The 71,878-nt window shown below is 43.0% G+C and overlaps 2 protein-coding genes across 4 annotated transcripts; one reads left to right on the plus strand and one right to left on the minus strand.

Moving 5' to 3' along the window:
• Positions 1 to 2,423: 2,423 nt before the first annotated feature.
• On the plus strand, positions 2,424 to 6,135 carry CT47C1 (cancer/testis antigen family 47 member C1). Its single transcript, XM_070783753.1, has 3 exons — positions 2,424 to 3,314; positions 4,181 to 4,322; positions 5,644 to 6,135. Exons 1-3 carry the CDS (start codon positions 2,699 to 2,701, stop codon positions 5,654 to 5,656), a joined length of 771 nt encoding a protein of 256 aa, XP_070639854.1. The 5' UTR covers positions 2,424 to 2,698; the 3' UTR covers positions 5,657 to 6,135.
• A 3,254-nt stretch (positions 6,136 to 9,389) lies between these two features.
• Positions 9,390 to 58,175, minus strand: KIAA1210 (KIAA1210 ortholog). Of its 3 annotated transcripts, none has more exons than XM_070785433.1 (13): positions 58,045 to 58,175; positions 56,197 to 56,243; positions 54,259 to 54,329; positions 48,605 to 48,770; positions 45,545 to 45,671; positions 45,180 to 45,305; positions 41,831 to 41,974; positions 24,252 to 24,443; positions 20,609 to 20,717; positions 15,967 to 19,668; positions 14,679 to 14,878; positions 13,191 to 13,296; positions 9,390 to 11,697 (listed from the first exon to the last, which is right to left on the minus strand). In XM_070785433.1, exons 3-13 carry the CDS (start codon positions 54,317 to 54,319, stop codon positions 11,525 to 11,527), a joined length of 5,106 nt encoding a protein of 1,701 aa, XP_070641534.1. In that variant the 5' UTR covers positions 54,320 to 54,329; positions 56,197 to 56,243; positions 58,045 to 58,175; the 3' UTR covers positions 9,390 to 11,524. The 3 variants fall into 3 exon arrangements, with proteins under 3 accessions (XP_070641534.1, XP_070641533.1, XP_070641532.1); XM_070785431.1 differs by having other exon boundaries at positions 9,391 to 11,697; positions 24,246 to 24,443; XM_070785432.1 differs by lacking the exon at positions 56,197 to 56,243 and having other exon boundaries at positions 24,246 to 24,443.
• Positions 58,176 to 71,878: the final 13,703 nt, after the last annotated feature.

The raw sequence follows: 71,878 nt of genomic DNA on the forward strand, positions 1-71,878 counted from the left end.
AATGGTTAGTCACAGTAACCTTTGACATTTCACAGCCATAGTTTTTTATTGGCAGCTTCCTAATGAGCTCATCTTTGGGGTGACAAGTGGCAGAGCTATGACTTTTCTTTAAGAAATTTGAGAGATATAGTCAGTCAACATTTTTATTTACTTTGAGAGAGACTTGAGTTTCGAGGCCTGCCTGAGGTTTTCCTGGTAGTATCAATACTTGCATTGTCTAACAAAATATGTCAAAAATTTCATACTTGTCATCTAATGAATTTGGCAATAACAGAATTGGGCAGACTAGGACTGAGAGGTTGGTGACTGCAGTTTATAATGACTAAAGAATTAGTATCTGTGAACAATCTGCATGTAACTACTCTGGGTTGAATGTTTTTGAAGAAGTTGAAAAAGCACTTAGTATAACCTGAAGTGGAATCTGTTAAGATGTTACAAACGATGGTGTTAAAAATATGAGTGGAGAAGAAAAGAGTTAGTGAACAAATATACAACATTTGTGAAAATATAAGGTCTTTAACTCTTTGGGTTATTCATTATATTATTTATCAGCAGTCACATTGCAGACAATATTTGAATCTCTCATGTGTTATTAAACTGACAGTGTTAATGAGGAACACCATTCACTCTCATGAACTTAACCATCATGGTTCTGTTAACTTTTGTGAGAAATAGAAGTTGGATATCCTGAATTTCTCTACCACTCTGTGTGTGTATGTCCATGTGTATGTGATTTTTTAAGCTCATGGTGGAGATTGAATTATTTTTGATTGAGAACATCTCCCTCAATTACCATTTAACACTGAATGGATTTGGAAATTAGCTTTTGTTCCAGGTTTGATAATATTTCTTAATGAACTAAACCTAAAATTACAAAGCAAACAGTGCTTATATTAAAAAAACATATTGTGGTAAAGTCATTTCAATGACAATTAACATTATTTGAATCAAAGTAATGTCAGACTGCTTTATAATCTTTAGATGCTTTCAAAAGTTAAATTAAGGGAGCTCTCTGCTGCTGCTGCTGCTAAGTCGCTTCAGTCGTGTCCGACTCTGTGCGACCCCATAGATGGCAGCCCACCAGGCTTCCCTGTCCCTGGGATTCTCCAGGCAAGAACACTAGAGTGGGTTGCCATTTCCTTCTCCAATGCATGAAGGTGAAAAGTGAAAGTGAAGTCGCTCAGTCATGTCCGACTCTGGCAACCCCATGGACTGCAGCCTACCAGGCTCCTCTGTCCATGGGATTTTCCAGGCAAGAGTATTGGAGTGGGGTGCCATTGCCTTCTCCAAAGGGCGCTCTCTATTCACATACAAATTTACAGTAGATATATGTTCAAGCTCATATTATAATTCCAGCAGCTTTTTTTTCAGTCCTCTATGCAAGTACAAGGGCTTCCCTTATAGCTCTGTTGGGAAAGTATATGCCTGCAATGCAGGAGACCCGGGTTTTATTCCTAGGTTGGAAAGATCTCCGGGGAAGGACATGGCAACCCACTCCAGTATTCTTACTGGGAGAATCTCATGGACAGAGGAGCCTGGCATGCTACAGTCCATGGGGTCACAAGAGTCAGACACGACTTAGCGACTAACCCACCACCACCACCACCATGCAAGTACAAAGAAAATTTCCATATTTCAGATCCACTAAACTGTGCAGTTGAGGAGCTTCCACATAAACTTCAAATGAAAGTGATTACTCTGCAGTGTAATGACATGCTAAAAGGCAAATATCGAAAGAACCTAATAGAATTCTATAATTTTCTTCCAAATAATGAATATGCTAAATTAAAATCATATGCTTGTGGATTGATGCCAGTATTTAGAAGTACCTATCTCATGGCCTGATATCAGTACTTGCCAATATCTGTGTGAAAAGACATTTGCAAAGGTGGTATGTAAAACTTCATTACAGAACAGATGAACATATGCAGTTTTGATGACAGAGAACACTTTGATCTTCAGTTAAGCAAAACTATATTCTGCCAAAAGAATTTCATTCTTCTCACTAATAGACCTATATTATTTAAACATTGTAAGCAATTATTAATATTTTTTAGTTTCAGCAACATTTGTGGACATTTGTTGTGGACTTCTGTTATGTAAGTACCTGCATAATAACCATCTTGATTTTACCTTTGAGCACCTCCAAGCCCCAAATGTTAACTCTCTGCCTTTTACAGAAGTTTCCTCAGCCCATGTTATCGATATATTGTACCATTGTGGGTTTTTTGGACAATCATAAAACTAAAAGGACAGGGACTTAAATGTAAGCTAGAACCAAACCCAGGGCGTCAAAAGAACCAGGAGACGATTGTGAACAATTCTACAATCTAAGTGCCTTGATTGTTCATTGGACACAGGGCACGTCAATCCTCACTTGTCAGCAAATGAGCTCAGAGCTCGTGACGTGAGGGCACGTCCTATTGGCTACTCTTCTGGCCCCGCCCCTCCTCTGTGACCTAGGGGAATCTTTTGTGTCAGGCCTGGCTCCACTGCCGTCTGAGGCCCAGCTTTCGGTGGGACGCTCCCGCCGTTGGCTGCCTACCCTCCCTGTCGTGGGGCCTCCTCTGTCGTCCTCTCAGTGGCCGCCTCGTCCCATCCTGCCACCCCCAGCCTCCCCTCAGGGCAGCCACTTCAGGCGCCACCACCTGCGCTGTTGCCGTCATCACCCGCCCAATTGAGGTAACTGCCCAGTGCCATGTCCACCACGAGGGGTGGAGATCCAGGCCCTGATGGGCAGGAAGGCCCAGAAGGCATGGCTGGGGTGCAGGCCGGATCGTCCAGAGCCCACGAAGGTGTGGACCGCAACTCCGGGCCTCGCAGGGGTGATGCCGTGGCTGGGGCGGGCGGAATCGCCGTGTCCTCAGGAGGCCCAAGGGAGGCGGCCCTGGAGGGCGGGAGCGCTGAGGAGGGGGAAGAGGAGGCAGGGAGCCTGGACCTCACGGTGGAAGCACACCACTTTCCCATGGCTGGCTTTCGCTTAACGTTGCTGGACCTGGTGCGCTCCATGCTGAACTGCATCTACTACAACGACTACATCCTCATCTGGCCCCACAACGGCCACGTGTCGGCCCAGCACCGGGCCCGGCAGCACTCATCCAATCAAGGCTCGGCCGCGGTTCCCGAGTTCTCTGAGCCCCTGGTGTCGTCGGATGGACCGGGGGAGGGGCCGGCAGGGAAGGCCCCAGCCCAGGAGGTGGAGGAGGCGGAGGAAGCCGAGGAAGCCGAGGAAGCCTCTTTATGGGAGACAGCCGCCGAGGAGTCCGAGGAGTCCAGCTTGTGGGAAATGGCGCAGGAGCCGGCTGCCCCTGAGGGTGAGCCTTCAGGAGGGCGGGGAGGGGTGGTTGGGGTGGACGGGGACACTGGCATCTGCAGGCCGGGTCTGGGGACCAGGAATCCCGAGATGGGGGGCAGACTCAGAGGAGGGCCTTGGGAAGGGAGGCTGGGAGTCAGGGCCTCCTTGAATCGAAGGCCAGAGGGGCCCAGTAGAAGCCCAACTCCATAACGACCTCTCTGGTTTGGGGCGGGGGAGGAAGGACATAAGCTTCCCTCTGCCAACCCTGGTAAGAGGTCTGAGATGATCGGTTGGTGCCAGTTATAAGCCCACAGGTGAAGATCAGTGAAAGCAGGTGTTTGGGAGGGAGCTTGAGAGGACATGGAAGAGAACAAGCAAGTGGCATACCTCATATTTGGTTCATAGCTTTTAAAAATGGCAAGATTCTTGGAAAGTTGATCCCAAAATACTATGAACTGATACAGGAGCACTTGATCAAAATGAAGTTTCAGGGGGTTGAGGAACTAATGAGCTTCACTATAGAATTTGTCATTGAGGTGAAACATATTTTGGTGAGAAAGTTCTGACCAAAACATATAGAATGCATCAGACCCAGAGGATTCTGATCTTTGGCCAGAAGTAATCAGTAGCACAGGGTGACAGATTTACTAGAGAAGAAGAAATAATGTGATTGTGAAAATGATCAAGCAGCAGCAAAGTGAGGGCCATGGAAGTGTTGTATCCACCAGAAGGAAGGCCCCCAGTTACTCTTTTCTTAGTTGCTCCTATCCTCCTGCTTCTCCTGAGGGTAGAGTTCTGGATGTCTGTTGCTATTCCTTATGAGTTGGGATTTATTTTTTTCCTGTGAACCTCTGATCCTAAAGTCTGTATTATTCTTCACTAAAGAAATAGCCAAGCACCAGGATGAGAACTCCAAAAAAGAGGTCCAAGACACTGAAAGTGAGGGGAAAGAAGAGAAGTATAACAAAAAACAAGAAGAACCAGAAAAGAATCTGGACCCAGCAAAGGACAAGCCCAGAAAATCCAGGTATCTGTGTATAGCTTTGAAAATAACCCAGCTATTCCCAGGCATTTACAAATTTTGTTTTTGCTTTTTAATTCTCCCAGTAAATTAAGAAAAAGTTTGTTTAAAATTAGTTCAGCAATTCAAATTTGCCTACTTAATGTTTATAGAACACTCATGCACCTAGTCACCCCACTCCAGTACTCTTGCCTGGAAAATCCCATGGATGGAGGAGCGTGGTAGGCTGCAGTCCATGGGGTTGCTAAGAGTCGGACACGACTGAGCAACTTCACTTTGACTTTTCACTTTCATGCATTGGAGAAGGAAATGGCAACCCACTCCAGTATTCTTGCCTGGAGAATCCCAGGGACGGGGAAGCCTGGTGGGCTGCCGTCTATGGGGTCGCACAGAGTCGGACACGACTGAAGCGACGCAGCAGCAGCAGCAGCAGCAGCGTGCACCTAGTAATATAAAGTGCATTATGTACTGAAATATACTTCATGGCTCCTCATTTATTTTTATGAGGTCTTTTGTCCTCTACCTGTAAGACTACTAACAAGTTGTAAATGTATCAATACCTAAGACCAGTATTTGTTTAGTAAACAGTTACTAGAAGCAGCAGTGAAAGTAACTGGGCTTTGCACTAGTAGAGTGTTTATTTCTTGACCACAGAAGTGGAGTCTCCTGCACTAAGAGATGACATCTTTTAGAATGTGACTACTTACAAATAGCAAAAAGTTCAGAATTTCAAGTAGGGACCACATTTAGTGATTAATAGCTAAACATTTGTTCAGTTGTAGATTTTTAAATTTTATGTGACAGTTAAAAGAAGAGCAACTTTGTCATAGTATGACTGTTGCTTATCACTGAGCTGATAATGAAGGTACAAGATATATCTTGTCTTTAATGATTAACATTTTTTCCCTCATTTTCATAATGGTGTATTTCAAAACAGCCTCTTTCTCATATGGTAGATATGGAAACTGAGGGTCTGGGAGAGTAAGGGAGTATCATCTGTGGACTGAGCACAGACTTCTAAGGTGATAAGAGTGATTTAAGTCCCAGAATAGCCTCTCAAAGGGAAAAAACATTTATGGTGTTGGGCAAGAGGAGACAATGTTGGTAGGATCACATAATTGAAGCCATCAGGTTGTACATGCACCAATATCTATGATGCAGGTTACAAGAGGAAAATATGTTTTTCTTCCCTACTTGTTGAGATGACAGCCCTCAGATATAGATAGCAGCAAAGATAGATAGGGCCAACTGTTTTCTTAGATTAAGAAAGTCTCTGGTGCTGGTTAATGCTGAATAATTGTTCATTTTCTCTCATTTCATCCTGCAGTTTGGAAGACTAGAAAGATGGCGAAAGAAGGATCCTGATTTTCAGGGTTTTCATTTTGCAGAAGCCCATGGGAATGTTATTAATGCTGATTCCATCCCAAAATTCATTTCCCTAAAAGTGATATCCAACAACATGACTTCTTTCATCTACAGATATGTTTGAGAGTGTTTGTTCTAGTTAAAAATAAGTTTGTTTTACATTAATAAACTTAAGTGCAGGCAGATTTTGTTTAGATAAATAATCCTGACTCAAATCTCTTTCCCTCTTGTTTGACCCACTTTACTTTCATTGGAAGGCATCACTTTCCACCATTTGGTAAGCTTGCTTTAAATTCTTTATTGCAGCCCCAAATAAATTGAAATATCAAGTTTAAAACAATTTTTGTAAAGACAGAAATGGAGATCAAGCCTTTAGAACTGAGCTTGTTTACTACATTAGTCACTAGCCACGTGTGGTTGTGGAACATTCAAAAGGTGGCTAACCTGAGTTGAAATCTGCTGCAAGTGTAAAAAAATAATGTAAAGTCTCATTAATAACTAATTACACATTGAAATGATAATTTAGTATTAAATATAGCATTAAAATGACTTTCTCCAGTTTCTTTTTACTTTTTAACTATGGCTACTAGAACATTTAAAATTATACATGACTTGTGTTATATGTGTATTTCACAGTACTGGGTGCTTTTGAAGGAAACCTGATGGATGGCCCAGCTAGCCTGGAGGCCAGATGGTGCTGCTGAACCTGAGCCCAGAGGCTGATCTGGAGCACTGGTTCTCAGAGTTTGGTCCTTAGAATGGCATTATCAGCATCACTCAGGAATTCTTAATCTCCACCCAAGACCTGTGAATCAGAAACTCTGGGAGTGGGGCCCAGTGTTTTAACAAGCCCTCCAGGGGATTCTGACGCAGCTAAGGTTTGAAAAGTGCTGGTTGAGAGCCACAGGGGGAGAAGTTGAGATCCATCTATGGTAGGACCAGCCTTCGTTCACTGGCTTGGGGATGCTGGAGAAAAATTGAATAGGACGGTAGTGGCTGAACTGGGGAGGAGATTAGGATTCACAGGGGCTGAGACACAGAGAGGCTGTGTATAGGAGATGGCTTCTCTGGTGGCTCAGATGGTAAAGAATCTGCCTGCAATGCAGAAGACCCAGGTTCTATCCCTGGGTTGGAAAGATCCCTGGAGAAGGGCATGGCACTCCAGTATTCTTGCCTGGAGAATTCCATGGATAGAGGAGCCTGGAAGGCTACAGTGCATGGGGTCACAAAGAGTTGGACACGACTGAATGACTAACACTTCCAGAAAAATATCCAAGGGACAGAGCTGGTTTCAGAAGGTCACAGACATGATACCAGGTATATGAAGTCTAAGAGAACATTCACTCACCAGGTACGGATGGTGGATATAGACACAGAGTAAAAGGCAATGCCTGTGAGGATGTGTGTGTACTCAAGCATGCAGAAAGGCATGCAGTGGAAAGATAAACACTGCATTTAGGATGGTGGCTGCCCCTTGGGGAAAGAAAAGGATGGTGATCCTATTGGGGAGGGATCCACAGTGGGCTTCAACTATATTTGTAATATTACATTTCTTAAGCTGGGTGGTGAGTACATAGATATCAACAGTATTATTCTCTATACCTTTGTGTAGGTCTAAAATATTTCATAATTAAAAATGAGTGAAATAGAGGAAAGGGAGAGAATAAGCTTGATATCTAGACTCTGTTTAAGAGGGAAAAAAGGATAAGTCACATTTGATCAGAGGATCAGAGAAGGGGATGGGCCTGGGGACCTGAGACTAGACAGGCTCATTTCTGCATTTAATTAAAGCTTCCTAAGTGCTCTCTTGGTAACATTGATACCTTCTCTCATATTCTGTGGTAGCACATCTTATATTCCAACTTATATTAGCATTTTTAATTGAGGTAAAGTTCACTTAAAATCAACCATTTAAAAGTGAACAATTCAATGACATTGACAATTTTGTGCAACCACATCTTTAGTTCTGAGCATTTTCATCACCCCAAAACTCTGTACCTATTAAGCAGTCAATTCACCATTTCCTCACCCTCCAATTCTCTGGCAGCCACCAATCTGCTTTCTATATCAATGAACACCTATTCTGGACATTTCCTATAAACAAAACCATACAATATGTGAACTTGTGTGTCTGGCTTCTTTCATTTAGCATAAGGTTTTTAAGGCTCATCTACATAGTAGAGTGTATCAGCATTTAATTTTAGGGCTGAAAAATATTTCTGTTGTATGTATATACCACAGTTTGTTTATCCATTCCTTTTGTTGGTAGACATTTGCATTGTTTCCACCTTTTGATTATTGTGAATAGTATGTCCAAGTATTTGTACATGATTTACATATGTGTGTATCTCCTGCCCCCAGCTCACCTCCCCCATGACTGTGATTCTGAATGGTTGGGGCCTTAAAACGTTTTATCTTTCCCAAAGTCCTAGGCACTGAGTTGTCCACTTAGTAGGTGCTCCACTAATATCTGTCAAAGTAAACTTAACACTTACACTGTCATTTTTTTGTCACTGATGCTGATGTTTTAAAATGTGTTATATTATTCCTTATGGCTAGAACCACGTGGTGAGACAGAAGGCAAGCACTCCCTGTCACCATTATTTCAACTGAAAGGGCAGGTCACCTAGTACAATTTGAGGCCCTTCAACCTGGTTCTGATTTGTTAGTATTTCTGTGGTGCTAGTTGTTAAAACAGTATTGCTTCCAGGCCCAGGCAGAGGTATCTCTGTCTTGAGCTCTATGCTCTAGAGGGCCACTTTGGTCCTCTTCCAGCCACACCCCTCCCGCCAGGGCCAGGAGCCCAGCCCATGGGAACAAGGGCTGTGTCCCTGCTAGCCCATGCTCCAGGTACCTGGCAGCCCTGAACAGTCCCTAGCCTGCTTCCAGGGCCCGTGTGCTCCTCTTAGATCTGTCCTGGGGAGGGCTGACTGCACTCACTGCTGGGGTGGGTGCTCCCAGGCCCAAGAAGGGGTTGTAGGCCCAGAAGGGGATGCGGCCTGGCCTAGGAGCCAGGGCATGGGTGGGGGAAGGGAAGGAGGGCAGCTCTTCCCACACCATCAGGGCAGAACTTAGAGGAGTCTGAGAATTCTAAATCCCAACCTGGCCTTTAACGTCATTAGGAAGGTACATTTGTCATGGAAGGAGATACAACTTATTTAATGGTTTATCATTTGATTTGAACATTTCAAATATTTTTAGACATGTTATGTGGATCCCTAACTAAACTCTTTTTTTTTGAACCTTGCAAATAGGACAAATGTTATGGACATACCAGATTAAATATCTGTTACTCTTTCCCCTTGCTCACTCTGTGTTACACTTTGTTAGCTGAGCACAGCGGGGCCCCTTCCTTTTGATAATGGCTTGTTCTAGAAGCTCACCTTGCAGGAAGACTCAGACCTAGTCCCTGAGCCAGGCTGCAGTATAACCTCCATCTTGTCCCCTCTACTCGCCTGTCTGCATTTTCTCTCCCACCCATCTCTTTGCTCCTCATGTGTTTACACATATGAAAACCCCCTCTTTAGTAGTACCACTCCCTCATATAGACGCCCACCTGGAGGCCATCAGCTTGGTCAGGCACACCTGCATAGGGGTCCTTTCTGCTCCACACAACCTCTCAAGATCATTTGCTCTTCTGACAACCCTTGGGTCTAAATTGTCAATAACCTATTTAATTTCCCTCCCTATGTGACAGACAGAGACAGACTATAGAACAAGCTTTATTGAATTTATTTGCTTTGCATACAGCAGAAATCAAGAATACTAAAAGAAGCTGAAAACTTATCAAAATGTACCTTTATGCATAAAAAAAGACTTAACCTCTTTACTTAAAGCATATTTTTTTGTTGTTAACTGTGAAAAAGAAATTGTTAATGGAGAGTTCTTACAGTGAGAATAACCTAATTATGGTCCAGCCTGAGAAAAGGGAGGTGTAACAGTTAACCTACCAGGATTACCTGGGTAAAGGCATCTACCTTAATGAACTGTTCACTATGGAAATACAACAGAAATCAAACCCAATCAATCAATCAAAAACCTAGCATTATCAAAAAGGCAAAAATATAGTATAAGGAAAAGTACTTGTTTTATAGAGAAAATGCAAAATCCAGCAAATGATTGTACAGTATCACATTATACCATCATCAGGAAAACCAAGCACCAAGGGTTGAAATTACCTCTGCCACCCTATAGCCTCTGAATTTTTCTTGCATAAGGCAGCATCCTACTCAGAAATTAAAGGCACAGTTACATCTAGGGCTGCATTTCTGTTTAAACAAAGTAGCTCCATGGTGACAGAGGCAGATACCATGAAAGGTGTAATACTAAGACACTTCTGGGTTCCCTGAGAAAATGAGCTAGGTACTGTCCAGGCATCCAGAAGGAGCTCTCCCTTAGTGGGGTGTGTGTGTGTGTGTGTGGCAGGTTGGGGGGGAGTGGAATGGAGGGCAAGGACTTGGAGTGAGTGGTTCACTGGGGAGGTGGGAGCTGTCCAGTCTAGTGAGTGTTGGGTGTGTGTGCCTCTAGGAATGAGGGCAGGGAAAGGCTAATTCAATCACTCCAGGTTTCCGGTTAGCAGAAAGACCTGTTCTGTGGCTTTGAGAATTCAATCTTGCTTTGAGCCCAAATCTTGTGAAACAGAGGCTGCTGAGGGAAAGCAACAAGAAACTGGGCTACTGGGAGCCTGGGCATAAGACAGTGTCCAGGAGCCTCAGACTTCCTTCGTGGAAGGATTCCCATCTGCTTGATTAAAAGCACAACTTTTGGCCTCTGCTGTGCTGTGCTGTGCTTAGTTGTTCAATTGTGTTTGACTCTTTGTGACCCCATGGACTGTTGCCAACCAGGCTCCTCTGTCCATGGGATTTCCCAGGCAAGAATACTGGAGTGTGCTGCCATGCCCTCCTCCAGGGGATCTTCCTGACCCAGGGATCAAACCCAGGTCTCCTGCATTGCAGGCAGATTCTTTATTGTCTGAGTCACCAGGGAAGCCCCCATCTGCAGAATTTTGAATTTTAAGAGGGCCTTAAGTGCTTTACAAATAGGATGTGTATGACATGCACTATGCTTCTGAGCAACTAGAGAGGACCACAATAGCACTGGTGTAAGAGGTCAAACATTGGAGGGCTAAGCCCTCAGGGGAGTATGATAGTCCCCAAGGAATGTTATGCCTCATAGGAAGGTGCTCACAGCTGCCAGACTTGCGACAGGTTGTCATTCGGCATGTGCAAAGAGAGCTCTGTGTAAGTTGCAGGGGTTGGGGGCCCTCAGGGATACAAAGAAGGTGTTTCAAAGGGCAATGGACAGACTGGGGAGCTGGCTGTGCAAATTTTTTCTTGGAAACCCAGAATTTTCACTTCTATCAATACCACCTCTTCTTAGGAGGCTTTACGAAGTCAGAGCAACAAGGAAAGAACTGAAGCATTTAATTAGGCTCATAAAACATATAAGCCAATCCTTGGATCAGATCATCTGGATATTTCCATTAGAGTGAATTTATTTGATCAAGGGAAATGCCCACCTCTTAGTTGCTCCAACAAAATGTTTTAGCTTTTTCCCTTCTACAGTCTATGGTCCAAAGTTAAAGATTTCTCAATTCAACAGAAGTGCAAACATTTTACATAGTTTTTATAAAGGAAATGCTGGGTTTTCAGATGCTGGCAGTGACTGTACTGAAGGTTGGGCATTCATGGCATCTATTTAATTCAAATAATTATTAGCTTTAATGCCCATTTTAAGGCTCTTATGCTTAATAAAAATGGCTACTGTAAATAATTCACTACATGGCATTAATATAGCTATTGGCAATTATAATTTGAAATGCTGATACTCCACCCAGGAGCGGCTTATTGCATCGTTTCTGCTATATGGCTCCATGCCTCAGCTTTCTTCTTGGCCAGGGAGAACCAGACTGGTTCAGCTGGCTCAACCGGCTGTGGTAGCATGGCTGGAAGTGTAGCAGACCTGGTTTCTTTTTCCATCGAAGGTACTTGAACTATCTTCTCATCTTCAAATCCAACTGGAACCAAACCATAGAAAATAACACATAAGCAGTAAGAAGCCCCAGAGATACTGAAGTATGTTTATGGGATGCAATAAAAATTTTCCTCCTTTTAGGTTTCCTCTGGTTTCTAAAAGTCAGTGCATGGGCAATGCTATAGGGTGGTATGTGAAAGGAGTAATGTCAATATGGCTAGAACCACAGAGGCCTGGACATTGGAAGGCCTGAGAATAAATACCTGCAGCTGTAACTGCCAATCTTTGGGTCGTCATTATTGGACTGTCTTACACTTTTGAACTGAGACCAGAGCGGAAACATGTTATATGGTATCCGTTCAGTTTTTAAAATTTCAAATAAGGTAACATTGTTTTTGTTTTGCCAATCCCTTATGTTGTATGAAATCACTGTTGATGACTCAATAGGTCCACCCAAGAAAAGTCTATGCTAAATAACATTATATCAACTGCTCCTACTGAGCAGACTACCTCGCTATGCCCCAGTTCTACAAGTACCTCCTTCCTCATCCTGCTTTACAGTTGATTGACTTAGCGGCTTAGAGTCAGCCAGTGGTTCTCAACTCTGGTCACATATTAGAACCACCTAGGGTCTCTTTAAAAATACAAATGCACATGCTATTTCATGAACTAACTGAATTAGAATCTCCAGCAATGGATCCAAGACCATATATAATTTTTTAAAAATCACATCAGGTGATTCTAACACATAGTGAGAGTTGAAAACCACTTGATAAGAGTACCATGCCCATGAGAGGCTATTCACTTGACCTGCTGTGCTGCTATATCATGGCCAGACAGTGGATTCCTAAATTCCTAGTCTAATTTCTTCATGAGATAGACTAAGGAAGAGAACAAAGATGACGCAGTATAAACCTATCCTCCCCTCTCCCTGCTCCTTCTAGAAAAAAAAAAAAAAAATCCCTATGACACATAACTGTACTGGTGAGACCCCATTCGATTTTATCACAGCACAGTGTTTTTCTCAGCTTTCAACATGCCCCACCTCTCATACCCCTGCTCAGAATATGGAGGGGTTGAAACAAGCGTTTTAAATAGTTTTTAAAATTCCAATACTATTGGGCATTTATACAAGATTATTTTTCACAGTTTCACTGGGAATGTAGAGGGTGAGAAAATACCACTTTGCTGTGAACTAGAAAGTGGCTTGGTATTCTCTCCTTTTGAATACCAGCCACAGGAACCTTCTAGTGCATGATCACAATTTTGTTCCTATACAGATTCCTTGATGGGGTAAAAGACTGAAAGGACCTCTGAAAGTTACACACTGGACTGACTTATATTAGTCATAATAGTTGGATTTTCCTAAAACAAGCTAATATCTGTATCTAATGGAAGTACCATGAGAGAATCACAAGCTGATTTGGGGGAAGAGACACGTATTGCCTGAGTTTGAAATGGGAAGTTTCACATTCTATGAGAGCTCTTCTGGGAGTCGAGGGATAGGGTGTTTTTTTGTTTTTGTTTTTGTTTTACCTGTTTTGGTAGACTTTGGAGGCTTTGTTGGTGCCATCTTCTCTTGTCTCTTGACATCAGAAGTGGGAACCATTCTTGGTTGGCTTTCACTTACAAGGCCAGTTCTCTTTAATACAAAAATGAAAAGAGAAAGATCTTATAAGTCCTGATATGAAAATAGCAAATTACTTAGTCAGATCATAGGTGCATGTCCAATCCTGGGTATTATAAGTTCAACATTAACCAAAAAGAAAGAGAGAGAGGTAAGGAAGGAAAGAGCACAGAAAGCACCTAGGTTTAGAATTTAGGATCACAAAATCTAAGCTGGTTCAACTTTATCACCTTTCTGAGCTGTGAGAAAAGGTTATCTAATCATATAAACAGTGTAAACAGGTTAACATGAGAATTACTTAGCCCGATTACAACCTTTTCTCTAGCAGTTTACCAGCACTTAACAGAAAGCTAACTGAAATGTGGTGGTTGCAAACAAATCTTATCAATTAATTGGGTTCCATAGATTTCTACACAACAAAACTTGTTTACATTTTGTGTTCATGCCTTGCATTAGAAAATGATATAACTATAGGTCTTTTCAAAATGGTACAGTTTAAGCTTTCCAAATTAACCTCACCACAACTGATCTAAATTAATTAGTTTACATATCTTAGTGTATTTCCCTCTGACAAAACTTTAACCAAGGTAGACTTTTCTACTTGTATGATCCTGCTCCCATAAAAATAATAATGATGAAATGAAAAGATCTTTAAAGCAAAAAGTGAAAACAGATTTTCACATGATTCTTCAACAAATTCTTTAAGCACTTAAAAGTATAAGAACCTAGACATCTCTTGTTATGTGAACTTCATTGAGTTTTCTTGAGGCTGACAAGAGGGGTCCTCATTCTAAAACTTCCAAAGACATTGCAAATGGGACATTAAAAGCAAGACGTCATCCTATCATGTTCTGATCCATTAGCCTAGTTTATCACATAATTTCACTTTTAATCTATAGGAAGGTGCCAGACCAAACCAAATCAATATGTGGAAGCTTGAACATCAAACATTACCTTTATTTACATAAAGGTAAATCATTATGTACTGATAATGGAAAGGTGCCCAGAAATAAAATGTTAAGTGAAAAAAACATAGTTTAATTCCACTCATATTTTCTTAAATGCATGTACATATTTAGAGGCTAAAATATTTGTAAGAATAGTTATTCAACTCACCCCAGTGGTGACCTTTGGGATTTTCTTATATCTACTTATGCCTCAACCAATTTGGAGGAATCCTATTCTAGAATATTTAGAACAGGATTTGATTTATAGAATCTTCTCTATGCACCACTTTTCACAAATCCTTTAGGAACATAAAGTAGGGGCACCTTTCTATGAGTACAAACCAAGTTTTTTCCCTCCAAAGTCCCTTTGCCTTGATTAATGCACCCAAGGAAGTGAGGAACTATTAGGCAAAATTCCTAACACCAGCTTAATCAATTGGCTCCAATGACCTTTTGGAGTGTTTTGGAGGCTGCTCGAGGTCCTACTCCATGTCTGGGTTCTTTCCTCTCAGCCTTGGCTGCAGCTCTACTCTTGGGTCTTGGCTCTTTGGGAGGAATGTTGGCCTGGAAGCTCCCCTGCTCCTGCTTTATCGCGGTTATCCAAGCTGCCTCTGAGGCGGCATACTCTGACCATCGACCAGGAGCTTTTCCTGAGAAAGGAATGAAAGAAAGTAGAACTAAAGTGAGGCAGGCTGGGTCTTGAGACCGACTGGGACCTACCCACAATAATGTCTCAAATGGGATCCTTGTTAACTGCCAAATGAAAATAAACAACATATAGAGAGGGGCCCCATTCTTTAGTGCCTTCCCCACAACTTCAAAGTTTGTCAACTGTCCTCTTCCTGGTCCCTTTCCCTCCCTTGTCCATCTCTCTTTCTATCCCCAGTTCACGTAGGACAATGGTTTCCAAGTGAGCTAGAGAAGTTCCTAGGAGGCCAGATGATTAGGCCACTGATGTCATTTCTCTAACTCCAAGGAAAATCTTATTGCATCTGTTACTTCATGGTCTCTAATGAAAGTGTGTGGTTATGGATATGGTTATAGGCATGTACAAGACTATGTGATGATAATTCTGAAGGTACAAAGGCTTGGAGAGGAATAAATGCTCAAAAAGTCACCTAGCTCTTGATTCTTAGACATTTCAGGTGAGTTAAGAAGCTGTGGAAGTACAAACATTTACAATAAGTTAAGACTTCAAGCTGAGAGTCTGAATATAGTGCTTTATTAATGAGTTGGCTTCAAAAATACACATGGGGGACTTCCCTGGAGGTCCAGTGCTTAAGACTCCATATTTCCACTACAGCAGGTTTGATCTCTGGTCAGGGAACTAAAATCCCACATGCTGAGTAGCAAAAAAAAACAAAAAAGTAAAAAATAAAAAGCTACGTGGTGTTCAAGGGAGCATAATACATGTAAAGGTATTTTGAGAAAGGCATAAAATCCCATCTGCATGTATATGGGGTAAGAGGGGTGGGGAGATGGTTACGTGTCCATTACAGAATATGGACAAATGTCCAAAGGAGACCCCATTGGGAAAGAGAAGACTTCAAGTTAACCATCTCCAAATCTATTCATCTAGAATAGAGCATTATTCTGCCCCTAAATCCCCAAACCAGCCCTATCAAAGCCACAAGGCAATGGGTAAGGCTAGAACAGACTTCCTCCCATTCAAGACTTTGCTTTCTGGTTCTTCTCTCCTCTTGATACCTGCTGCCCATCTGGGAAGATAAAGACTCACCTGGAATCCTGTAACCAGGTTGCTTCTTGGCCATCCTTTCAGATTTGGGCCTCCTCTGTTGCTTCTCTGCCAAGTCAGATACTGTGGTGAGGTTTTGCATGGTGCCCAGGGCCCTCTTGGAAGCCCTTCTGATTGGCTGGGCTGTACCTACAGAGGATGAAATTGAGCCCAAGGAGGGTGAAGAAAGCTTGGTAAAACCTTGTTTCTTACCCTTATACTTCTGTGAGGAAGAGGTTCTTCTCAGTCGGACTCCAAAAAGCTTTTCAACATCAGCCCCATTGTTGGATGAATCTGAATAGCTGTTATTTTGATCATCACTCTCAGGAACTTCCTCCTGAGAGGAACTGCTTCCAGAAGTGGGCGCTTGCAAGAAAGGAGCAGTGGCCAGCATGGGCTTGGTAGGGGCAGTTGTGACGTTCTTAGAGAGGTCTTCAGAGCTTTGGCTGGGTTTCTTGATTCTGCTTGGAGAAGCCAGATCTCTGGGTAGAGACCAGCAGCTAGGATCACTCTCCAAAATGGTTCCCTCAGCGGCAGCACCCACGGGACTTGGATAAACCTGTTGCTGATGTTCAGGGTCTGCAGGAGCCTGAAAAATTTGTTTGGGAGGCAGATGCTGCTCAGAACGGCTCCGCTTCACAGGTGCACTCACTGGGCCTGTTGAGAGCATCAGTAGCTGAAACTCAGCTCCATCTTTGACTTGGCTGGGGCATTTGCCAGGCAGCCACTCTTCAGAACTCTTCCATTCTTCAGGAGAGCTCTCAGAAGCTGACGAGGTTTCTTGCTGGTACTCAGGCTTCCCCAGTGTCTGGGCAAGATGTCTGGGAGGCAGCTGCTCTTTAAAACTGCTCAGCTTCGCAGGAGCACTCTCTGAATGGGAGAGGACTTCTTGCAGGCCTTTGGGCTTCCCTAAGCTTGGTAAAAGGCTTTTCATGGGCGCTTGCTTCAAAGAAATGGCTCCCTCAACACTGGTACTCTCCCAGCCTGAGGAAACTTGCTGCTCGACTTTCGGCTTCAATGATTTGGAAGGTGGATTTGAAGATGAAGGATCCATGTGAGTTCCCTCCTCTGTAGCAGGCCTCTCTGAAAAGACATGCTGTGCCATATACTTCACAAATGACTGAGAAGGACGCTTGACAATCACCGATTTCTTAGGTATGACTTCTTTATTGGCCATGCTCTCTAGACGTGAGGACATCTCCAGAACTTTTGACTTTTTAAGCACTCGTCTGGGATATACGGAAGGCAGTGGCCTTCCAGAAATGCCCACTTTGGCAGCAGCACTCTCAAAACTCGATGATATTTGCTGGACTTTCTGTCTCACGAAGGAGTAGGGATGTTTGTCAGGCAGCAGCTCAGTAGATGCATCCCCTTCAGTGTCGACACTCTCTGGACCTTCAGAGATTGCTTGTTTGACTCCTGCTCTCATCGAGGCCTGAGAAGTCCCTCTGGGAGGCAGCGGCTCTATGATAATGCTCCACTCGAAGGCAGCACTCTCTGGACCTTCAGAGGCTGGTTGCTCAAACATGGGGATCTCCCAGGACTGCTGGATGGTGGATCTGGGAGGCACAGGCACCCCTGGACTGCTCCACTCTGTGGGAGCACTCACAGACTCCAGTGGAATGGTCTGTGGCTGGAATTTAGACTTCACCGAGGGCTGGGGAGGTGGCACCTCCACAATGCTGCCCTCCTTAACAGCAGTGCTCTCCAAGGTTTTCTGGGCTCGAGGATTTGTCAAGGACTGGGGAGAATATTTGGGGAGCAATTTCTCCACCAGACTGATCTTCTGAGCAACAGAACCCTCCAAACCTGCAAATACACTCTGTTCAGCTTCACAATAAGTCACAGAGACTTGTTGCTGGGCTAGAGCTCTCTTTGGGGGCTGAGAATGATGCTTGGCAAGCAGTGGCTTCATAGAAATGCTCTTCTCAACCACAGTGCTTTCCGCACCCATGGAGTCTTGGTACTCAACTGCTGGCCTCACCGCAGGCTGGGAAGGATGTGGGAAAGTGAGCAAGTGTGCAGGTGTGGTCTTGTCAACATCGGGGCTCTCTGGATGTACAGAGCTTTCTTGCTGAGCTGCTGGTTTCAATGAAGGCTGAGAAGGATGTCTTGGAGGCAGCACGCCGGCAGAAGTCATCGTTTTAAGTGTTATCACTCCTGAATCCAAGGAGACTGGTGGCTCAACTTTTCGCCTCCTCAGGCGCTTAGAATTCACTCTGGGAGGCAGTGGCTCCATGGAAATGCCCCACTCCATGGCCACGCTCTGTAGGCTTGTGGACGCGTGTTGCTCGAATTGAGGGCTCATCCAGGACTGGAAAGTGTCCCCGGGAGGCACCTGCCACTCAGAAGCACCCTGCACTTCAGGTATGGTCTTTGAAGCCAGGGAGACTTCTTTTGTGTCACTGGCACTGTTGTACTTCTCCACATGGCTATTTGATCCCGTGCAGACTTTGTCTTCAGGCTCTCCCACAGCCCAAGAAGCACACGTGGGAGTCGGTGGCTCATTAGAACCACTCATCTGTCCCAAGGAAGCCAATTTTGTGAAGACTTCTTGGCCATCTTTGGACTTGCTCAGGGGCTGGAGAGAGGGTGTGGGAGCCTGGTGCTGGCCAAAATCACTGCCCTCTTTGGAAGTGCTCTTGGAATCAGAGAAGATAGCTGTGGCTTTGGACTTCCCCGAGGACTGTGAAGAATACGTAGGGGCCTGCTGCTGCTCGAGACTGCTCAGCTCCACAGCTGAACCTTTTGATTCTGGGAAGATGTCTTCATTCCTGTGCATCTTGGACGGTAGGGAAGAATGTCCAGGAGCCAGCTGTTGCTCAGAATCACCGCCCTCCTCTGAAGTGCTCTTGGAATCTGCGATGATGACTTCAGCTTTTGACTTCCCGAAGGACCCTGAAAGGCTTCTGGGAGGTGGTCTCCCGGCACAAAGGGTTCCCTCCACCAAGGCACTCACGCTCCTGGAGATCCTTGCTGTTAAGGCCTGTAGAACACTTCTGGGAGGCTTTTCTTTGAGGGTCTCTTGAGCGGACCTCATTTTAAATTGGACACTTTTCACATCAAAGCCAGAAGCTTCTTCCTTTTCTGGCTGGCTCTGAGAAGGCTCCATAAACATCTGACTGTACACTGCCGCCGAGAGAGCATCTTGGGGTGTAGATGGCCTTCTTGCCACATGTGATAGAGCAGCCCTGGCTTCTGGCTTCTTGGCTCCAGAAGTCCCATCTTCATGGGATGGTGACAGACCACCCACCACGGGCTCTTCCATGTCTTCAGGCTTGAGTTGTGATACTGATGCTTTTCTGGTTTCAAAATCTGCATCAGCAATTCCCCTTCCTGGGTCATCTTTACCTGACAGCAGCTCCTGAGGAGTAGTGCTCTCTGTCTGTGGTGTTGTGGGCTGCTCCATGACTTGCTTCTCCAAGGACAGTTGCCAGAAATGGCAATCCCTGGCGTTCTTATCAGCAGGTGGGGACCCAGCTCCATCACTTAGGCCAAGCACTCCAGTGGATTGTTTAAAGCTTCTTCCTTTGGATCCACACTCACTCATTCCTGAAGTACTTGAGCTTTTCTTTCCACGGCGTTTCATGTATGCTGCTGGAAATGGGTAACTCTGACTCTCAGTAGCATCTGTGTTTGTAGCCGGATCCATTGTCTTCTGTTTAGCAATCTCAGTCTTGTTGCTCTGTTCCTGGCTTGAGGCACCTGTACCAAACGGAAGGAAAGGAAAAATGTGTTCTTTTGATTTTCTAAAATAAGAATACTCTGCCTTGTCCCAATGGGTACCTATTTGCTATTGAATTCCCTAGTGTGGAGAAGTAGCTACTCAAAAGATAGAGAATGACTAGGTCACTGTTAGCCTTCTGCAGTTGGAAATTTTTAAATATAAATGAAATTCAGTTTTATGAACTGCTTCCAAGGTTAGCACATCACCATCATATCAACAGTCTGTTCCACCATTAGAAGTAAGACACATCGAAAAGCAATTTTTGAACTTGTAACAACAATTACCTTTTAGGAAACTGACTGGGACAGGGTGAACGGAAATTTTACTTCCTCCTTAGTATTTATATTTTCTACTTAATTCTACTTAATTTTAACATGATATACAGGTATTTTTATTTTTTTAAGAAAGGTGTCAACAGGGGTTATCTGCAAGGTAGGATTATGCCCTCCCCACTTCTGCTTTCAACTCTCTTTATTAAAATAATCTAACATAACATACATGCAAAGAAATTCTTGAAAAGCCTTAACATTTGCACTGATCCACAGGCTTCAGGTCAAACACAAGGCAGCAGTTCTACAGGTCGGTCTTCTCTTCCCTGTAATATTACTATGTGTGTTCAGTCGTGTCCTACTCTTTGCAACCCCATGGACTCTAGCCCTCCAGGCTCCTCTGTCCATGGGATTTCCCAGGCAAGAATACTGGAGGTATGGCCTTTTACCTAACACAGGTGGCAACTATATTAAATGGGCAGTTCAAACGGAGAAACTTGGACCACATTAATATGCATCTTAAATTTTAAGCCCTCAGAAGACCAAGGATAGAGGCCTGGGCAATTCTCCATTATATAGTTCTTGTCACATAGCACTGTGCCATTAAGCTTGAGTATGTGTTTATGGGTGATGGCGAAGATATGCCAACCTGCACTGTCTTTTTTCAACTTCTTTTGGTCAGCTTCTTTCGGTTTGGTTGTGCTTTTCTCTTCTTCAGAAGCCACTGGGAGGCTTGGCTCCTCCTGTTTTGGTTTCACCTAGAAGAGGAAAAGACTTTGAATCAGGCTGAAATGCTCTCCACCCACCCCTGCGTGGTTGCCAAAGGAAAAAAAGCATCAGGAAAAAAAAAATCCTTGCTATCCAAATGGCTGTGTTGGGAGCATAACAATACCATTCACAATGGAAATTATTTCAGTAGTATCCATAACTTGGTGATCATTTTACCTACTGGCAGTACTTCATTTAGATTTGAAGTTTCTGGTCTCTGAGTGATACGCTGCAGGGAACTCTTGAAAACACCCCAGAAACCACTGACCTGCACTGCAAGGCCATCAACCTGATGATGGGGCTGTGGGGCCTGATAACAACCATGATATACATCTAAAGGCAAACATACAGCTCTATGTTACCACTTGAAGTGCCTTGGTAAGCAGACTCAGCTCAAAATTATTTACTTTTGAATGGATCAGGTCAGATAGACCTGGGTTCAGATCTCTGCTCCATCACGTGCTCTCCGTATATCTTGGGCAAGTTACTCTCTATATCTCTGTCCACATCTATAAATTAAGAATAAGGGGAACCCTCCTGTGGGACTTAAAGATCTAAGAAATTCCAAAGCAGGGAGCCAGTAGCAGCAGCCTCTCTGTCATAAAGGATCCTGCACACTTTTATTTTCATTCATCCATGTGTCAGGGAGAGAGGCAAAAGGAAGAAGTAGATGCCCTGACCTTGTTAGAGAGTGCTACCCAGGCCTTACCTCAATTAGGCTATGCAGAAAGAAGTCAGAAAGAAGGGTCTTGCTAAGTCTTCCTTCATCAACATTCCCTATGTGTCCAGGTTTGTGGTGAAGTGTCCAGGTGATCATGCATATACAGGACTGGATGTATATGGCCTAGTGATTGATCACCCTCTGCTTGACATTGAACCAAGGAGATTCTCTCAGTGCTACTAGAAGACCTTCCTCCTAGGCCCACCATTCTGCCAGCTGTTCTTTGATCTTATACTTTATTCTCTTACTAAAGCAAAACTGCAATATTTAAGCTAGGGGCAACGTGATGGGGGTGAAAATAGAACTGAACTGGAAGTCAGAAGATGGGGTTCTGGTCCTACTTCTGCCATTACCAGAGTGTATGACCTTGGACATCTATTTGCGCTTTAATGTCCTTCCTGGTAAAATGCCTGTAACTATTAAATCTTTTCATCTCCTCCATCTCTGATTTATAGCCCTTTACTTATATCCCTGAGTTAGAGGCTAAAGACTCAGCCAAGTGACTCTTCCAGCTAACCGACACATTCTTTAAAATACCAAATTTTAAAAATTCTTTGTTGTTGTCATTCAGTAACTAAGTCGTGTCTGACTCTTTGTGACCCCATGGACTGTAGCATGCCAGGCTCCTCTGTCATTCACTATCTCCTAGAGTTTGCTCAAACTCATGTTTATTGAGTTGGTGATGCCATCCAACGATCTCATCCTCTGTCACCCCCTTCTCCTGCCCTCAATCTTTCCCAGCATCAGGGTCTTTTCCAATGAGTCGGCTCCTCACATCAGGTGGCCAAAGTATTGGAGCTTCAGCTTCAGCATCAGTCTTTCCAATGAATAGTCAGAGTTGATTTCCTTTAGGATTGACTGGTTTGATCTACTTGCTGTCCAAGGGACTCTCTGGAGTCTTCTCCAGCACCACATTTCGAAAGCATCAATTCTTTGGTGTTCAGCATTTTTTATGGTTCAACTCTCACATCTGTACATAACTACCGGAAAAAACCTTAGCTTTGACTATATGGACTTTTGTCAGCAAAGTGATGTCTCTGCTTTTTAATACGCTGTCTAGGTTTGTCATAGCTTTTCTTCCAAGGAGCTTTTAATTTTAATTTCATGGCTGCAGTCACTCTCCACAGTGATTTTAGAGCCCAGGAAAATAAAATCTGCCACTGTTTCCATTTTTTCCCCATTATTTGCCGTGAAGGGAAATGCCAATGGGACTGAATGACATGATCTTAGTTTTTTGAAAGTTGCATTTTAAGCCAGCTTTTTCACTCCCCTCTTTCACCTTTGTCAAAGAGGTTGTTTAGTTCCTCTTTGCTTTCTGCCCTTAGCGGGTATCTCCCAGCAACTTTTTTTTTAAATTTTATTTATTTTTTAATTGAAGGATAATTGCTTTACAGAATTGTGTTGGTTTCTGCCAAACATCAACATGAATCAGCCTTCATGTATGGATATGCATATCTCCCAGCAATCTTGATTCCAGCTTGTGACTCATCTAGCCCAGCATTTCGCATGATGTACTCTGCATATAAGTTAAATAAGCAGGGTGACAATATACAGCCTTGACATACTTCTTTCCCAAATTTGAACCAGTCCATTGTTCTATGTCTGGTTCTAACTGTTGCTTCTTGACCTGCATACAGATTTCTCACGAGGCAGGTAAGGTGGTCTGGTATTTCCATCTCTTTAAGAATTTTCCACAGTTTGTTGTGATTTGCACAGTCAAAGGCTTTTGCAATCAACGAAGCAGAAGTAGATGTTTTTCTGGAATTCCCTTGCTTTTTCAGTGATCCAATGGATGTTAGCAATTTGATCTCTAGTTACTCTCCCTTTTCTAAATCTAGCTTGTACATCTGGAAGTTCTTGATTTAATTCTTAGTTTTTAGTAAAAAAATCTTTTTCAAAGGAATTACTTCCCTATCCTCCTAAACACAGATCAGGGAATATAGTCCAACTTTCTTGATGATGTGGATGAGTAGTGAACATGACCTATTACACTGGATGCTGATACAGTGTGGCCTTGATACAGGTGGCCAAGGTTCTTGATCCCTATACTAAAGGACCCCAGATAGTTTGTGTCACTTCTTTCTGCTATCAACTGTCACTTCTCTTTGGTATCAGATCTGATTTGGGTCTGTGGCCATGTTTTAAACATAATTGGCTTGCCTGAGTGTGCTAGAAAGCATAAGAACTTGGCGACCTGTATGTGACACGGAGAGGTCTTTGGAGGGGCTAATAGCTGAGTTCTGAATGCTTGGCATTGCTGGAAGCCTGACCTCCAAAGAAGTGGAACAGAGCTGCCATAACTCATGGGTCTTATCTGGTTCATAATTAAACAGAATCCTGATCTGGGCTATGATTGAATGTCTTCTACAAAGAGCGCTGAGTGAATTCCCAGATACTAAGCCAGTAAGCAATTTCTTAGGACTTAGGTCACTCTTTCTGCTTTCTTCCATCCCTTTTATGTAAGTTCCCTCTACATGGAACATCCCAGGCTCTAGACACAAGTATGCTCACCTCTTTCCAGGGCTGTCAAACCTGGGACAGTGTCCTTGACTTTACCATCCCTACTTAGGGTATGGATCCCCCAAACCATACCACTTCCCTAGGAGCAGTTTGCAAAGGTTGGAACTCATCTTTTTGGGGGGTGGGGCACGAGCGCAGCTTGCAGATTCTGCTTCCCTGACTTTATATTGAACCCAGGCCACAGCAGTGAAAGTCTAGAATCCTAACCACCAGGGAACTCCTAGAACTCATATTTTCTTATATGGGAGTGTATTCCCAGGCCTCCTGAAGGACTTACAGTCACCTGGATGTTCTTCTTTTGTTTCCAGGGATCTAAAGCCATCTTGTATTGAGCAGCTGAGGAATCCAAACAGCTCTGGGTGGTGGCTGGGGTGTTGAAGCCAACAGGCACCTGGGTGCTGCTGGACAAGGAGGGCATGGCAAACGTGATCAAGGACTGTGAGCGAACCAGTCCAGACGAGGGCTCAAAGGCACTCTGGAGAGAGTAGGAAAAGAGAAATGAGTCAGCTCTGTATGCTGGCCTTGGTCTCAAAGTTAGAAATTCCTCTGGCTGAAGAAACATTCCTAGCGAACTCCTTCATGATCTGCTGTCCCTTTTTCCTACAGCTAGAGTCAAGCTTCTGGTCAATGGACCCATTGGAGGCAAGGTGCACAATTTCAACTGGTTCCCTTGCAGGTGAAAACAAGAAACAAAATGTTCAGGTTGCTCCCCTGCTTAGAATGCATTCAGGAGCTCCCCTTTGCCCTCAGGATAGGAACCCCATTATACGGAGTTCACAAGGTCAAAGGTTTTGCATGTTCTCTTGTCTTGTACCCCCTCTTATATTAACAGAAGGGGCTGACTGGGGTGAGAGGCACAATCTATGTCAGTAAAACCCATCAGAGCTCAGCGATTTCTCCATAGGAGTGCTTGGAGGAAGGAAGAAATCTGGTTGGAAGAGGGTTTGTCTGAAAGCTGCATTTGCACAGACAGTACACTACCTTATATTTACGGTTTCTGGATGCAAGGCTGATGGCAGTGCCCAGAGGGATGGAGTGCGCCACCACCAACAGGGTGGGGATGGAGCCTGTCGCCTTGTCCTTGCTATGGCTGGCCTCTATGCCTCCAAACTATCTGGCCAGGGGACTCCTAGTTGGCTTCCTCTGTAGGACTTTCAAAGTAGTCTCCTCTGGGCTTCCTTTTTTTTAATTAATTTTTTTATTGAAGGATAATTGCTTTACAGCTCCAGGCTTCTTGACATGGCTTTTTCTACACCTTGAAGAGACACCCCAGAGCACCTCTTCTTTCTAAGAAGTTCCAGGTATTTGTGCTAGCAGAAGCCCCTTTGAAGTCAAGGTGATGACCCCTCTCTCTCCTGAATGTCAGTGGCAAATGATGCAGTTTAGCAGGTAGACAGAACTTCCATGTGTGTTTACTCACTAGTTCTTCCCAAACTAGCTTTATGCAGTGCTAGGGTTTTTGCAGTTTTCACATCCCTTCACATTTCCCCCTGACCATTATATGTTGATCCAGTGATAACCTTAGTTACTATCTTAGCTCCCAAAATGGTTCTTTTATGGCCTGTGATTCCAACGCCTGAGGACTTAACATAGCTAGCGGATCAGACTGCTAATACATTCAGCTCACCATCCTCTTGTTGATTCTAGGAAAGGGAGCAGAATGATAGTTATCTTTGTGGGGCCCATCACACAAAATATAGAGTGGTCCCAAGCCCTTTCTAACTTCTTTAGGTAACTGCCATCCATGAATTTATAACACCTCATCCTGACACTATTAATTTATCTTTAGCTTCTGTTATCTCTTGGAATTATGAACTTAGTACTCAGTATACAGACTAGTGGCTCTTGTTTTATTGTTCTGAATATTTTTTTTCATGCTTCAGAGTAGTCTTAGGGTTCTGGTCTTTGGAACTGGATGGCAACATCTGTGCCCCCACTAACTTCACGTGATCCATCTCTCTACTCCCTCTCTGACTGTGGCTTTTTACCACTTTTTGTTCCAGGCCCAATGTTGGTTTGCTGTTCTTCAAACATTTCTTGCATACTCTTTCCTCAAGGCATTTTCACTTGCTGTTTCTGCGTTTCCCCCATGTCAGTGTTAGCTCACTTACTCCCTTCAGGTCTGGATACAAAAGCCACCTTCTCAGTGACACTTTCCCCAGCCAACTTATTTGAAATGTTAGCCTTCTACGCTGACACGTCACAATCCCCCTCCCTTGGTTATTTTTTTCCTTCTTGGCACTTTTTATCACTGTCTAACATACTCTATGTCTTGCCTATTTTCTTGTTTATTGTCCATATCATGCCCTCCACTGCAATATAAACTCCATAAAGAGTTTTCATCTGTTTTATTTACTATTGTATTCCTAACACCTACAACTGTGCTTAGTACACAGTAGTTGCTCAATAAATGTTTGTTGATCGGGTGAATTAATTATGTTAAAAGCTCCAAAGAGACATTGACCTTCTGAGAGGTCGTCAGAAAAAGCTGCTCTGTTCTCTGTATCATTTTAGTTATTCTTTCTGAGACTCACTAGCTCCAGCCAAAGATAGATGGAAAAAGTCTCAGCAGTCTGTGGATCTAGAAATAGAGTTGCTAGAGGATATCATGGTATTCTAGAGGATACCATGTAACCTACTTTGCATGAAAACTGACATATGATGCCTATTCAGCAAGTAAATGCACACTTAATAAAAAAACATGTTCAATTCAGTTGTCATCCCAAATTTTGTAGCGTAACACTGTAGGTAAAAGCACTGTTTCATGAAACACATTTTATAGCATAACAAACAAATCGGGCTCAGCAAAATTCTAGCAATTACTAGATTGAATGTATGCAGGAGTTAGCTTATCTGTTCCCAATCACAGCCTAAGCCAAGAGTCCGTCAAACTTAATAATGGCCACTAGTCTCCTTATGCCTGATGGAGTGTCATTAAGGAATATTTGAGCATTCAGTCTATACACAGGCCCACAGCTACCCTCAAACCTGGACAAAAAATGAGAGTGTGAAGCCATCAAGCATCATCTCCACCTGATGATGGCACTCAAGCTCAGGCATGTGATTCAAAACAGCCCTAAGAGCATCTCTGTGGTTGGGTTTAGAATATGTGCGTTGTATATATTTTACAACTTCCCTTAAATTCACCAGTGAATTAAATAAACTATTCAAATAAGCTCTTTGGAATGCTGGGCAATATTTCTCAAAATATGGTCTGGGAACCCCCGCCCCACCCCCAGTATCAGAATCACCTGGAGTGAGTGCTAAAAAAGCACTTTTACAGACACATTAAGATCTGATGAATAATACTATCAGGGGAGGGGGGCCTTAGAATAGGCTTAACAGGTTCTCCAAGTGAGTCTTCTGGGGGCTAGAGTTGTGAACCACTGTCTAGTCATCTGCCATGAAGAGAAAGGCTCCTATTTTCAAACAGAAGCACAGCAAGCTCCTAAATAATCACATCAGGTGCCTTAGAACAGGAGGCAGCCATATCTGTTCCCTCTGGGAAGCGGGGTTCCTTCTTAGGCCCTGCTTTTTCCTCCAGCCACATTAGTCAGGAGAAACCTAGAAAAGTTACCACAGGAATCAACCACAGGATTTTCCAGGCTACCCAGGAAAAACAAACTGAATCCTTTCCTGAAAGAAAACAAGTGCAGGAAATGGGACTCCCTCCTCTATTTTTCCTTTGCCACCCCTCCTGCAACCCCACTCCTCCTTCTCTGTGCTCGGAGAGCCAACACACCCAAGGTGCATATTATTCAGGAAGGCCAAGACGTTTTCATTCCTTCTCCTGTGATTTAGAGGGGAGTTAGCACAGACAGCTTCTAATTTACAGCTGGAGTGAAATGAGCTCCCTTCACCTCAACATCTGGGAGGTGTGCCAGGCCTGGCAGCTACTAACCCAGAACCTTCCTGGGGAAGGAACCTGGGTCAGGACTTAGGGCAGGGGAGGGGATCCTTCAGCACTGATTGGGAGGGGTGCTGGACAGTCATATGCTGTTAGTGGGGGTAAGGAGTGCTCTTTGAACAATTAAAACACGTTTTAGCTCCTTTCCCCTTTCTGTCAAGTTTCTGAACCCTGTATAAAATTGTTCAATCAAACATGCACCCTTTTGATCATGCTTTTGATGGTTTCTTTGTCTGTTGTATGGTGCCAGGGTTTTCCCATTTTAACTATTGATAAGAAACACTTGAGTGGGGATAGAGAGAAGTTTGGCTGCTGCTTGGAATATCAAACAAATCAAGCTCAGCAAAATTCTAGCAATTTCTAGATTCAGCGTGTGCAGGAGATAGCTTATCTGTTCCCAACTGTTGTATCTTAAATAATGGCATTACCTGGTGGCTATTTAGGCCAGATTTTATCAAGCCTTTGGCCTGAAAAGCTGTCACTTTAGGAAAAACCTCACTCTGAAACTATCTGGGAGGTTTTGACACTGGGATGCTAGGGAGCTAGGTTCTGTATGAGCCATTCAGCTGAAAGTAGTAAGTAGTATTTGGCAAGTAGTCTTTGGAACATCTCCAGAAGAAGCAGCAGCTCTTGGTGGGAAAAGTAGTTCTCAGTAGGAGACTTCTCTGCCATGGTACGCTCGCACAGGATATGACTGGCTGTTAGGACTTTAATTTCCCAAGTGTTTCAAAGTGCATTATGTACTCATTCCTGGGAATTCCTGTGCAGCTGCAGCCTCACTCAGAATTTCTGTTTCATAAAAGGTGTCGTGCCATTTTGCCATCCTGAAAGTTGTAGGAGGTAGAATTTCACATATCCCCTGGAGCTCCCTGCTATCTGAAGCTCCCCAGTTTCTTAAGTAGTATAGAGAATAAGAACATGAACTTTGGAGTCAAAAAGACCTGAATTTGAGGGCCTAGCCAAGCCATTTTTAAAACTGTTTGAGCTGAGACAAGTTACTTAACCTCTTTGAGCCTCAGTTTCTATGTCTTTAATATAGGGATAATAATAATATACACTTTAGTGTGCTGTTTTTAAAATTAGATGAAATGATACCTGTGAAGTGCCTTTCACACAGGAAAGTCTGAGCAAGTATTAGCTGCTATTGTTACTGGTGGGCATTGATTGTCCAAATTTAGAGAACTGCTAGAGTCCACGTGGCTGAGTGAAAACTGGTATGAATTTGGGGAGGAATCCTCAGTTTGAGTCCCAGCTGTATCTCTGATTGGCACTGCGGCCTTGGTCAAGTCATTTCACCTCTCTGAACCTCAGTTTTTTCCACCCAAAATGGGAATAATAGTATCTTCCCTATCTACGTTTCAGAGTTTTTGAGAGAATGAAATGCACCTATATCTATGCAAAAAAACTTTGTAAGCTACAAATTTCTATGCAGCAATGGGGAAGTGGGTATTAAGCTCTCTTCTGATATATCAGAGGATTTTTAAGAATATTGTTCTGGGCTTTGGAGACCTATTTGTAAATAATAATGGTGAATTATGAAGTAAGCCATCATGGGCAAAGCAAGAGACATGATAAGGGGAGAACCTTGCAGCAATCTAAATGAACTCTTCATTAGCCAATACAGTGGAATAACTGGAAGCTACTTAACCACCACCATGTTAAATGTTAGCAACACTTATCCTGCAATGGGACTAAAGTTTAGGCAGTTAATCAGCTCAAGCTTTAAGCACCAAAATAACTGATACAGCTCTTTCTCAAGAGTGAAAATGCATGACTTCTTTTCCATACAATTGTTTTTCTCCATAAAAAGCCATATTGAGGAAAAATATTCTACAGACTCATTGGGGAATATGAAGTTGACTCACTGAAGAAGATGAACGGGGTTCGGAAGGTAGCAGGGGTCAGGGAAGCTCTAAGTAGGAGGCTCCTCTGGTCCGAAGATGGGGAAGAAAGAGGGGGCTTTGCTAAACTGGAACTGAAAGGGACAAGGCACACAACTCTTTACCCAAGGAAGTGTGGAAGAAGTAGTCTTAGACAACAAGGCCTTAAGGCAGTCCTTCCCATTCTGCCCCAGGGGTTTTGGAGGAAAAAGTAAGCTTTGGGTCCTTGAGAGATAACATGTATTTCCCTGTGTCACCAGTTGGAGGCAGCAGCTCAGAAAAGAAAGAAGAAAACAGCAAACTTGGAAAGACTGAGAGGGTAGTGTGTGTTAGTCACTCAGTCATGTCCAACTCTTTGTGACCCCATGGACTGTAGCACACCAGGTTCCTCTGTCCATGGAATTATCCAGGCAAGAATACTGGAATGGGTTGCCATTTCCTTCTCCAGGGGATCTTCCCAACCCAGGGATTGAACCCAGCTCTCCTGCATTGCAGGCAGACGCTTTGAGAGGATAGAGATTTGGTCATCTTTAATCTGACTTCTCTATTTGATTTGGTTTTCTGCCTAGCTCCCTACTTGATGCTTAGTGAGAAGGCAGTCGGAGCTGGGTTTGTGGGGAGGCCTTTGGGGATATAAGAGACGGGGGTGTCATAATTTATGAGAAGCTCAGAGAAGCATCCAGGCCAGCACATCTGCTTGGGATGGTGATTAAAGCTCCTTCATGGGATGCTACTGCTGCTGCTATTGCTACTGTTGCTGCCACATGCCCCCTCCTTGTATTCACCCTCCTTAACTAATAAACCAGAGCAATAACTTAGCAGAAATAGCTAAGAAACTCTCATGCTTGGGAGAGCATCAGAGATTAGAATTTCTTCCTGTAAGCCCAACATTTAACCTATAACAACTTGACTCAATTCTTGAATTTACTAATAGAGAGTTTACTACGTTAAGCAAGACAAATGTTTAGACTGATGTTAGGAAATGTTGACTATAAACAGGTTAACTCTATTCATTAATCTATAAAATATATAGTTAGCTTACTCAAAAGAAAGAGAAAACTACCTGTTTTAAAATGTTAATTTTCTTAAGTGTAATCCCCAAGGTAACCACTAAGAAAATAACTTAAAAATATATAAAGAAGGAAATGAGAAGGGAATGAAAATAGTACACTGAAAATTCTAATTAAATCCAAAATAAGGGAGGGCAGTCCTAAGATGGTAGAGGAATAGGACAGGGAGACCACTTTCTCCCCCACAAATTCATTGAAAGAACATTTGAACGCTGAGCAAATTCCACAAAACAACTTCTGAATGCTGGCAGAGGACATCAGGCACCCAGAAAGGCAGCCCATTGTCTTTGAAAGGAGGTAGGACAAAATATAAAAGATAAAAAGAGAGACAAAAGAATTAGGGATGGAGACCCATCCCAGGAAGGGAGTCTTAAAAGAGGAGAATTTTCCAAACACCAGGAAACCCTCTTACCAGCGGGTCTGTGGGGAGTTTTGGAATCTCAGAGGGCAACATAACTGGGAAGAAAAATAAATAAATAAATAAATAAAACCCACAGATTATGTGCCTAACGGCAACTCCCAGCAGAGAAGTAGCCCAGATGCTCACATCCACCACCAGCAAGCAGGGAGCTGAACAGGGAGGCCCGGGCTGCATTGCTCAGGGTAAGGACTGGGCCTGAATGCCCTGAGGGCAATCTGAGGGAGCTAACATGAAATAGTAACCCAAACTGTGGGATAGCCAGAGAGAGAGAGAGAACTATCCTGCGAAAAGCCCTAAACTAAGGCACTGCCAGGCCCATTCACAGAGCAAAGGACTGAGCAAATCCCAGAGGACAGCTAGCTGGCTGCAGACCAGCCCATCCCCCGCCAGAGGCAGGGAGGCAAGCAGGGGGCAGCCAGAGCTGGAAGGTGAGAGGCAAACTCGGCCCCAGAGGCGGCATTCTCTACCAAACTGCGAGCAGGCTCCCAGTTGCTAACCAAGACTTCCTGGGATTCTGGATGACTGACATCCGCCTGGAGGGTCACAGCCACAGATCAGCTCCCCAGAAGAGACACACGACACACCTGAGACGGTGTACCTGGGAAACCAAGCGGCTGGGACGGGGGAGGCGATAGGACTCATCTCCCCACCTGGGGAGAGTGCGCTCACCAAGCACCTGGTCGCCTGAGCTGCTTGGACCTGGGAAGGGCACAAAACGCAGGCCCAACTGAATCTGCACCTTTGTGGAGTACCCAAGAACCCGAACCTGAGTGGCTTAGACCTGGGCAGTGCACACAACCCAGGGCCCGCTTTAGACAGTTCCCCTGCAGAGCAACCTGGAGCCTGAGCAATGTAGACTGGGAAAGTGCACACGCTGTGAGCGGGGGCAAACCCAGTGTGGCCCAGACATTGCAAGCACTCCCCACACATGCCAGTGATATTTGTTTGCAGTGTTCCTCCCTACCCACTGAACAAGTGAGACTAAATAAGTGACCACCTTTGCCCCTTTGTGTCAGGGCAGAAATTAGACATTGAAGAGACCTGCAAACAGAAGAAGCCAAAATAAACAGAGGGAACCACTTTGGAAGTGACAGGTGCAACAGATTAAAACCCTGTAGTTAGCACCGATTACACTGGAAGGGGCCTAGAGACATTGAGCGGAGAAGGCAATGGCACCCCACTCCAGTACTCTTGCCTGGAAAATCCCACGGACGGAGGAGCCTGGTAGGCTGCAGTCCATGGGGTCGCTAAGAGTCGGACACAACTGACCGACTTCACTATCACTTTTCACTTTCATGCATTGGAGAAGGAAATGACAACCCACTCCAGTGTTCTTGCCTGGAGAATCCCAGGGACGGGGGAGCCTGGTGGGCTGCCATCTATGGGGTCGCTCAGAGTCGGACATGACTGAAGCGACTTAGCAGCAGCAGCAGAGACATTGAGAAGTACAAGCTGGAACAAGGAACTATCTGAAACTGAACTGACCACACACTGCCACAACAGGTGCAGAGAAATTCCTAGATATATTTTTACTATTATAATTTTTTAATTAATTTTTTTTATTTTTAAGTCCTCTATTACTCCTTTAATTTTCATTTTTATAACCTACTATTACCTTGCAAAAAAGACCCTAGTTTTAAAGCAAACTTCATATATTTTTTTATAATTTTTATGATTTTGTTTTGTTTTTGTTTTTTAATATTGTATTTTTGAGAGTCTAACCTCTACTCTAGATTTTTAATCTTTGTTTTTTGGTATTTTTTATCAATTTTGTACCTTTAAGAATCCAATCTTCCATACCCATTTTTACTTAGGAGTGTGATTACTGGCCCGATTACTCTCTCCCCCTTTTGACTCTCCTTTTTCTTCTCCAGGTCACCTCTATCTCCCCTCTCCCTTTTCTCTTCCCTACCCAACTCTGTGAATCTCTGTGTGTTCCAGGCTGTGGAGAACACTTAGGGAACTGATTACTCTCTAGATCTGTCTTTCTCCTTTTGATTCCCTCTTTTGTCCTCCTGGTCACCTCTATCTCCTCCCTCCCTCTTCTCTTCTCTATGTAACTCCATGAACCTCTCTGAGGGTTCCAGACTGTGGAGAGCATATAAGGAATTGATTACTGGCTAGACTGCTCCTGCCTCTTTTGATTCCCCCTCTTCTCCTCCTGGTCACCTCTATCTCCTTCCTCCCTCTTCTCTTCTCCATGTAACTCTGTGAACCTCTCTGGGTGTCCCTCACTGTGGAGAATTTTTTCACCATTGACCTAGATGTTTTATCATCAGTGCTGTATGGATGGAGAAGTCTTGAGGCTACTGTAATAATAAGACTGAAAACCAGAGGCAGGAGGCTTAAGCCCCAAACCTTTGAACACCAGAGAACTCCTGACTCCAGGGAACATTATTCGATAAGAGATCATCCAAAAGCCTCCATACCTACACTGAAACCAAGCATCACCCAAGAGCCAACAAGTTCCAGAGCAAGACATACCACACAAATTCTTCAGCAACACAGGAACTGAGCTTCAATATACAGGCTGCCCAAAGTCACACCAAACCCACAGACATCTCAAAACTCACTACTGGACACTTCATTGCACTCCAGAGAGAAGAAATCCAGCTCCACCCACCAGAACACCAATGCAAGCTTCTCTAACCAGGAAACCTTGACAAGCCACTCGTCCAACCCCACCCACAGGAGGGAACCTCTATAATAAAGAGGAACCACAAACTGCCAGAATACAGAAAGGCCACCCCAAACACAGCAATATAAACAAGATGAAAAGGCAGAGAAATATCCAGCAGGGAAAGGAACAGGATAAATGCCCACGAAACCAAACAAAAGAGGAAGAGATAGGGAGTCTACCTGAAAAAGAATTCATAATAATGATAGTAAAAATGATCCAAAATCTTGAAAACAAAATGGAGTTACAGATAAATCTGGAGACAAGGATTGAGAAAATGCAAGAAATGTTTAACAAGGACCTAGAAGAAACAAAAAAGAGTCAATCAATAATGAATAATGCAATAAATGAGATCAAAAACACTCTGGAGGGAACCAACAGTAGAGTAACAGAGACAGAAGATAGGATAAGTGAGGTAGAAGATTGAATGGTAGAAATGCATTAAGCAGAGAAGAAAAAGGAATTAAATGAGGACAACCTCAGGGACCTCTGGGACAATGTTAAATGCCCCAACATTTGAATCATAGGCATCCCAGAAGAAGATAAAAAGAAAGGCCATGAGAAAACACTTGAGATAATAGTTGAAAACTTCCCTAAAATGCGGAAGGAAATAGTCACCCAAGTCCAAGAAACCCAGAGAGTCCCAAACAGGATAAACCCAAGGCAAAACACCCCAAGACACATATTAATCAAATTAACAAAGATCAAACACAAATAACAAATATTAAAAGCAGCAAGGGAAAAACAACAAATAACATACAAGGGGATTCCCATAAGGATAATAGCTGATCTTTCAATAGAAATTCTTCAGGCCAGAAGGGAATGGCAGGACATAATTAAAATGATGAAAGAAAATAACCTACAGCCCAGATTACTGTACCCAGCAAGGATCTCATTCAAATATGAAGGAGAAATCAAAAGCTTTACAGACAAGCAAAAGCTGAGAGAATTCAGCACCACCAAACCAGCTCTCCAAAAATGCTAAAGGATCTTCTCTAGACAGGAAACACAGAAAAAGTGTATAAGTTCGAACCCAAAACAACAAAGTAAATGGCAACGGGATCATACTTATCAATAATTACCTTAAATGTAAATGGGTTGAATGTCCCAACCAAAAGACAAAGACTGGCTGAATGGATACAAAAACAAGACCCCTGTATATACTGTCTACAAGAGACCCACCTCAAAACAAGGGACACATACAGACTGAAAGTGAAGGGCTGGAAAAAGATATTTCATGCAAATGGAGACCAAAAGAAAGCAGGAGTAGCAATACTCATATCAGAAAAAATAGACTTTAAAATAAAGGCTGTGAAAAGAGACAAAGAAGGACACTACATAATGATCAAAGGATCAATCCAAGAAGAAGATATAAGAATTATAAATATATATGCACCCAACATAGGAGCACCGCAATATGTAAGGCAAATGCTAACAAGTATGAAAGGGGAAATTAACAATAACACAATAATAGTGGGAGACTTTAATACCCCACTCACACCTATGGATAGATGAACTAAATAGAAAATTAACAAGGAAACACAAACTTTAAATGATACAATGGACCAGGTAGACCTAATTGATATCTATAGGACATTTCACCCCAAAACAATGAATTTCACCTTTTTCTCAAGTGTGCATGGAACCTTCTCCAGGATAGATCACATCCTGGACCATAAATCTAGGCTTGGTAAATTTTAAAAAATTGAAATCATTCCAAGCATCTTTTCTGACCACAATGCAGTAAGATTAGATGTCAATCACAGGAAAAAAAAAAAAAAAAACTATTAAAAAGTCCAACATAGGGAGGCTGAAAAACACGCTTCTGAATAACCAACAAATCACAGAAGAAATAAAAAAAGAAATCAAAATATGCATAGAAATGAATGAAAATGAAAACACAACAACCCAAAACCTATGAGACACTATAAAAGCAGTGCAAAGGGGAAGGTTCATAGCAATACAGGCTTACCTCAAGAAACAAGAAAAAAGTCAAATAAATAACCTAACTCTACACCTAAAGCAATTAGAAAAGGAAGAAATGAAGAACCCCAGGGTTAGTAGAAGGAAAGAAATCTTAAAGATTAGGGCAGAAATTAATGCAAAAGAAACGAAAGACCATAGCAAAAATCAACAAAGCTAAAAGCTTGTTCTTTGAGAAGATAAATAAAAGACAAACCACTAGCCAGATTCATCAAGAAACAAAGGGAGAAGAATCAAATCAACAAAATTAGAAATGAAAATGGAGAGATCACAACAGGCAACACAGAAATACAAAGGATCATGAGACTACTATCAGCAACTATATGCCAATAAAATGGACAACTTGGAAGAAATGGACAAATTCTTAGAAAAGTATAACTTTCCAAAACTGAGCCAGGAAGAAATAGAAAATCTTAACAGAGTCATCACAAGCACAGAAATCAAAACTGTAATCAGAAATCTTCCAGCAAACAAAAGCCCAGGACCAGATGGCTTCACAACTGAATTCTACCAAAAATTTAGAGAAGAGCTAACACCTATCTTACTCAAACTCTTCCAGAAAGTTGCAGAGGAAGGTAAACTTCCAAACTCATTCTATGAGACCACCATCATCCTAATACCAAAACCAGACAAAGATGCCACAAAAAATAAAACTACAGGCCAATATCACTGATGAACATAGATGCAAAAATCATTAACAAAATCCTAGCAAACAGAATCCAATAACATGTTAAAAAGATCATACATCATGTCCGAGTGGTCTTTATCCCAGGGATGCAAGGATTCTTTAATATCCACAAATCAATCAATGTAATACACCACATTAACAAATTGAAAGATAAAAGCTATATGACTATCTCAATAGATGCAGAGAAAGCCTTTGACAAAATTCAACATCCATTTATGAGAAAACCCCTCCAGAAAGCAGGAATAGAAGGAACATACCTCAACATAATAAAAGCTATATATGACAAACCCACAGCAAACATTATCCTCAATGGTGAAAACTTGAAAGCATTTCCCCTAAAGTCAGGAACAAGAGAAGGGTGCCCAGTCTCACCACCACTATTTCAAAACATAGTTTTGGAAGTTTTGGGCACAGCAATCAGAGCAGAAAAAGAAATAAAAGGAATCCAGATTAGAAAAAAAGAAGTAAATCTCTCACTGTTTGCAGATGACATGATTCTCTACAGAGAAAACCCTAAAGACTCCACCAGAAAATTACTAGAGCTAATCAATGCATATAGTAAAGTTGCAGGATATAAAATTAACACACAGAAATCCTTTGCATTCCTATACACTAGTAATGAGAAAACAGAAAGAGAAATTAATGAAACAATTCCATTCACCATTGCAACGAAAAGAATAAAATACTTAGGAATATATCTACCTAAAGAAACAAAAGACCTATATATAGAAAACTATAAAACACTGATGAAAGAAATCAAAGAGGACACTAATAAATGGAGAAATATACCATGTTCATGGATTGGAAGAATCAATATAATGAAAATGATTATACTACCTAAAGCAATCTATAGATTCGATGCAATCCCTATCAACCTACCAATGGTATTTTTCACAGAACTAGAACAAATAATTTCACAATTTGTATGGAAATACAAAAAACCTCGAATAGCCAAAGCAATCTTGAGAAAGAAGAATGGAACTGGAGGAATCAACCTGCCTGACTTCAGGTTATACTACAAAGCCACAGTCATCAAGACACACGCTGGTACTGGCACAAAGACAAAAATATAGATCAATGAAACAAAATAGAAAGCCCAGAGATAAATCCACGCACCTATGGACACCTTATCTTTGACAAAAGAGGCAAGAATATACAATGGAGAAAAGACAATCTCTTTAACAAGTGGTGCTGGGGAAACTGGTCAACCACTTGTAAAAGAATGAAACTAGAACACTTTCTAACACCATACACAAAAATAAACTCAAAGTGGATTAAAGATCTAAACGCAAGACCAAAAACTATAAAACTCCTAGAGGAGAACATAGGCAAAACACTCTCTGACATAAATCACAGCAGGATCCTCTATGATCCACCTCCCAGAATATTGGAAATAAAAGCAAAAATAAACAAATGGCACCTAATTAAAATTAAAAGCTTCTGCACAACAAAGGAAACTATAAGCAAGGTGAAAAGACAGCCTTCAGAATGGGAGAAAATAACAGCAAACAAAGCAATGGACAAAGAATTAATCTCAAAAATATACAAGCCACTCCTGTAGCTCAATTCCAGAAAAATAAACGACCCAATCAAAAAATGGGCCAAAGAACTAAACAGACATTTCCCCAAAGAAGACATCAGATGGCTAACAAACACATGAAAAGATGCTCAACATCACTCATTATCAGAGAAATGCAAATCTAAACCACAATGAGGTACCATCTCACACTGGTCAGAATGGCTGCTATCCAAAAATCTACAAGCAATAAATGCTGGAGTGGGTGTGGAGAAAAGGGAACCCTCTTACACTGTTGGTGGGAATGCAAGCTGGTACAGCCACTATGGAGAACAGTGTGGAAGATTCCTTAAAACACTGGAAATAGAACTGCCATACAACCCAGCAATCCCACTGCTGGGCATACACACCAAGGAAACCAGAATTGAAAGAGACACGTACACGTGCCACAATGTTCATTGCAGCACTGTTTATAATAGCCAGGACACGGAAGCAACCTAGATGTCCATCAGCAGACAAATGGATAAGAAAGCTGTGGCACATATACCCAATGGAATATTACTCGGCCATTAAAAAGAATACATTTGAATCAGTTCTAATGAGGTGGATGAAACTGGAGCTTATTATACAGAGTGAAGTAAGCCAGAAAGAAAAACACCAATATAGTATGCTGCTGCTGCTGCTGCTAAGTCACTTAAGTTGTATATGGAATTTAGAAAGATGGTAATGATAACCTTATATGCAAGACAGCAAAAGAGACACAGATGTATAAAACAGTCTTTTGGACTTTGTGGGAGGAGGTGAGGGTTGGATGATCTGAGAGAACAGCATTGAAACATGTATACTATCATATGTGAAACAGATCACCAGTCCAGGTTCGATGCATGAGACAGGGTTCTCAGGGCTGGTACACTGGGATGACCTAGAGGGATGGGATGGGGAGGGAGGTGGGAAGGCGGTTCAGGATGGGGAACACATGTAAACCCATGGCTGATTCACGTCAATGTATGGCAAAAACCACTACAGTATTGTAAAGTAATTAGCCTCCAATTAAAATAAATACATTTTTTTAAAATCCAAAATAAGATAGTAATGGAAGAACCGAGGTACAAAAAAGAGCTAAACAGCAGAAGTCCTTCATTATTAGTAATTACTATGAGTGTAAATTAATTAAACTCTCCAATCAAAAGGCAGAAATTAGCAAGATGAATTTTAAAAACATGATCTATTTGCATGCTGTCTACAAGAAACTCACTTTAGATCCAAAAACAAACAAGTTGAAAGTGAAAGGATGATTAAAGGGATTCCAAGAAAATGATAACCAAAAGAGAGCTAGGGTGACTATACTAAAATCAAACAAAACAGATTTCAAGTCAAAATTGTTATAGGAGACAAAGATGGACATTATACATTGATAAACGGGTCAATCCATCAGGAAGATAGAACAGTCATAAACAAAACAACAGACCCCCCTCCAAAAAAAAACAGACCTACTCCTGAATACATGAAGCAAAAATTGACAGAATTGAAGGAGGAAATGGACAGTTATACAATAATAGAGATGTCAGTATCCCACTTTCAATAATGAATAAACATCTAGACAGAAGATCAATAAGGAAATAGAGAACTTGAAACAATAATACAAACCTAACATATATATATATATATATATATATATATATATATTTGTATGTATAATATTCCATTCAAAAAGAGCATATGTATTCTTCTGAAATGCACATGAACATTCTCCTGTGTAAACCATATGCTAGGCTACAAAATAAGTCTTAATAAATTTTAAAAGATTAAAACCATGCAAAATATCTTCTCTGATCACAACAGAACAAAACTACACAATCAATAACAGAAGGAAGACTGGAAAATTCACAAATAGGTGGAAATTAGACAACATACCCTTAAGCAATGAATGGGTCAAAGAAGAAATCAAAAGGAAAGTTAGAAAATACTTTGACATGAATTAATACTAAAACACAACATAAACTTATATGGTACAGCAAAAACAGTCTTTAGAAATGCATAGCTGTATATGCTTGTTAAAAAAAGAAGCTCTCAAATCACTACCCTAATGTTCCACCTTACTGCTAAGTCACTTCAGTCATGTCCGACTCTGTGCGACCCCATAGATGGCAGCCCACCAGGCTCTGCTGTCCCTGGGATTCTCCAGGCAAGAACACTAGAGTGGGTTGCCATTTCCTTCTCCAGTGCATGAAAGTGAAAAGTGAAAGTGAAGTCGCTCAGTCATGTCTGACTCTTCGCGACCCCATGGACTGAAGCCTACCAGGCTCCTCCACCCATGGGATTTTCCAGGCAAGAGTACTGGAGTGGGTTGCCATTGCCTTCTCCTATTCCACCTTAAGGAACCCAGAAAGATGAAACTAAACCCAAAGCTAGAAAGAGGAAGGAAATAATAGAGATTAAAGCAGAGATAATGAAATAGGGAATAGAAAAACAATATGGAAAATCAATGAAACCAAAAGTCTATCCTTTAAAAAGTAAAACAAAATGGACAAATCTTTAGCTAGATTGATTAAGAAAAAATAAGACACAAATTATTAAAATCAGAATTGAAAGGAAACAATTACTACCAACCTTACAGAAATAAAAAGGATTATAAAACAGTACTATGAATACTTGTGTAGATAGCCTAAATGAAATGGATAAATTCCCAGACACATCCAAATTACTAAAATTGAATAAAAAAATAATGGAAAACCTGAATACACCTATAGCAACAGATTGAATCAGTAATCAAAACCTCAAAACAATGAAAAAACCAGGACCAGATGGCTTCACTGGTGAATTCTACCAAACTTTTAAATAATAATACCAATCCTTCACAAATATTTCAAAACACATATAAGAGGGAACACTTTCTGATTCTACGAGGCAAGCATTACCAGGACTCCAAAGCCAGATAAAGGCATCACAAGAAATGAATGGTATAACCTAAATCCCTCATGAATACACATGCAAAATACTAACAAACCAAATCCAACAGCATTTTAAGGGCAATTATACATGATGAGTAACTGGGATTTACCCAAGAATTAGGAGGTTTAACATATGAAAATCACTGTATAATATATGAAAATCAAATGTAATATACCATATTGAAAGAATGAAGGAAAAATAATATGATCATCATGATTGATGTGGAAAAAGCCAATCCAATTAACCACAGTTCCATTCACAGTTTGTGAATGGAGGTGTTAATGAGGACGGTCTACTGATTTTCCTATTGTTGATGGGTATTGTTGGCTGGCCAAAGCTAGATGCATGAAATACACATACATGCCCTCTCATGTCAAATGATTTTTCATACAGATATGTGTTTATCAAACCATACTATATGCCCTAACCTTTGGTATTTTTGGCATTTGAAATTGTAGAGGCTTTACTTACATAAAAATCTCTATTAGTTTTCTTCATGAAAGAACTGAAAACATCCACAATCTTATTTTTTCCAAAAATACTGTCTCCCATACCTTATAAATTACAGTGCTGATTATTTGGTTTTTAGAATTGGACAGAAAATGTAAACCAACAGGCAAATCAAAAGCCAAAAATGGCGGCTCCTTCCCCAAACATCCCCTTAGTATTGAGCTACAGCAGGAAAAAAGAAAGGTAAGAAGAAATAATGCCTCTGACTTGTGCACCCACCGCCCTTAACCTGCAATTTTGGCTGGAACTAACACTCACCTCCTTGCTTGTCAAGATGTTGTATGATGAACTCTTCTTAGGTGACTCATAATTAACAGACATTTCTTCAAGATCCTTAGAGATGGAGTCAGATCGAATGAGATGTGAGCTGATGCTGGGTTGGCATGGATGCAGTAGTGGAATCTGTCAAGGAAGAGTATAGAAAGAAAAAGTTAAAAACTGTGTGCCTTCCCCCAAATTACCTGTCGCTCAAAGGTTGAAGGGTTAAGAACCCTAAGTGGGAAAAAAAAAAAAAAAAAAAAAAACGAGCCAAGGAAAGAATCTCCTACTTCCTTGTCTTCACTTCTAGTACCTACACAAACCAATAGCCTGGGTTCACACTCTGGGTTGCTGCACACTTTTGCCAATCGCAAAGACAGAAACTTCAAATTGCTTCCTTGCTCAAAACCAGAACCCTGGTGTTATCTCCTACTGATGCCAACTAGAAATCTTATTTGAGTCCGATCTTTGTTTTGATTTTGTCTTATCTTTGGAAGTCCAGATCTTGGGGAGATGAGTCTTTGGGTTATGTTCTGGGCTTGGCATCCAGGCTACAATCTTTATTTCTATCATTCTCTCTGTCCAGGAATCGTCTGGATGGAATCTTGACTGTGTTGGTTGCTTATCTTAAGCCTGTTGAGACTGATTTTCTGGCAATTTTAGAAAATCTACACAACTATTCCTGGTTAGAACTGGATGACTAGTTTTCTGAAGGGGATAAAAATTGTTCATTTGGTTTTACCTTGAGCTTCAGCAGACTGATTTAGTTGATTCCAGTTAGGAGTTCATGTTATACTTGAATTTGAGGCACTGGCCCCTGCCATGATCCTCTTGATGTGTATCAGAATCCCTGATTTTATCTTTTTAACAAATACTGGCTAAGCATGTACAATGTGCCACACCATTCTAGGCACTGGGTCTATAGCAATAAACAAAACAAAATCCTTGTTGACATGGAGCTGACATGCTTGATTCTGTCATAGGCTCTGCTCCTGCTCAGGACAGATGGATGTCAAACTCTCAAAGCCAAAGAAAAGGAGCCACATTGAGTTTCTGTCTGTGGAGTACTCCTGGCCAACATCTACGTTGCCCTCTTATGACTACTAGGCCCCACTGGTGGTTCTTAACAACAGACCTCGGGGATTAACAATCCCAAAGCACAATTGTACTAATAATCACTGTAATAATGGCAGTGATTATTATTTATCCTGTTAATATAATTAATATAATACAGAATATTATATTATTCCATAAAAGTTAACTTTTACGGAAGGCTTTACTTGGCTTTTGTTGTTCACTCACTAAGTTGTGTCTGACTCTTCGCAACCCCATGGAATGCAGCACACCAGCCTTCCCTGTCCTTCACTATCACCTGAAGTTTGCAAAAACTCGTGTCCATTGAGTCCATGATGCCATCCAACCATCTCATTCTCTGTCGCCCTCTTCTCCCCCTGCCCTCAATCTTTCCCAGCATCAGGGTCTTTTCACATGAGTCAGCCCTTTGCATGAGGTGGCCAAAGTACTGGAGCTTCAGCTTCAGCATCAGTCCTTCCAATGAATATTCAGGGTTGATTTCCTTTAGGATTCACTGGTTTGATCTTGCAGTCCAAGGGACTTTCAAGAGTCTTCTCTAACATGACAGTTCAAAAGTATCGATTCTTTGGCTCTCAGCCTTCTTTATGGTCCAACTTTCACAATCCATACATGACTACTGGACAAACCAAATAGCTTTGACTAGACAGACTTTTGTCAGCAAAGTGATGTCTCTGCTTTTTAATATGCTGTCTAGGTTTGTCATAGCTTTCCTTCCAAGGAGCAAGTGTCTTTTAATTTCATGGCTGTAGTTACTGTCCACAGTGATTTTGGAGCCCAAGGAAATAAAGACTGTCACTCTTTCCATTTTTTCCCTCAGCAGTATGTGAACTGAAAAATTCCAGATGTTCAAGCTGGATTTAGCAAAGACAGAGGAACCAGAGATCAAATTGCCAACATCCATTGGATTATAGAAAAAAGCAAGAGAATTACAGAAAGACATCTACTTCTGCTTCACTGAACACTCAAAAGCCTTTGACTGTGTGGATCACAACAAACTGTGGAAAATTCTTAAAGAAATGGAAATACCAGACCACCTTACCTGTCTTCTGAGAAACCTGTATGAAGGTCAAGAAGCAACAGGTAGATCTGGGAACAATACATCAAGGCTGCATATTGTCACCCTGCTTATTTAACTTATATGCAGAGTACATAGTGTGAAATTCCGGATTTAACTTATATGCAGAGTACATAGTGTGAAATTCCAGGCTGTTGAAGCCTAGCTTGAAGGATTTTGAGCATGGCCTTTCTAGCAGGTGAAATGCGTACTACTGGTGTGGTAGTTTGAACCTTCTTTGGCATTGCTCTTCTTTGGAATTGGAATGAAAACTGACCTTTTCCAGTCCTATGGCCACTGCTGAGTTTTCCAAATTTGCTGGCATAATGAGTGCAACACTTTCACAGTATCATCTTTTAGGATCTGAAATAGCTCAATTGGAATTCTATCACCTCCACTAGCTTTGTTCATAGTAATGCTTCCTAAGGCCCACTTGACTTCACACTCCAGGATATCTATCTATCTTTAGGTGATAGATGATAACGCCAATGTGGTTACCATCGTGGTTACCTAAGACCTTGTTTGTACAGTTCTTCTGTGTATTCTTGCCACCTCTTCTTAATATTTTCTGCTTCTGTTAGGTCCATACCATTTCTGTCCTTTATTGTGCCCATCTTTGTATGAAATATTCCCTTGGTATCGCTAATTTTCTTGAAGAGATCTCTAGTCTTTCCCATTCTATTGTTTTCCTCTATTTCTTTGCATTGATCACGAGGAAGGCTTTCTTATCTCTCCTTGCTATTCTCTGGAACTCTGCATTCAGATGGATATATCTTTCCCTTTCTCCCTTACCTTTCCCTTCTCTTCTTTCCTCAGCTATTTGTGAGGTTTCCTCAGACAATGGAGACTAAAGATGTGCCCTCCTTCCTGTTGAGGCAGGGCCAGAGAATTTCAACACCTTAGAGACTGGGCTAATGGAAAGGCTAATAGGTTGGAGGTCGACACATTTGAGTCAGAGTTCCAGGGCTACCACTAACTATACGGTCAGCTGGAACAATTTCTTTAATCTCTCTGAGTCTTTATTCAATCCTCACAGACAACCCCTTGAACTAGATATTTATATTATACCCATTATAGATGAAGAAAGGAAGGCTCAGAGAGATTAAGTAATCAGCCCAATGTCACAGGGCCAATAAATAGTAGAGCAGGGATTCAAGCATAGGTCTGCCTGTTTGACTTTGAACAATTCTACTTTATTACCTCAGTGGTCTTGTAGCGTGCAACATGGAATTCACTTCTGGCTGCACCTCTTGGCACAGTTCCAAACATAGCTTCAGGCATGCTACCAGTCCCAGCTCTAGGCAGAGTAGTAGAAATATGAGATCTCTGTGGAAGAAAGAAAAAACATGGGGGTTGGAATGCCTGCACATTAATGTCACCATTATAATACTCAGAGCATTTTCGGGGTGCATAAAGAGAAGTGAAGATGGTGATCCTGGCCAATACTGTGTGTCAGGCACTAGGGAAGCACATCATATACTTAGATATTCTCTTATCCAGTGTTTACAACAGTGGGGGTGGAATCAGGAGTCCAAGTATGAGCTGATGCTCCAGTTCGCCATTACCTGCAAAGGTCTGCCTCTTGGGATCTCTGGAGAGGGGTACAGCTTCCTTTCTGATCTTTCAGGGTCAGGCTCCAACATAAAGATGCTGTCATGAGACAGGGCTCTGATCCCCATTCTGCTCTTGGCCCTGGCCAGGAAGGAAAAAGTCTTATGAAAGCAGCCAAGGGAACCAAAGATACATGTGTGTCTATACTATGGCCTACCACAGACACCTCAGAAGCATATGTGCTGACACACACAGTCTTCCATGAGATACTGAGTGAGGAAAATAAAGAATAGTATGGTCCCATTTAATACATATACATATATGACATGGGCTTCCCAGGTGGCGCTAGTGGTAAAGAGCTCACCTGCCAGTTCAGGAGACATAAGGGACTCCGGTTCAATCCTTGGGTTTGCAAGATCCCCTGAAGGAGGGCATGGCAACCCACTCCAGTATTCTTGCCTGGAGAATCTTATATACAGATGAACCTGGCAGGCTATATATAGTCCATGGGGTCACAAAGAGTCAGACATGAATGAAGTGACTGAGCACACATATATTACATACATATATAGTTTCTGATCATAGAGAAAAGTCTGGAAGGATATCCACCAAATTGTTAGCAGTGTTTCCCTCTGAGGAATGGCACTAGGAACAGCAGGAGTACTTTCATTTTATACTCTACGTACTTCTGCATAATTTTAATGTTTTCAAATGATCCACACATAGTTTTTTATATATAATAGCTTTACTGAGATATAGCTTACATACCATATAATTCACCACTGAAAGTATACAGTTCAGCAGTGACAACACTGTGGAAGGGGAAGGAAGACCCTGAGTCTTGCTATTATTAAGGTGAAAGTTATAAAAGATCTTCCCTCTTCCACCCCACCCTCTGGATTTTAGTAGAGCTAATCTTAGTCTTCCTTATACCTATACCACTGAGTGACTGAACTGACTGAGACCTATAAGGCAATGGTCTATAATGTATGGTTTGTGAGGTATGAAGCCAGCCCCTCAGTGCAAAACCATCTCCCTCCCTAGTAAAGATATCTGAAATTCCTCACATTCAATGCACTCATTAAGGTCCATTTTAATGAGACCTCTGTGCTGTTAGTAAGCAGTATAACACATTTGCTAACTGTCTTATTAGTTCAGTTCAGTTCAGTCGCTGAGTTGTGTCCTACTCTTTGCGACCCCATGAACTGCAGCATTCCAGGCTTCCTTGTCCATCACCAACTCCTGGAGCTTGCTCAAATTCACATCCATTGAGTCTGTAATATCACCCAAACATCTCATCCTCTGTCTTCCCCTTCTCCTCCTGCCCTCAATCTTTCCCAGCATCAGAGTCTTTTCCAATGAGTCGGCTCTTTTGAAAAGACCCTGATGCTGGGAAAGATTGAAGGCAGGAAGAGAAGGGGATGACAGAGGATGAGATGGTTGGATGGCATCACCGACTCAGTGGACATGAGTTTGAGTAAACTCTGGGAGTTGGTAATGGACAGGGAGGCCTGGCGTGCTGCAGTCCATGGGGTCTCAAAGAGTTGGACATGACTGAGTGACTGAAATGAACTGAACTGACTCTGCATATGAGTTAAATAAGCAGAGTGACAATATACAGCCTTGACTTACTCCTTTCCCAATTTGGAGTCCATTGTTCCATGTCTGGTTCTAACTGTTGCTTTTTGACATGAGTATAGATTTCTCAGGAGGCAGGTAAGGTGGTCTGGTATTCCCATCTCTAAGAATCTTCCACATTTTGTTGTTAGCCACACAATCAAAGACTTTGGTGTAGTCAATAAAGCAGAAGTAGATGTTTTCCTGGTACTCTTGCTTTTTCTATGATCCAATGTATGTTGGCAATTTGATCTCTGGTTCCTCTGCCTTTGGTAAATCCAGCTTGAATATCTGGAAGTTCTCAGTTCACATACTGCTGAAGCCTAGCTTGGAGAATTTTGAACATTACTTTGCTAGCGTATGAGATGAGTGCAATTGTGTCGTAGTTTGAACATTCTTTGGCATTGCCTTTCTTTGGGATTGGAATGAAAACTGACCTTTTCCAGTCTTGTGGGCGCTGCTAAGCTTTCCAAATTTTCTGGCATATTGAGTGCAGCACTTTTGCAGCATCATCTTTTAGGATTTGAAATAGCTCAACTGGAATTCCATCACCTCCACTAGCTTTCATTACCTCCAAGCAAAGCCTTGAGGCAATGGATAGCAGGACACTTGAGTTTTGTTGGGATTTCAGATAAGTCTGGGGTTTAAGGCCAGGGGAACAGGCCCAAGTGGAACTCCATAGAGGGCAATTCAATTGATCCAGAAAGAGCCTGGGGGGTACTGGGCGTCCAGATTTTCCACATTTCTAAGATGTGGAATTTGGGGCTTCAAAGATGAAAGTCTGAATCGGAATGGCAGTGGTGGCTGAGAAACAGTCTTCCCCATACTTATATGATCAGTTACAGCATTGGCCCCAGTCTCTTGGGATGGAGGGAGAAATAGACTTGGGTTCCTTGCTTGCTTGTTGTTGTTGTTGTTGTTGTTTTTAATTAACACAGTGAGTTCACCCTTATGTCTCAACCCAGCTAGATGGCTTCACCATCTAAGATTTTAATCACACATTATGAGATCTGGAGTCTGAGGGCAGTGCAAGCAAATCAGATCAAGCTTCCAAAACGATGGAGACTATCCTTCCCTTATGAAACAGAGGCCACCAGCTCCTCTCTAGTGGTAGGCTCCACATCTCAAGTGCTTGTAGCTGTGACACAGCAGGATTGCCCTGATCTACCCACACCCTCTTACCCAGTGCTCTTAGGGGAGTGGGATATGCATTTGGTATGCCCCATCCAACCCACTGAGCTGTGAAACCCAGACAGCAAGCATATATCTATGAGCACAGGGCAAACCCCCCAGGATGTGGCTGCATTGGCAAAGGCTGCAGACCCACCTCCCACAGACAGGGTGAGCAAGAGCCCCTGGGGACCAAAGGCCAGTGATGATTCAGCTGCCAAACGAGGACCTGGCTGTAGCTCCCTGCCCTTTGCCTTGTCCTCAGCCCCCACCCGTCCTGAGCTTACCCTGGCATGGTTTCTTGACCTTGAACTGACTTCAGAAAAGAGATGTCAATACTGCTGCTGGACAAGCTTGTTTTGAGCCATCTCCCTCCACGGACATCTTTGGGCTCTTTCTTCTTCTTCTTGCCAAAGAAGCTCTTGAAGGCTTTAAATCTGGATTTCTTTTTTCCTGGAAGTTATAAATGCAAGTGAGACAGAGTGTGATGGTGGAAGGGAACACAGGAGAGGAAATGGCTTTCATGATGGGAATGAGGAGTAGGATCCCAAAAGGCCCTAGCTTTCGCACCAGTGCCCCTGGCATTGTTCATCTGCTTTGTTCTCTTCTTAGGAACTCACCAACAAAGTATCTGTGTTTCTGGTGAAAGCAGAAGCTCAGGCCCCAGCCTGTGGCCTCCAGGCAGCCTCTATTCATGCTCAACTCACCCTGCATTCACTTGCCTCTCAATTTCAACTATTAACACACACCTCTTCCCTGGCCCTAAGAAGTTCATTCATACACAGCAACTTTTGAGCCAACATAAGCACTTGGTACCCTGATCACTGGAGTTTTTGTGATCCAGCTGGGAAGCCAAGCTTCCACATGTGACAGATACTTCAGGACCTTTGGAAATCCATGTGGGAGCTGGTATTGCCCAACCTGTGTGCTGCAAGGATGCAGACCCAAGGAACGAGTGCAGGGGGTTGGTGTGGTCATGGAAGATGTCTTCTAAGAAGGGCTTTATGAGGAAGGGAGAGGGCCAGGAATTGGGCAGAAAGGGGTGCTGGGCAAAGAAGCACCCTGTGCAAAAGGCGTGACAACATCACCAAAGAATTTTGCAAGGGAGGGTGTGTGTGTGCATGTATGTGTGGGTGTATTATGTGCACTGTTCCTCAATTATTGCTGATTGGTTCAGATTACCTACAGGGCTGCTGCCCTCTGCAAATGCAGATAATTGAAAGTTTGGTCTACTGTCATTAAAAACAAAACAAAACAAAACAGGGCAGCAGTGAGGAATGTGAGTTTTCAATGCTCTTCAGGCTCTCTCTGGGTTTTCTTGAGTTTCTTAATAAGCACATGTATCTTTCTCCCGGCTCAGAAGAGGGGGAGGGCAGGGGAGTTTGTGCTGCATTCATCCGTGAGAAGGAACCTGCTCTTACTGTTTCACATGCAGTAATTTACCAACTCAGGTGTCTCATTCCAATTCCCAACAGCCTGGTCTCTGGAAGCCAACAAGACTGTTATAAGATAGGCTTAGTGGTGTGGTGGAAAACACCACCAGAGAGTAAGAAAACTCTGGAATACTGAGCTTGGTTTGGCTCTGCTATCGATTAGCTCTGTAACCTCAGGCAAGTCACTCAACCTCTCTGGGGCTCAGCTGGAAAATAAGGGGATCATGCTAATCAGTGTCTCCCAAAGCGTGTTCAGAGGGATGCTCATAGGTCTATTGCATGAAAAGGGGGTTCTGCAGTCTAGTCAATCTGAAAAATGTTGATTAAACACAGTTTAGGGCTCTGTGTTCCAACAAAACTTTTCTGAAACTTCAACATGCCTATGTGGATGGTGAAGTGCCAAGAAACTGGGTATCAGTGTTGTCTCCCCGATGCATGTATGCAGAACATCTAGCAAAACACACTTAGGCAAATGCTGAAGTAGGGCTCCTTCTAGTGCTGAAATACTATGGCCTGTCTGTGTACTGATTGCTCCTGGGCCTGCCTAGTCTAGAACCTTTAGAAAGGTTTCTAAACCTCAAGGCCTGCCTTAAGTCCAATTTTCCACCATCACTACAATTCATGCTCCTTTTTGCACACTTAAAACTTGACTGCTGGCACCACACATTTTGCACCTGAATGGTCTCTAGTCTGTGCCTTCATTCATTCATTCAACTATTCAGTGAACATTTATTAAGGTCAAGCACTTACTATGTTTTGTGTATCAATGAGAAAGGAATAAGATACGGTTCTATGTTTTAGCTACTGTCCCCCAGCTCAGGGCTGTAGGCAGGCCCTCTTTAGCATCCTTTTTAGCAACTAGCACAGTGCAAACACACGGTGACACTCCAGAGACAGCTGAACCCACTGAGGGGTGCAGAGAACCAACATAGCTTGTCACATCCCTTCCTTAAATTGAGATCACTGGGCACAGCCATTCTTAAGCATCCTATCATTTAAATGCTGGCCCTTATCACGATTGATATAAATTGTAAATAATGTAGGAAAGAGTTTGGCATAGGATCTGGCATGTAGTAAATGCTAATAAGTGAGCTAGAATTAAGGAATCAATTATTGTCTATTAAGACCAGATTCAATTCTATCTATAAAACTGATCTATCAATTCTAACCATCTAACCATCTATAGATAAAGAGAAGCACCATTGGGGCAATGAAGGAAGATGGTAGTATTTATGCTTGATAATCCTTGCTTAAGTAACTTCAGTTCTGAAAGGTCTGAGGAATCTCTCATTTACTAGGATATACCTACATAGGGTCATGGTTAGGATAAATTTGGCAAGTGTACCTTGAGACAGACAGAATAAAGCATGAAGACGCATTAGGAAATATATATTTTCCAAAGTTCCCTTTTTTAATTTTTTAAGGAAAAAAATTAAATGAATTTCTAGGATAATGAATTATTTAAAATGATGTTTGACCTCATAGAACTACTGTGAGGATTCAACGTGAAAGTGCTGAAAAGTATACAGGACAGAGTAGGCTGGCCCTAAAATAATCTGCATTTTGCTCCCCAGCTTTCTAATCTTCCCACCCCCTAAGGATTCCTAAAATCCATGCAATAGGGATATTTTAATGTAAAATCCTGATTGCTATACTCTGTTAATGACTATACTCAGTTTTTTACTGGGATATATTTACCAATTAGATCTCAGGATAAATGCCCTTATCTGTAGTATTTGCCTACTTCTGTGGTGTAAATACTCCCACGGTGGTCAATTTCAAGCTAGTAATATGACATTTAGGAAGAGACATGCACAGCCTCTCAAGTCAGCCTGAGCCAGCTCCAACAGACCACTAAATAATTGCTGCCCAGTGATTAAGAATTGGGCAGTGCCATCTCACAAACAGGAAGGAGCCTTTGTAGCCACTGCCATTTTTCAAACAGAAGGAATGGGATTTATTGATTCTTGACAGGCAGATCTCCTTCTGGCCTTCTGAAATGAGAACAACTTTCTGCTCAGTGTTGGGAACCATAATGGTTATTGTCCTTCTTGCCTAGAAATCCCATAAGGGAAGGGAGGTGGGCAAAGCTAGAGGATTTCAAGTTGCAAACCTGCTTCTTACATACCAGCAAAGAGAGCCAGGAGAGAATCAGCAGGTGGTAGCTAGATCCGTGACACAATCTATAAACACTTAATAACTGAATAAAAACACTTCCAATAAATTTTTCAGGCTGTAAAACTGAGTGTACCAAACATAATTGTACAAAACTTCATAATTTGTACAAACCAAATTATGTTTTGACACATTTTTATGTTCCTAAATTAACCAAACGACTAATGACTTAAGAACTATGCTGCTACTGCTGCTGCTGCTAAGTTGCTTCAGTCGTGTCCGACTCTGTGAGACCCCATAGACAGCAGCCCACCAGGATCCCCCATCCCTGGGATTCTCCAGGCAAGAACACTGGAGTGGGTTGCCATTTCCTTCTTCAATGCATGAAAGTGAAAAGTGAAAGTGAAGTCGCTCAGTCATGTCTGACTCTTAGCGACCCCATGGACTGTAGCCTACCAGGCTCCTCCGTCCATGGGAGTTTCCAGGCAAGAGTACTGGAGTGGGGTGCCATTGCCTTCTCTGTAAGAACTATAACAGGTGTTAAAAATTAAGTATGCACACATTCCAATTTCCCTCCAATCTTCCATTTCGGCAGAAACAGCTTATTTTCCCATGAGGATGTAAAATATTGGTTGGCCAAAAAGCTCATTTGGGTTTATGAGCTTTCCCAATTCCCTGGGTGGGGAAGATCCCCTGTAGAAAGAAATGGCAACCCACTCCAGTATTCTTGCCTGGGAAAACCCATAGACAGAGGAGCATAGTGTGCTACAGTCCATGGGGTCGCAAAGAGTTGGACATGACTTAGTGACTAAACAACAACAACACTTATGTAGGTCACCTATACACTGGGTAACTTATTCCCCTACAAGGCACAGCAGTGATGGTCAGTGAGCTGACAGCTGTCTGGATTTCTCCTGTAACAAAGCCATTGACCTCCCTGTCCAAGTCCAAGGACTACATATTCCCAAACAGGCAGTAGCTTTCAACATCCCCATCCACTGAAGGCCGGCAGTATGTCACATGCTAAGAAACAGCCCATGGAAGCCATCCCCTGACCTTCCCCCAGAGAAAAAAACACAACTCCAGTGAAGAAATTATCACCTCGGATTGTGTATTTGCTTACCTACCATGCACACAGGCCCTTCTGGGTTGAACTTAATGAGCTTTCAAAATGCAAGGCACATAATGGTGACCTTGCTCTCTTGCATTGCTTCTTGGAAAGAAAACTCTTCTAATTAGCCTTTCTTCCCTTCAACTTCCCAACAGCCACTGTATTCTCTGTCTGGCAATGACTCATACTACAAATGTACCCAAATGTTTGGTCTCTTAAAAAGGATTGTGAATAGAGAAAGGGTATTTCCTTACCTCCAGTCTTCATCAAGATGCACTGCATTGCCATCTTTTTTGGTAGACATCTGTCTAGCTCATATCCAAAAAGATAGGTCAGTTCATTTGGTTGTTGGGGCTGCCTTGGTGAGGAGGCCTATCATTCATTTATTTATTCATTCATTTCTTAAAAACTTTTGAGCATCTAATCACGCTCTCTGAGGCCCAATACTGAACAATGGTGACACAGAGATGAAGACCCAAGCCCTGTCCTCAGGGGTCCGTGCACCATGTTCAGCATCCCCCTACTCACTTCATTAGTGAAATCAGGCCTCTGGGAAGCCTCAAGAAGGTTCCCTGCTCTCTGTCTTTCCAGACCAAGTCTTCTGCCCAACACACTACTAAGAAAATTCAGCAATCATTGAAGAACAACCCAGTGAACTCTTCAATTCAGTTCTGTCTTTAAATTCAATGTCTCACCTTATATCTTTGGGTTCTTCCCCTTCCCTCCACATTTTTTTTCAGTGTCAGTAAAACTTATCATTGTTTAGTGACCTTTGCCTATTACCCCATCCATGGTCTCCTATCACTCACAGGTGATTCATAGTTTATAATTATAATTTAAATGAATACACATCTAAGTAGATTTTGCAAAAGAAATTTTTGTAAATTTTGTTACTATGCCCCCTTTACACCTCAAAATTACAAATTTATCTATTAGTTAGATCTGGATTACTATCTATGGCAAAACCTCAATTGAATCTCTCAGATCATGGCCTGTTCTTATTTCTTTTTCTGATTAAGCAGAAATACTTCTTTTGCCTTAGTAAACAGAACCTGGTAACCATCTTCAAGGAAGACTGCAAGGTCTAGACAAAACTTTTTAGACTATCAGAGATTGAGATGAAAGAGAAGAGCTTAGAAGATGGAAAAGTAAATGTTGACTGAGTATTATCATTAGAAATTTGATATGAACTTGTCTTCTTGTGACTTGATTCTGTCTTCTAAGGGTTAAACACACTAAACAAGTCTAGTTCTAGTTATCAAGATTATATTGGGTTACTTACCCTCATCACTGGTCTCCAGAACTTCCACACTGCCAGAAACTTCACTTGGTGATTCAGACATAATTGGTTCACTAAAATAAAATATAGAGCAAGAAACCAAAAAAAATGATTCAATATCCAGTATATTACACAATCATTTTACCTGACTCCTTATCCTCCAGTTAGATTCTTAAACTATGCAAGAAAAGATATATAAAGGGAATTTCCATTAGAGAGAACTATTCTTCCTTTAAAAAAGACAATGGTTCCATTTACATGAAATGTACAAGATAGGTAAACACAGAAAGTATTTTGCTTAGGGCTAGAGGTGTTTTTTGAGTGATAGAATACAGAATTTCTTTTTGAAGTGATAACAATATTCTAAAATTAATTGTGATGGTCACACAAATCTTTGGTTTTTTAAAAATTTTATTTATTTGGCTCCATAGGGTCTTAGTTGTGGCACCCAGGATCCTTGTTGTGGTGAGAGGGTTGTGGCTCGCAGGTTAGTTGCTCTGTGGCATGTGGAATCTTAGTTCCCCCAAGGATCAAACGTGAATCCCTTGTATTGGAAGGCAGATTCTTAACCACCAGGGAAGTCTCCAAATCTTTGAATATACTAAAAAGCACTGAACTGTATACTTTAAAAGAGTGAATTGTATCATATATGAATTACAGCTCAATAAGGCTATTACTGGGACTTCCCTGGCAGTTCAGTGGTTAAGACTCCATGCTTCCAATGCAGGAGGTGCATGTTTGATCCCTGGTGAGGAAACTAAAATCCCACATGCCATGCAGTTCAGCCAAAAATAAAGAAATAAATAAAGCTGTTACCAAAAAATAAAAGACAAATATACAAAACCTGATCTATTGCTTTGTGTGGGGGCCCATTAGATTTGGAGGCCTTTTACTATTCATGGGTGTACCCAGGCAGACAGAATTGTATTGATAAGCTATAAAGAAAAAATTAAGATACCCGACTACATAAAAATTTTAAACTTTTGGCCAAAAAAAGTAGAGTCAGCAAATGAATAACAAACTAGGAAGTAATACTTACAGCAAATATAGATTTCGGGGTCGATTTTCTTAACTGGCAAGAGTGCATATAAATCAATAAAAGACAAACAACTGGATATAAAATGGGGCAAATGATACAACAGGAAGTTTATCAAAAAAGAAATACATAAAGAAATGCTCAGTCCTACTCATAATTAAAAAAATGTAAATCAAAATATCAAGTCAACATTTTCACCTATCAGATTGTCAAGAAGTTTTAATTTTGATGTTCCATGCTGACAAAGATGGGAAAAATAGACATGTTCATACATTATGGAGTGTAAATTGCTCTCTGAATAAGCAATTTCACAGTATCAAAATAAAAAATATATACATACCTTTTGATATAGTAACATCACAACTGGAACTTTACCCTGTAGCTATACTCACACTTGCACACAAAAATATACATGCAAGAATGTTTCTTACAGCATTGTTTTAAGTAGCCCAAAATGAGAAACGGCCAAAGTGACCATCAAAAGGGTAATTCTCCCTTGACTCTGATTCTATGTCATAGGAGAATTATCTATCCTTAGCCTCCTTTCCATTAGTGCAGATAATCAACTGAGAGTCTACTGTACATTTTCTTTTTTTTAGGCAAGTCTCAAATTTTTTATTTAAAGAAATGATGCATAATACATAGCAATAATTTCAACAAGCTTTTTGTTTAAACTTTAGCCTCTGTAGACTCAAAAGCACAAGGAATTACTTACATATCTAAAAATAATACTCTGAAATTTCATTTTATTTTTCATCTTCTGTACTGCTTTTGCTATCAAGATATAGGTATTCCTATATAATGTTTTGGCCTTCCCGAGTCACTCAGTGGTAAAGAACCTATAGGAGACCCAGTTTTGAACCCTGGTTAGGCACAATCCCCTGGTGAAGGAAATGGCAACTTACCCCGTATTCTTGCCTGGAGAATTCCACAGACAGAGCACCCTGGAGGGCTATAGTCCATGGGGTCAAAAAGAGTTAGACATGACTTAGCAACTAAAACAACAACAATATAATGCTTTAGATTTTTTCCCTTTATATTAACCTTAATCATAATACATTTTCCATTCATTCTAGCCAAAGCTAGAGATGATACGACTAGGGAAGCATATCAGTTGATAATCACACTTTTTAAATTATGCTGACATTTTTTAAAATTTTATTTTATTTTTAAACTTTACAATAAATTATGCTGACATTTTTAATCAGAGTTGGTGTGTGGAGGGGAAGGGTTCTGATCAGTACCATAACCCAGAGAAAGGATGCTATATTCACATACAGCGGGAGCACTGTGGAGAGGCAGGCAGGGACTTATCATAGCTCCCCTTGGGGTCTTGATTCAAGTACCATCAAGTTGAATTCAGTAGGTTCTGGATTCCCTCTCCCTACCCTGGATCTCTTCTGCTTCCAGAAATAGTCAACCTGCCATTGCTGTTTCATAGATGGGCTCCAGGCCCAGCCTGCACTGCCCTCTAGCCGTAAGCTCTGATGTGGTGACCACAGGCTCTGAGGTGAAGGTGAACTTGAGCAGTCACCCACTGAGAGTGACTGAGGCCTTGGCAAGCAAAAGTTTCCAAACCACATGGAAAGCTGACAGGGTCCTGGTATCAAAATGACTTGAGACTCTCTCACTGAAAAGTCTCATGGTTCCCCACGGGTTTGTGTTCTTTCTCACTGCAATGAATAATAAAACCAGCTTGTTCAATGGCAGATGTGTTCCAGGTGGGCTTTGACTGAAAGGTATTGGCACTTTATTCAAATCACTCAAAGTCTATAATCCAATATCACAATTCTGCCCGAAGATGACAACCCCAGATCCACACAGTACTCACTAATTATGACACAAACTATATATATACACACACATACACACACACACACACAAGTTCCATCTGGAGATCTGGAAGAAGCAAAGGGATAGAGCAATTCAGAAGCCCCTCAGAAATTCAACAGGAGAACAGGAGAATTCCTTAGGCCAGGAACAATTCACATCACTGGTGAGTCCCTGTGACATCTTAAAAAACATGGCCGTGTCCCTTTCCCCTGCCACTAAGAAAGGCTTCTTAGACACTTGGGAAATAAACTATCTCTGAGCTTTAAAGAAGCCCATGGAAAAGGAGCTCATTTTCCAAAATACCAGGCCACAGCAGGTTAACGTTGCTTTTTTTTTTTTTAATTTGATTTTATTTTAAAACTTTACAATATTGTATTAGTTTTGCCAAATATCGAAATGAATCCGCCACAGGTATACCCGTGTTCCCCATCCTGAACCCTCCTCCCTCCTCCCTCCCCTCCCCTCCCTCTGGGTCGTCCCAGTGCACCAGCCCCAAGCATCCAGTACCGTGCATGGAACCTGGACTGGCAAACGTTGCTTTTGACCCACCACTGTCAGGGGTAGAAGAAAGAAGGGGAAGGACAACCAAAAAGAAAAAAGATGAAAGACAAAGGGAAAACAAAGAAAGAAGGCATCCTGCCAGCATCTGTGTTCCTAGAGCTCTAAGAAAATCATTCAATCTAAATAACCTTTGAGTTTCAACTGTCTCAAATTCTTTCTGGCATACTTGCCTTATTTCCCCAACTGAGGGCCCTGAGGACAGTACCACCATCAGCAGAGCTGTCTCCCCTTCCAAACCAACAAACCAACAACCACAACCAAACACATGAACCTTCTCCAGATTTGAAATCCTCTTCCTGTTACCACCCATTTCTCTGCATTTCTTTAAAGCCAAACTTTAAAGAGCTCTCTTAGCTTACCACTCTTATGTCTTCACTTCTGTGCTCTCTCCAACCAGCTTTCCAAATCCAACTACTTCCAAACCACTGCAGTAAAACTGCTCATGTTCAATCCAACCCTCTGCTACTTGAACTGCCTTCCCAGCAGCATCTGACACTCCCTCCTTGTTGAATAATTTTATCACTTGCCTTTCTGAACATCACATCATACTCCCTTCATTTTCCTCCTACCTCATTGGCTATTCCTTCTCACCCTCCTTGGCTGTATCTTCCTCCTTTCCCTGGATGTGAAATGTTGTAGCATTTGAGGGCTCTACCCTTGGCCCTTTTCTGTACGTACAGTGATTTCCTAGACCAGCACCATCACATGGAAATGTTAACAGGAGCCACAATTTCAAGCCACAGAGGTAATTTAAAATTTTCTAGCAGCCACATTTTAAAAAGCAAGAAGAAACAGGTGAAGTTAATCTTAATAATGTATTTTACTTAGTAGAACCAAAGTTTTATCATTTCAACACATAATCATTATAAAAATAATATCAATGAGGTATTTTATGTTCTTTTTTTTATATACTGTCTTTGAAATCTGGTTTGTATTTTATATGTCTAGCACTTCTCAATTTGGGCTGGCCACATTTCAAATGTTCAGTAGCACCATGGGGCTACTGACTACCATATTCTGTGTGCTAAGCCACTTCAGTTGTGTCTGACTCTTTGTGACTCCATGGGCTGTAGCCTGCCAGGCTCCTCTGTGCATGGGGTTCCCCAGGCAAGAATCCTGGAGTGGGCTGCCATTTCCTTCACTATCCATATTCTAGATGATCTCATTCATCCTTTATCAATACTATCTAGACACTAGAATCTAAAACGTCTGTCTCTAGACTGAGCCTCATCCCTGAACTCCACATTCCTATAGCAGCTGTGTAGCCAACATTTCTGGGGGCTTCCCAGTGGTGCAAGTGGTAAATAACCTGCTGGCCAATGCAGGAGACCTAAGAGACATGGGTTCGATCCCTGGATGGGGAAGATGCCCTGGAGGAGGGCATGGCAACCCACTCCAGTGTTCTTGCCTGGAGAATCCTATGGACAAAAGAGCGTGATGGGCTACAGTCCAGGGTGTCGGACAGAGTTGGAGATGATCGAAGTGACTAAGCACGCATGCATGCAGCCAACATTTCCACCTAACAGTGTGTATCAGATGATTGGGTCCCCTCACACTCACTCCTCCTGGGTTTTATGTGCTCTGGTCCCACAACCATGCCCACCTTGACCACCAAGCCTGCTACCCTCCCACCTTCTTCCTCCGCTCTAGCCTCACTGGCCTTCATGCTAATCCCTAGCATGCCCAATGTCTTTCAATCACAGGGTCTTTGATTTGCTGCTCCCTCTGCCCGGAGGGCTCTTTCCCCAGATGGTTGCATGAATGCCTCCTTTATAGAAGTCAACTCAGCTCCGAGGTTACCTCTCAGACAGAAACTCTGTGATCATTCTAGTTAAAGCCTCTAGTCTCTGTCACTTTATCCTTTGCTGGTCATCACTCTCTGAAATTATATTCTATATTAATTTAGTTACAACGTCTTATCTGTCTCCTCTACTAGAATGTAAATTCCATTAGGGCAGGGGCCTTGTCCGTTTTGATCATGACTGGATCTCCCAGCACCTGGAATGTACCTGGTACATATATAAAGTGAAAGTGTTAGTTGCTAAGTTGTATCTGACTCTTTGCAGCCCCATGGACTGTAGCCCACCAGGCTCCTCTGTCCGTGGAATTCTCCAGGCAAGAATACTGGAGTGGGTTGCCATGCCCTCCTCCAGGGGATCTTCCCAACCCAGGTATTGAACCTGGGTCTCCTGCATCACAGGCAGATATATAAGGCACTTGATTAATGTTTGTGGAGTAAATGCCTAGATTCAATAAAAGGAGAAGTAACGAAAGAACCATCTTTGTGGTCAGAAGTTTCTTAGAAGTCGAGGCATGCTACAGGAGGCAAAGGAAGACTCGTCCTGGGAGAGGAAACTTCTTATTCACTAGCCTAGTAGCTCCCAGCAAGGCAGGCCCCGCCACTAGGTTATCCACCTGCACGGAACCAAGCTCTCTTGTCCTTGTCACAGAGACTCTGCTCCCAGGCACGAGACACCTGTGTGTGGAGCCCCACTCTGCCAGGCGAGGCCCAGGTCCTCCTAGATGAGATTTCAGGGAAACACAGTCTGCCTCATCCTCCTTTCCAGCCACCACCATAGGCAAAACTTCTTTCCATTTCCCCCAGGCTGACCTTATTAACCAGAGCTTTGTTTCCCCAGTATCTCTTCAGAGAGGAGGAAAGGCTGTATTTATTTTTTTAATTTATTTCTTCTGACTGCACTGCACAGCATGCAGGAGCTTAGTTCCCTGACCTGGGATCAAACCTATGTCCCCCACAGTGAAAGCGTAGAGTCTTAACCACTGGACCGCCAGGGGAGTCCCAGACTGCATTACTTTCATGTTTCTCATTATGGCTTATAGAAGTTTAAAGTGAATTGGTTCCTTAATTATACCAGTGCTCTTTAACGGTGGCCTTGGCACTGCTTCTGGGCTGGTCTATAGTTTTATTTATGATGTTTAGCAAAAATTGCTGTCACCTCAGTGCTATCTCAATCTGACCATGAGCTTAGACGAGTTCACCCCCTTCCTGTTGCCTGCAGGATCACAGCCAAGATCTTAACAAAGCTCTCAGTTAGCAGGTGCTCCCCGCCCGCTCTGTTCTCCAGCAGTCCACCCCCACTCGCACTCTCATGATCTGGTCTCCCCGAATCACTCGTCATTGCCTGAACACAGCGTGTTCTTTTGCATTGTCTGTGCTCCACACAAGCTGTCCACTTGGCCCAGAACACCGCCTCCCTTGGCCCCGCATCCTTGAAATCTTACACATTCTTCAAAATCCAGCTCAAAGATACTGCCCTCACCCCACGCCCTTGCCCCTTCTGCCCCCGCCCCTGGCCCCTTGGACGTGTCTGTCGTAGTTGATATCCCCTTGAAGACAGGGACCCCATTTCACTTATCTGGAGATCCCCAGCACCTAGCACTCTAATGGCTCAGATGGTAAAGAGTCTGCCTGCAATGCAGGAGACCCAGGTTCCATCCCTGGGTTGGGAAGATCCCCTGGAGAAGGAAACAGCAGTTCACTCCAGTATTCTTGCCTGGAAAATCCCATGGATGGAGGAGCCTGGCGGGCTACAATCCATGGGGTTGCAAAGAGTTGGACATGACGGACCAACTAACACAGCACCTAGTATGATACCAGGCTCATGAAGGTGCCCACTGTTTACGGATGGATGAGTGCAGGAGTTAGGAGAGGGGGGATGTAGTGACAAATAGGAATCAGGGAGAATTACTTGCTTGCTTAAACATATGGGAACAACTTGAGATACACTCACAGCAAAAAAAAAAAAAAAAAAAAAAAAACCCTCTACATGAAGTCCCATGAAAAAGCTGGCAAATTGAGTAAGGAAAAAGGAGATAATGTATGTTTTTATCCAGCAAAGGATGAGAGGCCTTCAGAACCACTTCCAGAGAGCATAAAGCCCTGTAATAATGGTCATCGGGAAGCCTGACCCAGCAGAAATAGAAACTCTCTCTAGGCCAGCCCCAGATGCTGAAGCCCCAGAACAGCCTTTTCCTTTTCAAACCATCTGACTTAAGAGCTGAACAAGGGCTCTGGGGAGGCAAGGGGAGGAGAGAAAAAACAAGTAAAAAGGCCTGTCTTCCAAGGTTGTTGAAATGTTTTAACCACAGCCTGGTCATGTTTAAAGATTCAGTACAATTTGCTAGACAGCTTTGCTGCCTTCCCAGAGTGGGGAATGCTAATGAGAAGCAGCTGGCCTCATTTTAAAAATTTGATAGATTAAAATGTTTTTCATAGAGTCTGTGGTAGGCAGAATTCTACAATGACCCCCAAGGTTGTTGCCTCCCTGGTTTGCATGCCTTATAAATCCTTGCCCCTTGAGTGTGGGTGGACCTGGCCTAATCAGGTGGTCTCTTTTAAAAGTGCATCTATGCATAGAGAATGGACTTGTGGGCACAGCGGAGGATGGAGAGGGTAGGCGAATTGAGAAAGTAGCACTGACATATATACACTATCATGTGTGTTGGAGAAGACTCTTAAGAATCCCCTAGACAGCAAGGAGATCCAAGCAGTCCATCCTAAAGGAAATCAACCCTGAATATTCATTGGAAGGGCTGATGCTGAAGCTGAAGCTCCAATACTTTGGCCACCTAATGTGAACAGCTAACTCATTGGAAAAGCCCCTGATGCTGGGAAAAATTGAGGAAAGGAGAAGGGGGTGACAGAGGATGAGATGGTTGGATGGAATCACCAACTCAATGGACATGAGTTTAAGCAAACTCCAGGAGAAAGTGAAGGGCAAGGAACCCTGGCGTGCTGCAGTCCACGGGGTCACAAAGAGCTGGACACAACTTAGTGACTGAACAACAATGTGTACAATAGATAGCTAGAGGGAAGTTACTATGTAGCACAGGGAGCCCAGCCTCATGCTCTATGATGACCTTGAGGTGGGGGATGGGATAGGAGGGGGAAGGGAGGCTCAAGAAGGAGAGGATATATGTATAATTATGACTGATTTGCATTGTTATATGGCAGAAACCAGCACAACATTGTAAAGCAATTTTCCTCCAATTAAAAAACAGTGGGTTTATGGATGTGATCATAAAATTTGACTAGTGTTTCCGTATTTCATTTTCTAGATCTCAGTCCTTCACTCCAAAGATACAACTAAAAAGGTTTTCATATTTCATACAAAACTCTTATATCGTTAATAAGACATTGGCTTGCCCAGTATTTTGATGCTGATCTTTATTTTTAGGTAGTTTGGAAGAAACAGTACCAAAGTCATTGGTCATCAATGGACCCTCTAAACTGGGATTTAGCCAGAAACAAGCCTTACAAACAATGTTTGAATGGCTACTTTATCAATTCCCCTGAGGATCATAAAAAGTTAATTATTTTTTTAATTAATTTATTTATTTTAATTGGAGGCTAATTACTTTACAATATCGTGGTGGTTTTTGCCCTACATTCACATGAATCAGCCATGGGATTCTTTATATATAATGTGTCTTAAGACATTAGGGCATAATTTTCTAGTAGAACTTTTGTTAAAAAGGTTGCACAATAATACTGTCAAAATGACATAGCTAATACAGTAGGGGTTCCCAGGTGGCCCTAGTGGTAAAAAACCTGCCTGCCAATGCAGGAGGTGCCTGAGACTTGGGTTCAATCCCTGGGTCAGGAAGATCCCCTGGAGGAGGGCATGGCAACCCAGTCCAGTATTCTTGCCTGGAGAATCCCACGGACAGAGAAGCCTGGTAGGCTATGGTCCATGGGGTTGCAAAGAGTTGGACCCGACTGAGAGACTTAGCATTCACACATGCAATACAGTGGTAAGATTTACCTGTACACTGTAATATCAGACCGGATCAGATCAGTCGCTCAGTCGTGTCCAACTCTTTGCGACCCCATGAATCGCAGCACGCCAGGCCTCCCTGTCCATCACCAACTCCCGGAGTTTACTCAGACTCACATCCATCGAGTCAGTGATGCCATCCAGCCATCTCATCCTCTGTCGTCCCCTTCTCCTCCTGCCCCCAATCCCTCCCAGCATCAGAGTCTTTTCCAATGAGTCAACTCTTCACATGAGGTGGCCAAAGTATTGGAGTTTCAGCTTTAGCATCATTCCTTCCAAAGAAATCCCAGTGTGACAGTTATTTATTGTTAAACAGACATTTAACACTTGTTAAATGTCTCAGATATATGACTGGAAATAATTTCATAAAAATCTGAAAGCATCTTTACCAATATAGTTATCTTAGTGAATAAATGCTCTTTGCTGTCTGAAGTAAAAAAAAAAAAAAAAAGTGGGTGTAGAGATCACATATAGAAGTCAGAGAGATTCAAAGCTGCAGTGGACACTCTCCTGTGGGCCTGGAAGGAACAAACTGCCATATTGTGGAGAGGACCAAGTGGCAGAGAACAGCAGTGGCCGAGGGCAACCCTTGATTGACGGCTATCAAGGAAGTAGGGACCTCAACCCCACAGCCTCAGAGAAACTGCATTCTGCCAACAAGCAGTCAGTTTGGAAAATAACTTCAGATGGGCCCTCAGCCCTGTCTGATCCATTGACTGCAGTCTTGTGAGGCCCTGAGCAGAGGGCCTGATAAACCATGCCTAGTCTCTTGATTCATAGAAACTGAGAGATAATAAATTTGTGTGGTAGGACACTCAAATTTTTGGCATTTGTTACACAGCAATGAACATGAATATGAATAGAATACAAATACAAGTCCTATGGGCCCCAGCTGCAATTGAGAATGAAGTAAAAAGTGGGGCAGGTTTGGAGCCACGTAAGCCACAAGGCAGAATTTGGTAAGAGGTCCATGAGGGGACTGTTTATCCCCTTCCCCAACCCATTCCATCACAAGCACAAGAACATAGGTTACCACTCTCGCAAGTGGCCTGTCAGCTGAGCAGGTTCGATAGACCTTGCAAATATTAGAACAGGTGAAAACCCTGAAGGCTCACTTTGTTAAGAGAACGTCACCAACTTCTTTCAAATATGCCTATACTCTGTCCCCTCAGCCAGGTGTGTGTGCTGTGTAACCACCAACCAGTGGATGTAGATTCGTGGGCCGATCGATCGTTCTGAGGCATGACCTGGGAAGGGGGAGGAGAAGCACCCAGCTACGTCTAGAGGAAGTGTCTTTTGCCAGGATGCCAACTCATTGAGGAACCAGGGCTCCCCCTGAAATGAAAGTATGAGAAAGGGCCCCTTTTCCCCTTACTAGTTGTAAAATAAGCTAACCTCTAATGGAACGTGATCATTCCCCCTTCCTCTTTTCCTTGCATGAGATTGGTGGGAGGAAACCAAAGATTTGGCCAATTCTTGAAATGTGGCCCTTGGACTCCATGATGGAGACAGCTGCCCCTCAAATCACATAACGAGCTCTAGAAGTCCCACCTAACAAGCCCACCAGTTATCAGAATGTCTCTGACATGGCCAGTCACCCCACTGACTGGCAGCATTCACTCCGAGTGGTACAGCTGTGATGCTGAGTTCCACCCAGGCTCTGACTACTTCCATGCACAAATCAGGGCTTTCTGAGGTCGTCAGCATGACTGGCATTTTCACAGCTGGGGCCAGGGTGGCAGCATGTCTCAGCAGGCTCGAGGCCAACCAGTTAGCTCTGGAACCTCTGTTTGCTCACGCTCCTGGGTGCAGAGGATCCCATCCCATCCCTCATGGGATGCTGGACTTGGGAGAAATCGTTCTTTTTTTAATTTTTATTGGAGTATAATTGCTTTACAATGTTGTGTTAGTTTCTACTGTACAGCCAAGTGAGTCAGCTGTATGTATACATATATCTCCTCTTTTTTGAATTTTCTTACCATTTAGGTCACCACAGAGCAATGAGTAGAGTTCCATGCTATACAGTAGATTCTCATTAATTATCTAGTTTATACATAGTACAGTGTATATATGTCCATTCCAATCTCCCATACACTTGAGGAGAACAATCTTGACAGTCATCTATCCTGGCTCTGAGGACCCTGGGTGGGTCTCTGCCCAAAGCAGAAACTGATACATGGCTTTGAAAACGAAAGTGTCAGTCGCTCAGTCATGTCCAACTCTTTGCAACCCCATGGACTGCAGCCCACCTGGCTCCTCTGTCCATGGGATTCTCCAGGCAAGAATACTGGAGTGGGTTGCCATTCCCTTCTCCAGGGGATCTTCCTGACCCAGGAATCAAACCTGGATATTCCACATTGCAGGCAGATTCTTTACCATCTGAGCCACCAGGAAAGCTTTGGTGGCTCATTATTTGAAAAGACCTCTTCAGCAGCCTCTGCAAAGCCAACCCGCAAATGCCCATGGATGTCAACAGGAAGCTGTCCAAGGGCTAGAGGGCTGCTCCTCCACACTCCACGCCCTCACCCGTGGGCATGTGGCCACCAGAATCATCAGACACCCAGACACACCCTCTAGGGGACTCCTGCCTCGGACACCTGCTCCAGAGTAACTGTCCCCCAGGCCTTTCTTCCACACCCGGAGGCCAGAGGAAAATGACAGCCCACCACTCCACTGCCCCATCACATGGAAGCCCGTTTCAGGAATACCTGTCAACACCCTGTTGTTGTCATCCAGAGCACATGTCTTTATCCTGGCAACCTCAAAAGAAGAGGTTGTCTTGGTTGGAAACCTGCTCAAAATGTCTGCAGAGCATCATCTCTCCAGTGGGAGAAGGGAGGAACTGGAAAGATCCACTCCTTATCTCCAAAAAGCAGCTGCCACAGCCACGCTGGCTGCAGGGTTCCCCCACCCTCCTCTTCTTTGTTTTGTTTCCTTCTCTGTGCCTTTTCCTTCTCCAGCACTTCCACTTGAAAAGGCTCTGGTTCTGCCTTCTTTCCCCATCATTGCACCTCAGCCCTCTAGTAAACCAGGAGAAGCACAGAAAGACCTAACTCATGTGGCTCCTAACATCTTAGATCTGCTGGAGATGTGGTGGCGCAAGTGGTAAAGAGCTCACCTGCCAATGCCAGGAGATGTAAGAGGCGCAAGTTCAATCCCTGGATCAGGAAGATACCCTGAGGAGAACATGGCAACCCACTCCAGTATTCTTGCCTGGAGAATCCCATGGACAGAGGAGCCTGGCCAGCTATGGGCCATGGGGTCACAAAGTCAGACACGACTGAAGTGACTTAGCACACTGGGGGTGCGGGTTAAAAATGCAGAGATCGAGCTTACCTGGTGAGCCAGTGGTGAAGAATCCACCTACCAACACAGGGAACACTGGTTCGATCCCTGAGCGGGAAAGATATCACATGCGGTTGGAGTAACTAAGCCTGTGTGTCACAACTATTGAGCCTGTGCTCTAGAGCCTGTGAGCTGCAACTGCTGAGCCTACATGCTGCAGCTATTGAAGCCCTTGTGCCCTAGAGCCCATGCTCTGCAACAAGAGAAGCCACCACAATGAGAAGCCTATGCTCTGAAACTAGAGAAGACCCCCCACAGAGCAACGAAGACCCAGTGCAGTAAAAAATAAATACATAAAAATGCAGAGAACTTGGCTTCAAAGGTTCATTCTGTCATCTCCCCGGTGGCCTCAGAGCCTAGCTGATGGGGAGTTGTATTCTGTCTTGTCAATCTACATAGACTATGATTAAAGCTCTGCTCTTGCACAGTCAGGGGGCAATTCATATGACACAATTAATACAATCAAACTGCTGAGTCCTTACTCTGTGCCAGGTTGGCTCTGTGAAAATGGTTTTACATGCATTATTTCATTGAACCTCATAAGAGCCCTATGAAGTAGGCTGTGTTATTTTGTTTTCTTAAATTCAGCTCCATTTCCCAGATGAGAAAACCGAGTCTCGCTGAAATCAGATAATCTGGGCAAGGCCATACAAGCAGTAAGTAATAGAGCTAGGACTCAAACCGAGTTCGGGTGGATTTCAGAGCCCATGATTTGACCACTACATGCTGCTCCCTCCTTAATTAGCAAAATCTGGCATTAAATGCCCACTTGCTCCTGCCCCAAAGAATCTCACGTCTTAGCTCATTATAGGACTTGAGAACAGGATAACTTGCTAAGTCATTATCAGTCCGTAATATCTTTGCAAAGATTTGCTGGTCATTTTAACAATAGAGTCCCGCCAAAAATGGCTCACTGCACACATATTGTGATGCGAGATCACATGATATTAAAGGGGATAGGTCTGTAGCATGGATGGCCAGGCTGAAGTGGGTTACAAGCAAGGGGAGCAGGAAACATGGGGACACTGGGAGACTCAAGGAAGAGCCAGCATGGAGTCAAGGGGCCCTGAGGATAGATTTCACAGCTTTAAGTGTGTGTTGGGTGCCAAGAGATCTAGACCCCAACTCCCCTCCAGCTCGCAAGCGCATCCCAAGCAGAGTGTGTCTGAGGCTTTCTATTTTATCCTGTATTTGTTGTATCAAAAATCTTCAAGGAGGGATAAAAGGCAAAAGAAGAAGAAAAGAGGTTAGTGATGCTGGAGCAGGCTGTGAATTCTCTGTGGCTGGCTGGCTCCTGCATTGGCAGTGCTTCCCTGGTTGGGGAGGCAGGGGAGATAAACGGAAAAGATCCAAGCCACAAAAATACGCCATCAGCCCAAGCTGAACTATCTGTGACTTCCGTGAAGCCCACTTGTAACTTCTGGGTTTTATCTTAAGGTCCCTTAGCCCACAGGATGGGGCTGGAGAGGCAACCACTTCATGGCTATGATGAATAGCCCTTGGCCTCCCAATTCCAGGGTAACATAAAGCAAGGTCCCACGTCTCCACAGGGAGGGGATGGAAAGAAGGAAGGGTGATGTTGCCATCACCGAGGTGTCCAGGACCATTGAAATAAATATGCCTCCAAGAATCTGAGAGCCCTGGCCAATCTCAGTCAAGGTCAGATTTGGGGGTATCTTTAAAACCGCAGATTTCCTTACCTCTTAATCCCACGGACAGCCCTGCAACAGAGCAAAGAAGCAGCTGCCTACCTAGAGCTGCAGGGAGAGTTATCCAAGCGCTCTCTGGTCCCAAGATCTTTGTCTTCTCTTTGGCCTAAAACACCCACCATTAGAATTAGCACCGTTAGCATTAGACCCACCATTAGGATCAGACAACAAAGGCAGACTATTATTTCTTGAGGTCTCTCTGTAACACATGCAGTCCTACTATGTACTCAGTCCTGTTTGTGGGCTATGGAGACAATAATAAAATAAAACAGCAAACATTTACTGCTGACATTCAGTATGGGCAGACACCGTCTGAAGTGTTTTGCAGACACCATCCCTTTTAATCCTCAGAGCAATTTCATGAGGTAGGTGCTATTTATTCTCATGCCGCTCCCATTTGGTAGATGAGGAAACTGACAGGCTAAGTAACTTCCCCGGGAGTCACACGCGTACATGGTGAGGGCAGGATTTGAATGAGGCCATTTGACTCCAGAGCCCATAAGCGCTACGCTAAAACGACCCATTCCCTGATGACAAAGAAAAAGATACACATGAAAAATGGAGAGCAGGGCTTGATTGGGAATCAGAAGGCCTGGGTCCTGATTCTGCCCTTCTACAGCTCATCTTTGTGGCCTTGCCTCAGTCATAGCTGGGCCTCTGTTCCTGCATTTGTAAAATGAGGAGGTGAGACAAACTGGTCTTGTGTTCTTTCATGATATTTTAGGACAGGAATTCATAAGAAGATGAGGACTCAAAGGCTAAATAAACTCTTGGGTATTGACTCCATATGGGAGGCTTCTGCAGGGCCCAATAGTCATGGCACAGGAAGCCAGAGTGTGTGTCGCCTGCACATGTGTGTGGCACAGGGGACTGGGGGGCAGAGGGAGGCAGAGAGCCAAGGTTAAGCTGGAGAAGTGTGTCCAGAACACATCACAAAGCCAAGCTGGACAGGGATCGGCAAGGCAGTAGTAGAAAGCCGAGATCTAGCTGTAAATGAGGTCAAGGAAGAGGGAGGAGGAGAGTGGTGAAGGAGAACTCAGAGGGGAGGACTCACAGGTGGGAGGCAGTGCAGCATAGGAGGTTCCAGAGGGCACTTCTATGGGTGGCTCCATGTTAAAGTAGTGAAAGAGACTGGAAGGGACCTCTCGGTGTATGCTGGAGTCGTCATGAAAAGCCTGGGAGGGGAAGCCCACGCTCGGAAAGCCCATTTGCTAGGCAGAAAAGTTTGACAGCTTGAGGCTTGAGACACTGAGTGTCAGCATGGGTGAGCTGGGGGTGGGACAGAGAGGGCAGGTGACAGTCACCAGCCCCGGGTGACCAGGAAGAGCCTGAAGACTCTGGCTTGAAGTGATGTGCTTGGGGCACTGAGGCTTGAGTGGTACCTGGCTCACCTACGTCCATTTTGCTTAAAGTCAGGTCTGCTCTCACACCTGACTCTCAAACCTTTTTGGTCCAGTGCCTACAAAAGAACCCAGAAGTTTCCAGAGAAACGCTGACAGGGCCACAGGAGGGAGATGCCAGGACAAGGGACGTCAGATAGCAATGGATTGGAAAATGGAGTGTCCCAGAGCCTGAGGCTAAACAGAACACCAAGAGGGCGGAGAAAGAGGGACCCCCTGAAAGACACAGCCTGGAACTGGGCCAGGCTAGATGGCGGCTAGTAGAGGAGGAGAGAAAGGCCAAGATGGCCAAGGGCAGAAAGGAGATTTCTGGTTCACTGTGTTCACTGCAGGCCTCAGACGCAGAGAGGATCCCCGGGCACAGTGCTCAGGGCATTCTCACGCTCATTCCCTCATTTGGCTGCCGTCACCCCCACGCAGGGAAGATAAAATTATTGTTACTTTGAAGAAGTACAATACGTAAAATAGATAGCTAGTGGGAACCTGCTGTATAGCACACGGAGCTCATCTAAGGGCTCTGTGATGACCTAGAGGGGTGGGGGGTGGCAGGAGGTCCAAGAGGGAGGGGTTACATGTACATGTATAGCTGATTCACTTCATTGTACAGCAGAAAATAACAACACTGTAAAGCAATTATACGCCAATAAAATATTTTTAAAAATAGGCTATTTAGAAAAGAAGAGGTAAATGATGTGTGCAACAAAGCTCTTCCCAGCAGGGTAACCACTTCATTGGAAAAGAAAAGTAGCAGTGAGACCCAGAAGAACAGAAATCTACCAGGCTTTCTTCAACTTTAAAGTACAAGAATCTGTGGTCAGAATGGCCTGGCAGGGGAAAAGCCACCGTGGGAACAGTGCCCAGCACGGGCGCTCACACGGCCCCTCCCAGGTGGTCTACTTGAGGATGAGATGGGAGCACACAGCCAGCATCTGAGGAATGATTGAAAAATAGCACAGTGCCTGGTACAAAGAGAGCACTCAAGAAATAGTAGGGGGTAGAGGAGGAATAAATTGGGGGCTTGGGATTAAATAAAATAAACAACAATAGTTGTTTAATAGTTCCCTATAAAGGAGATCCAACCAGTCCATTCTGAAGGAGATGAGCCCTGGGATTTCTTTGGAAGGACTGATGCTAAAGCTGAAACTCCAGTACTTGGGCCACCTCATGCGAAGAGTTGACTGATTGGAAAAGACTCTGATGCTGGGAGGGATTGGGGGCAGGAGGAGAAGGGGACGACAGAGGATGAGATGGCTGGATGGCATCACTGACTCGATGGACGTGAGTCTGAGTGAACTCTGGGAGTTGGTGATGGACAGGGAGGCCTGGCGTGCTGCGATTCATGGGGTCACGAAGAGTCAGACACGACTGAGCGACTGATCTGATCTGATAGCACAGGGAACTATTGTCAATATCTTGTAATAACCAACAATTGAAAAAATCTGATAAAGTATATATATATATATATATATATATATTTGAGTCACTTTGTTGGACACCTGAAACTAACACAACTCCATAAAGCAATTGGCTTTCAAAAAGAAAAAGAAAAAGAAATAGTACACTTTTTAAAACTATAGTACAGACATGGACCATGGTGCAAAAAATGGATTCAAGGAGGGAGCTGTAAGTTACTCACCTACATGAAAAATCACTGATTCTGGGGTCTTCGCCTCCAGGGATTCTGATTCTTCCATGGCGGGTGGGGCCCAGAGATCTGCAGTTTCCATAAGTTCCTGGGTACAGAGGTACAGAGTCCAAACACCCCACTTTAAGGAAACCCCAATGTAAATCAGGGGTGACCACCAGGCCTGCTGGAACAGAAAAGCTGAAGTGGGGAGCCATAAGAAATGGACGTGGTGGTGAAGAAAAAGCAACTTGAATGATACTAGAGAGAACTGAGGCTGCAAGGGAAGACATTTTGTTTTTCTAATGAATGTGTTT

The sequence above is a fragment of the Bos indicus genome, chromosome X, assembly GCF_029378745.1.
Source record: "Bos indicus isolate NIAB-ARS_2022 breed Sahiwal x Tharparkar chromosome X, NIAB-ARS_B.indTharparkar_mat_pri_1.0, whole genome shotgun sequence".
In the NCBI taxonomy this organism is placed as follows: domain Eukaryota; kingdom Metazoa; phylum Chordata; class Mammalia; order Artiodactyla; family Bovidae; genus Bos; species Bos indicus.

What these genes read in the sequence shown, in the direction of transcription:
- CT47C1 (XM_070783753.1), top strand. Translation starts at nt 2,699, where the DNA reads ATGTCCACCACGAGGGGTGGAGATCCAGGCCCTGATGGGCAGGAAGGC. An exon ending in GGAGCCGGCTGCCCCTGAGG is followed by an intron (nt 3,315 to 4,180) that starts GTGAGCCTTCAG and finishes TCTTCACTAAAG; the next exon opens with AAATAGCCAAGCACCAGGAT.
- KIAA1210 (XM_070785432.1), bottom strand. Translation starts at nt 54,319, where the DNA reads ATGTCTGAATCACCAAGTGAAGTTTCTGGCAGTGTGGAAGTTCTGGAG. An exon ending in GGTCAAGAAACCATGCCAGG is followed by an intron (nt 45,672 to 48,604) that starts GTAAGCTCAGGA and finishes CTTCCTGGCCAG; the next exon opens with GGCCAAGAGCAGAATGGGGA. An exon ending in GTTGAAAAAAGACAGTGCAG is followed by an intron (nt 19,669 to 20,608) that starts GTTGGCATATCT and finishes CGTTTGGTACAG; the next exon opens with GTGCCTCAAGCCAGGAACAG.